We start from the raw sequence: 72,089 nt of genomic DNA on the forward strand, positions 1-72,089 counted from the left end.
AGCATGGGGGTGGTAGCATCATGCTTTGGGGGTGTTTTTCTGCACATGGGACAGGGCGACTGCACTGTATTAAGGAGAGGATGACCGGGGCCATGTATTGCGAGATTTTGGGGAACAACCTCCTTCCCTCAGTTAGAGCACTGAAGATGGGTCGAGGCTGGGTCTTCCAACATGACAATGAGCCGAAGCACACAGCCAGGATAACCGAGGAGTGGCTCTGTAAGAAGCATATCAAGGTTCTGGCGCGGCCTAGCCAGTCTCCAGACCTAAACCCAATAGAGAATCTTTGGAGGGAGCTCAAACTCCGTGTTTCTCAGCGACAGCTCAGAAACCTGACTGATCTAGAGAAGATCTGTGTGGAGGAGTGGGCCAAAATCCCTCCTGCAGTGTGTGCAAACCTGGTGAAAAACTACAGGAAACGTTTGACCTCTGTACTTGCAAACAAAGGCTACTGTACCAAATATTAACATTGATTTTCTCAGGTGTTCAAATACTTATTTGCAGCTGTATCATACAAATAAATAGTTAAAAAATCATACATTGTGATTTCTGGATTTTTATTTTAGATTATGTTTCTCACAGTGGACATGCACCTACGATGACAATTTCAGACCCCTCCATGATTTCTAAGTGGAAGAACTTGCAAAATAGCAGGGTGTTCAAATATCAGTGCTGGGGACACCTTCCTACCTCACGTGAAGATTACTGTGAAAAAACAAATTGGCTTGTACACACTCTAATGATAACAGTGAGCGTGTGCCGAAGCCTTTCAGACAACCGTAATCATCCCAAAAAAAACGGAACAGCATGCTGTTGACTGTAACGTCATCCTGCAGCACGGTGTCTGAGAACGGGTCTATATCCGTAAGAGCTGCTCGGCAGCTGCCAAATGAAAGAGGAAGTTCTCCGTCGCCGGAGGGAAATGATGCTGCTTTAAACCTTCCAATGTGATTTTAGAGTCTTCACGCTCATCAGCCAGGGCCACCAAGTTGGCAAGGATCTCTTTAGTCTTGACAGAAATATCCTGTGAATTAATGAGCGGTTGTCATGTTAGATTCAGGACTACATTTAAAACAAGCGTGGACTGAATGCAGACGTGTGCTCTGAGGGAATTCTCACCTTAATGACCTGACTATCTGACCTCTCAGCATCCTCTGCAGACTGGACAATAAGGTGGCCGATGTCCTTGTGCAACTTCCCCATAGCCATGGCCTCTGTGGTGAGACACCTAACATCAGTCTGAAGGAAATGCTGTCCTTCTCTCTCAAGAATCAAAGCGCTCTTAGAAAACCTGCTGCTTTTTCTTTGAACATACTGTACCTTTGGCACTCTGGGATACTGTGATGACACTGTCTGGGAGGTTCACATACACATCAAACAAGTCTGTACTGTTGCTTACTTCCGGATCTACAAATCCTGCTACATATCCTGCGGGGAAAACGAACATATTGACGCATAAATAATGAATTTCCCCACCATGAGATGATGTGCAGATGGTGGCTAATCGCCAACCGCGAGGAGGAGAAATTAGAGTAAATAAAGCAGGAGGCAGCCTCACCAGGGCATTTCTTGAGATCCTCTAGCTCAGTATCAGTCAGGTGCACATACGGGTGCAGGATGGACCAGTCTTTCCTGTGCCACGTCAGAGTTGGCAGAACTCTGAGGGGAAACAGACAAAAAGTTACCCACAGATGATAATATTCTCTGCTACAAAAGGTGTTAATTAAAGTTTCAAGCCAAATATTTAGAATTAAAGTCCTAAATGCACCTTGTAAACTCCAACAATGCTTCAATCCGAGGGTGATGGACAACGATCCTCTTCTTCAGCATGAGAGCGGTATACAGGATGATTGTCTCCACACCAAACTGAGACACAACATCTGAGACAGAACGGAAACATGGAGGTAAACTGGAAGACCCACGTTTACTCTGAAGGAACGTAGATTGTGTTTCAAGTGAATTTTTATGAACCACAATCCATTTTAGTTGTGTTTTTCTGCTTTTCTTTTAGCACTAGATTCAAAATATCACCTTTATCAAGCAAACGAGTGATAAAAACACCTACATGACATGCTACCTACATGTGCAAATAGAACTTTCTTGTAGGAGCTGTTTATTTCAAGGTTCAAGGTCGCTTTTATTGTTTCACGAAAGACGAAATTGTCTTGGATCAAAAAGGAATTGCTGCATGAAAACCAGACACGTCTCCAAAACCACACCTAACAAAATACTAGTTAGTGTTCCTCCTTACCGACTGTGGTGTCTTACCTTTAACTGAACCAGCCAAGTATGCTTTCCGAACATCATAATCCTTAATTAGAAATGAGCCGTTTTCATCACTCTGGCAAATTCCTTTGGTGAGCACGGTGACATAAGCCTCCATCATCTTCACTGGACTGCCATGTTTGGTGTACATCCTGGGTAATAAACAAATACACACCACTCAAATGAAGAAGAAAAAAACACTATTTAAAGAAAAGTGTACAAAGAGTGTTATCTGAGCTGAACACTGTACCTGCAGAGTATTCTACTAAGTGCAGCATACTTTTCAGGGTTGAAGTCTTTTGCTGTAACAACTATTGAAAAATGAGTGACCTTAAAAAGGAAGAAAATATAAAACGCAAATATTAGCTAAAAATGCTGCACTCTCTAAGTTCCTTGTTGGAGATTTTAATGGCAGCAGAGTCTCTGGACACTGTACCTTGTTTAGAGCTGTAGGTTCCTGCACCTCCACTGTGGTAATGTAGTACCAGATGCGACAGAACTGACCAAACACAAAGGTGTGGAAATCCCGGCTGTCCTGTGTCAGACAGCACTTGCTGAGCAGGACTTGTCTCAGGTCTGAGCCCACAGAGGGATAGCACCATACCCACAGTGTGTCTCCATTCACATCTTTCTCTGGGCAGAGGGGAAATAAAACCACAATTTAACATCATATATGAATCTTAAAGGTCCCATGGCATAAAAATGTCACTTTATGAGGTTTTTTAACATTAATATGCGTTCCCCCAGCCTGCCTATGGCCCCCCAGTGGCTAGAAATGGTGATAGGTGTAAACCGAGCCCTGGGTATCCTGCTCTGCCTTTGAGAAAATAAAAGCTCAGATGGGCCGATCTGGAATCTTCTCCTTATGAGGTCATAAGGAGCAAGGTTACCTCCCCTTTCTCTGCTTTGCCCGCCCAGAGAATTTGGCCCACCCATGAGAGAGAGAGGCATCATGGCTTTCAAACGGGCAAAGTGGCAGTTGGTCAAGGCCACACCCTCCACCTTGCCCCCCCTTTCTCTCTCCTCCTCAATAGCAACATACACAGAAATGGCACGTACTAAGGAAAGCTCATTGTGGGACTGGCTCTAGTGGCTGTAATTCTGCACCAAGGCTGAATTTCGGGAAAGAGACTTCAGATACAGTATTAGGGGACCACTAAGGTCTATATAAAAGAGACTTCAGATACAGTATTAGGGGACCACTAAGGTCTATATAAAAGAGACTTCAGATACAGTATTAGGGGACCACTAAGGTCTATATAAAAGATAATTCAGATACAGTATTAGGGGACCACTAAGATCTATATAAAAGAGACTTCAGATACAGTATTAGGGGACCACTAAGATCTATATAAAAGAGACTTCAGATACAGTATTAGGGGACCACTAAGGTCTATATAAAAGAGACTTCAGATACAGTATTAGGGGACCACTAGGGTCTATATAAAAGAGACTTCAGATACAGTATTAGGGGACCACTAAGATCTATATAAAAGAGACTTCAGATACAGTATTAGGGGACCACTAAGGTCTATATAAAAGAGATTTCAGATACAGTATTAGGGGACCACTAAGATCTATATAAAAGAGACTTCAGATACAGTATTAGGGGACCACTAAGGTCTATATAAAAGAGACTTCAGATACAGTATTAGGGGACCACTAAGGTCTATATAAAAGAGACTTCAGATACAGTATTAGGGGACCACTAAGGTCTATATAAAAGAGACTTCAGATACAGTATTAGGGGACCACTAAGGTCTATATAAAAGAGACTTCAGATACAGTATTAGGGGACCACTAAGATCTATATAAAAGCCTCCAAAGAGCACCATGTCATGGGACCTTTAACATATTAGAAGATTGGGCAGACGTTACAAATCATATCAGACAGGGCTTCCTGGGATCAAATCTTTATCACATGGGGGGGGTTCCTAAAGGCATCCAATAACACTGACCCCCCAGTGTTATTGGATGCCTTTAGGAACCAATCCATGACCATGTACAGAGCCTAACATGCAGGAGTAATTATTAACCAATGAGGGACCTGGAGCCCTGCTGATGAAGACACTTGGGTCACACTGATATCATGTGATTCTCCTACACGTAACTTCGCTTGAAAACCAACCGAAACAAAAAAAAAAAAAAAAAAAAGAAACGACCTCTGAACTGAAACTTACCGATTAATCCGACGCTTAACATAAACTGCGTTTCAGTTGCTGCCATATTCCATACCTGAAAGAGTTCAGAACCACAAGTTACCTGGAGAGAAAACCCCAAACCAGCTCCCTCTCTGGGCACTAATTCAACTGTGAAGTACCTCGATTGCTCCTGCTACGTCCAAATAACAGAACGCGACGCTTTGCAGATTCAATAAGAAAGTACAATGTGTTGAAAGTTGTCAGTGGCCTGGGTGGGATTCCTGCTGTCAACAGACTTCTCTCTTTCCCTGTGCGAAATCTCTTCCTTCTTCCGGGACAGGAGCGGGAGGAGACACGCTGCAAGACAACCAATCACAGCTGGTGATACCTCAGCGGTTATGGTGCGTTCATGGTTACTGAAATGATACACCATTATACATTCAGGATTTAAAAACCTTGGGAAATGGAAATAAACGATGCTGCCTAAATTTCCAATTGGATTCATTTTCACAGTCACATTTTCTAAATCAGCTGATAGTCCAAATGTGCGCTGATTACAATAAAATAATGATCTAACTACACATTGGTAATGTTATAAGCATGTCTCATTTGAATAGCACACTGAGTCAAATGTACAGATGTCCTGATCGTGTTTCTTTAAACCCGATCCTTTATATGAAATATCTGCTGAAACTGAGTTTAATCTGCAGTTAAGTATGAAGCGGAAATAGTTTGATAAAATTGACATTTAACGAAATTACTTGAACACCCCATCAGTGGAGCGCATACGGGAACTTTAAACACACCCAGAGCTGCCAGGTTTGTTAAAACTCCCCGTTTGTAGGTTTTAGGAGTCTATGGGGACGCTGTTATTCATTTTATCGTGCTACAGTAGAACTATTTGTTCAAAAACAAATAATATAGGATTAGGCAATTCTGAACAGTTGTCAATATCTTATTTCCCCACACTTTATTTTTTTGATCCTTGTTAATTAACACCCATGGTCACGCATCAGTGAGTTACAGACTATATGTGGCAGCAAAATTATTAATACTATTTTAAATACAGCAAGCATATACATGGAGAAGCAAGTTCAGGATACGCCAACATATTAGCTCATACAGAAGCTACAGAGAGTCAGTGGCTGTGGTATGCAAGTGTGTAACCATGTATAACTAACCATGTATCCCACAGTGTCTGTCACACTCAAGACTCTCTCACCACTCCCTCTTCCTTCACTCTCTGTTGCCTGATTTATTAATATTCTTTGCTATATGTGATATATCTTTATATATTAAACTAGACTTACTAGTTATATTCCATATTATATTATTATATACATTGATATCCGATGTTACACTATATTATATAATTATATTATTATTATTATAGTAGTAGTAATAGTAGTGTATATTATTACTATTACTATTACATTGCACCTATACTATCTCTTATATCTCATACTACACTACTGGAATGTGAATGTTATAATGTCTTACCACATCATGTACTATATTATATTTCTGGTGTACGCTGTTTATAGACTCGCTGCTGATAATCATATCATAACATGTTACTTTACCTCCTACCTGTTACTTTAACTTATCACTTACATTACGTTACCTCGTAATTTGTCTTGTATTTACTTTTACTCTTTTACTAGTTGTATATACCTCTTATTTCATTTTATTTATTCTTTTTCATGTATTTATTTTGTGTACTTCTCTATCTGTACTCATCTCTGTCTTGTGCTGCTGCAACAACTGAATTCCCCCTCTGAGGATCAATAAAGGATTATCTTATCTTATCTTAAAAGATGTGCCCAAATAATTTTATCTGTATCAAATATTTTATACTTATGTTAATGATAATTTAGGGAGCTACCCTTTTTAAATAACCCTAAACCAAACATACAGAATTAGCCACAAAAAAGGTGATTTTCAGTTTACAAAGTTTATAAATATGCATATTAAGATTTGAACATAAATCAAAAATAACTACATTGAAACCCTGAATACGGATACATTAATATTTATCGTAATTTTGGGAGACAGAACTTCATTTCTTCGCTCTCAGTTGTTCACTTCACGGGGGTAGACACCGTGATAGGGGGATAGTAGTGTGACGCACCTGGCAACCCTAGCTAGGCCGCTCACGAGGTTCTTCCTTTCTCAGCCAGCACCGTTGCAGTGGGTGAGTGCGTGGCGTTGATGGACTGGTGAAATCTGTCAAAAGTCACTCAAGTCAGCCAATTTGAGTTACAACTAGAACGCCGCCAACATGCCGGCGTATTTTCAAAGGCCAGAGAATGCTCTGAAACGAGCGAACGGTGAGTAGAAATACAACTTCATGTTTCACGTTTGTAAGACATTCATGCTAACTATGCTAACGTTAGCCTCCGAACGCATCGTTAGCCAGGCTAACTGCTACCTTGAATGGCGGGGCCGCCATATCGCTTTTTTACGGCTACGTTAGTATTAAGCTAACCGGCTGCTAGGCCGTTTTGTGATCTGACTATTGGCTAAGTCGGTGACATTTCGGGAAATGTATCTTAGGTGGCTATTAGATGACCTTTAACACTCGTATCAGGTTTAAAACGTTATTGATAATGCCTCTTAGCTGCTGTCAAATTGTTAGTGCTATGTATTCTTGTAGCGTTAATGCTAATGTCACGTTAACAAAGCCCAGTGGGCCTAAGTGTCAGGCAGGTTTAGCTAACCACGGTTGTGTGCTTGGTGCGAGATGCTAAGGTTTAGTGATATATGCACACGGTTACCATTAACCAGTGATAGAGCTTATGTTGGTCTATTTCTTTATGTGTTTACACAGAGTTTCTTGAGGTTGGCAAGAAGCAGCCAGCTTTGGATGTTTTGTACGATGTCATCAAGAGCAAGAAACATCGAACATGGCAGAAGATCCACGAGCCCATCATGCTCAAGTACCTGGAGCTCTGCGTGGATCTTCGCAAGAGCCACCTGGCCAAGGAGGGTCTCTACCAGTACAAGAACATCTGTCAGCAGGTGTGTGAGGAGAAATCTGTGATGTTGACACAGATCGGATAGTTGTTGTCATCAGTTTTTTTTTTTTTGAGTCAAAGTGTAACTTCTCTCTTTGCTTTTAGGTGAATATCAAATCTCTGGAGGATGTGGTAAGGGCTTACCTGAAGCTGGCTGAGGAGAAGACTGAGACAGCCAAGGGTGAGTCCCAGCAGATGGTCCTGGACATCGAGGATCTGGACAACATCCAGACTCCTGAAAGGTGAGGATGCTCAAGTGTGTCTCCAGATTTGTCGTTGGATTTCCTTTTAATTTGATAAAGAATCTAAACCGATGTCTTGTTGTGGTTGGAGGATTGTGTGTTATACAGTATGTTGCTGTCACAGCTGAGGGTATAAGGTAATTAGCATGTGCTTGATCATTTTAAGATGGATTATAAACTTTGAGCTTGTTGTGACTTCAGTGTTCTCCTGAGTGCTGTGAGTGGAGAGGACACTCAGGATCGTACTGATCGCCTGCTGCTCACTCCCTGGGTGAAGTTCCTGTGGGAGTCCTACCGACAGTGCCTGGACCTGCTGCGGAACAACTCCAAGGTGGAGCGCCTGTACCATGACATTGCCCAGCAAGGTAGTGACACACACTGAATACCATATTTAAAAAGTTTTGTATTCATTTAATTTTCTTATTGTCTGAACTGAGTGTGATATTTTTTTTTTTAAGGTTGCATAAAAGTTACTGTCAACAAAATGTTTTATATTTTGTCTGTTTTTATGTAGGTAGATGTTACTGAATGATTCAGATGGTACAATACAATGGTACAGAACATGGCAGTGGCACCATTTATACAATGATAAACATTCAGCCAGTAATGAGGGAATCTATGTTTTTAGTTCCCATCATGAAATATACATTTAAAATTCTAATTCAAATATTGCTTTTATCTTGACCTAATTTTTTTTATAAGATTCTACCTTGTTATTGCGTCATTAAAGTCACACAGAAAATAATTCAATAAATACAAATTCAGCTGTAAATTACAATTACCATTAAATGTTACATACTAAATGGTGTAAATAATATCTGGTCATCTTTTCTGCAGCATTTAAGTTCTGCCTTCAGTACACCCGTAAAGCAGAATTTCGCAAGCTGTGCGACAACCTGCGTATGCATCTGGTTCAGATCCAGCGCCACCACAACCAGAGCACTGCCATCAACCTGAACAACCCTGAAAGTCAGTCTATGCACCTGGAGACGCGTCTGGTGCAGCTGGACAGCGCCATTAGCATGGAGCTCTGGCAGGTCTGTCCACCTAACACTGAATTTCTCAAAGGACCATATTGAAATGCATTTGTCTACTTACTAAAAATTTAAATGTATAAAACATTTTCATAAATGCTTTAGAAAGTAGTCAACCTATATAGTGTATGACCTGTAGAACAACTAAACACCAGCTTAGTACTTGAATGTCCATGTGTAATTAAATATTTCACACATGGTCAAAGTGAAGATGATATTGTTACTAATATAGAACGGTTTGTCTTTTTACAGGAAGCATTCAAGGCGGTTGAAGACATCCATGGCCTGTTTGCTCTTTCTAAGAAGCCTCCCAAACCCCAGCTGATGGCCAACTACTACAACAAGGTGTCCACTGTGTTCTGGAAATCTGGCAATGCTCTCTTCCACGCCTGCACCCTCCACCGGCTCTATCACCTCTCAAGGGAGATGCGTAAGAATCTGACCCAAGATGAGATGCAGAGGTATGTTATTCATTATCGGAAGATAAGTACACACATTTGACTCTGATAATGACCAAATTGGTAATGGTGCTTACTCTTGATTTCTAGGATGTCCACCAGAGTCCTCCTGGCCACACTGTCTATTCCCATCACCCCCGAGCGCACTGACATTGCTCGGCTGCTGGACATGGATGGCATCATTGTAGAAAAACACCGCAGGCTGGCTACCCTCCTGGGCCTGCAGTCTCCGCCGACCCGGCAGAGTCTCATCAACGATATGGTACATTATCTGCATAAGAAAGCTTTGTTAGGTTTCAACAGTGCCAACTTTAAACGGTTAATTAATATTTGCTTTGACCAATTTATATTTTAATGTTTTCATTCTAGGTGAGATTTAACTTGCTGCAGTATGTTGTACCTGACATAAAAGAACTTTACAACTGGATTGAAGTAGACTTTCATCCTCTGAAGCTGTGCGGAAGAGTGACCAAGGTAAACAATCTGGCGGCAAACCGCTTGATAAAAAGGAAAATATACAATTCATTGTTGTAATATGAGTTGCAGTTTATATAATAGTAATTTGATAACTAGTCGTTTCTAATCCCAGTGTATGGTAACAAACTCTCCTAGGTGTTGAACTGGGTGAGAGACCAAGCTGAGAAGGAGGCTGATCTGCAGCAGTATGTCCCTCACTTGCAGAGTAATACCATCCTGAGGCTCCTGCAACAGGTAATTCTCTTCACTCTTTTTCATTCTCCTGGAATGCTCTGCTAAATCACATCTACAACATTATGGTAGCACGGTGGCCCAGGGGTTAGCACTTCTGCCTCACAGCAAGAAGGTTCTGGCTTCCCAGCCCTTTCTGTGTGGAGTTTGCATGTTCTCCCCGTGCTTGCGTGGGTTTCTTCCGGGGGCTCCGGTTTCTTCCCACCATAAAGACATGCATGCAACTAGGACTACAGTTGAAAATTAGCCGACTGGCTAACACTTTAACACTGCATTTACAGAAATGTTGATTAATGTGCATTGTCCTAATCAAATAAATAAATCAGCAACATCTCTCATTATTCTGCTTCCATTATATTAGGTTGCACAGATCTATCAAAGCATTGAGTTCACCCGTCTGGCCTCCCTGGTTCCATTTGTGGATGCCTTCCAGCTGGAGCGCTCCATTGTAGATGCTGCCCGCCACTGTGATCTGCAGGTAAGGTCAAGATCAGGAGACATTGCATTGCTTTTACTACTTAATAAATGAACTACTGATGAACCAACAAAAATGTTATTACAGTTAAGTGTTTATCATACCGTTTTACACAACTTATCTAACATTTCTCTTTCCCCTGTAGGTCCGTATAGACCACAGCTCTCGAACTCTGAGCTTTGGCTCTGACCTGAACTACTCGACCAAAGAGGATTCCCCTGTTGGTCCTTTCCTGCAGAACATGCCCTCAGAGCAGATACGGAACCAGCTGACTGCCATGTCGGCTTCCTTGGCCAAGGCCATCCAAGTCATCAGGCCTGCCTCCATCCTGGTGAGTTCCACTTCTTACTGAGCTCTCGTGTATAGACACACACAGACACCTGATCAGTGACCAACATTAGCTTCTTACATACTCGCACATAATACTAACAGACACGTTAAGAGGTATCTTCGTATGGTATTGAGCTCTAATTCGTGATTAGTGTCATTTGGCACAGTACGCTCTGCTTTATTCTTCAACTTGAAACTGCATTTAGATGTTTTTGTCCCTTCTCAGCAAGAGCGTGAGGAGCAGAACCAGCTGGCCATCGCCGCCTATCTGAAAAATGCTCGCAAGGATCACCAGCGCATCCTGGCTCGTAGACAGACAATTGAGGAGCGTAAGGAGCGCCTGGAGAGCCTGAACATTCAGCGTGAGAAGGAGGAGCTGGAGCAGCGGGAAGCTGAGATGCAGAAGGTACGCAAGGCTGAGGAGGAGCGTCTGCGCCAGGAGGCCAAAGAGAGGGAGAAGGAGCGCATCATGCAGGAGCACGAGCAGATCAAGAAGAAGACGGTCCGTGAACGGCTGGAGCAGATCAAGAAGACTGAACTTGGAGCCAAGGCCTTCAAGGATATCGATATTGAGGTAAAATGTAGATTGATTCGTTAGGTTGAACTCCATGTTGCAGAAATAGGTCATTGTAATATGCGGTTTGAAGGTGAGACTAACAGATTTGTTTTGTACAGGACCTGGAGGAGCTGGATCCTGACTTCATCATGGCCAAACAGGTGGAGCAGCTAGAGAAGGAGAAGAAGGAACTTCAGGAGCGTCTGAAGAACCAGGAGAAGAAGGTAACTGAGTGATTCATTAGTGAAAATATCAGTCACCTAGGTGTGAATTGGACACTAATCTTTCTTTCTCTCCAGATTGACTACTTTGAGAGGGCAAAACGTCTCGAGGAGATTCCTCTTATCAAAAAGGCTTATGAGGAGCAGCGCGTCAAGGACATGGAACTATGGGAGCTCCAGGAGGAAGAGAGGGTACGTAAAGAAAACAACAAAAAACACTGATTCAAAAATGACATGCATAGATGTGAAATTGAATAGACCCAGGTGAGTATCTAGAATGTAAGAATTTTCTTTTCGTTGCAGATCAGTAACATGAAAGTTGAACGGGAGAAGGCTCTGGAGCACAAGAAGCGAATGTTCAGGATGTTGGAGGACAAAGAAAACTTCTTGTCCAAAATAACTGCTGCTCGTAGCTTCATTTATGAGGTAAGACCTTTTTATTAGATCCATCAACTTAAGGGGGACTAAACTGAAGTGCCCCCAGCTGGTACCGCTGTAATATTGCTGCACAGAGCCATAACTGTTTCTGGGTCAGAGTGGCAGAACAACTGTATGACTTGTGCTGTGGTTTCAAATTCACTATTCTGTCTCTGAAGGAAAAACTGAAGGCTTTCCAGGAGCGCTTAGTGGAGGAGAGGAAGAAGCGCCTGGAAGAAAGGAAGAAGCAGCGCAAAGAAGACAGGCGTAACGCTTTTTACCGTCAAAAGGAGGAAGATGCACAGCGTATCCATGAAGAGCAGCTCAAGAAAGGTAATGAAATTCTTTTTGCACATGTGCACTGGTACAGGTATTTTTTTATCCAGAGCATATCGCAGTAGCTCTTATTCTCTTAAATTTTGAACACGTTATATGTATGCTGCTTTTGTTACAGAGCGGGAGGACCGTGAACGCCTGGAACAAGAGCAGCGGGAGGAGGAGGAGAGGGAGTACCAGGAGCGTCTGCGCAAACTCGAGGAGCAGGAGCGGAAGCAGCGTGCTCGTCAACAGGAGATCGAGGAGCGAGAACGGCGTCGTGAGGAGGAGAAAAGGGTCCCCCCAGAGGAGAAAGTCAAGGTACAAACTAGCTTCCTTCTTTCTTTTTTTTTTAACTGACGTTCTGAGACTGACAGTCGGTCAAAGTTTCAAATATAAAGGGGTGGGAATCACAGGTAATTCACCCTAGATTTTATCATGATACATTACCCAGCATAATTGTGATATCATAATGGCTACAATAGTAAAAAGTCAAAATAAGGACTTTTTCAAAATCTGTATGCTTGCTTTCTTTTACTGGATTGTATTGAAATGCCTTTTAATCATTCAAATGGGTAAAGGTCACACCTGTGTATAAATAAGTTAATGGTGCCTATCTATAGGGTTGGGTATTGTTTGGATTTTTACGATTACGATGCCAAACCGGTACTTTTATAACAATTCCGATTCATAAACTGTTTTGGTGAGCCCAGAGCCCAGCCTACATTTACGGTAGCTAGCTAACAGTAGACTACAGAGACGATGTTTTTACGTCCGTCTCGGAGCGACGGAGGGAAAATATTTCAGTTTTTCCGATACATGGTACCTGCTCGGCTCAGCCGTGGTGCCCTTGACCTAACGCGACACACACACACACACACACAGAGAACGTCGAAGGTGTGTTTTGTGTTCTAATCCGGTCCGATTCCTACCGGTTGAGTAGGTTTCGGTACCCAACCCTACCTATCTATCAGAAACATAATACAAGACAATTTATCACAATAGTTAGTCATAACATTTTGTGAAAAATGTGATTTGTGCCATCCCTAATATGAGGGTGTGATGGAAGGGAGCCAAAATATATTGTCACATAAATTCAAGGACCGAGCGCAGAGTGATGGACTACAGGCCGACGCATATTAATGATCATAACTGATATTACTTTACAGTGCCTTGTAGTGACAAATTAGGTGAGTGATAACAATGTAATGGCACAATGTGTCTTGATTGATGTTTTGCTTATACAGGATTGGGGTGAGAATGAGAAGCAGATTGAGAAGGAGGAAGGAGGAGGAGGAGGAGGATGGAGGAGGCGCACGGAGGGAGGCGAATCAGAGTGGCGTCGTTCTGTGCCTGACAAGTAGGTGTTGGTAACCCTATTTAGTCATCTTTATTAATACCACAAGGGGCTACTCTAACCATACCCATGCCTGCTCTAGGGAGTGGAGGCAGGAGGGCCGTGAGGATGACAAAGAGGAGCGAGAGAGAGAGGGGCCCTTCAGGCGCGGAGAAGGTTTACGCAGGGGCGGAGATGACCGAGGCGGCCGTCGGGGCTTTGATGACGACAGAGGCCCACGCCGTGGCGGTGATGATGACCGTCCTCTACGCAGAGGGATGGACGAGGACCGTGGTCCACGTAGAGGCTTTGATGATGACCGCGGCCCAAGGAGGGGCGGAGACGACGACCGTGGTCCACGTAGAGGCTTTGATGACGACCGCGGCCCCAGGCGTGGCTTTGATGACGACAGAGGTTCACGTAGAGGCACGGACGACTCCTGGGGCCCCCGAAGAGGAGGAGATGATGACAGAGGTGGAAGGAGAGGCATGGATGATGGGCCACGGCGTGGTGGCGATGACCTCAAACCCTGGAAGCCACTGGGCAGGCCTGGTAAGCCTGCAGCCAATCAGCTGCTAATAAGTGATAGAGAGAATTTAGGTAATGATGGTTATTTTACCTGAAGAGTGGTTTATAGAATAATCCGACTGCTCAGCAGCCCTGTGCTCCCACGTAATGTCGAGCAGGATGATGAGCCAATGCTTATGTTGCAGGTGGCTGGCGCGAGCGAGAGAAGGCCCGAGAGGACAGCTGGGGTCCTCCGCGTGATGCCAGCGAGGAAAGAGACGATGCCGAAAGAGAGGGAAAATCCAGAGACAGCTTGAGAGACAGTCGTCCAGTCAGGTGGGCCTGATAGACCTATGCCAACCGTGTCGGTCTGTTTATTGTTGTGATAGATGCAGAGGATATCACACTTGCCATTTCAGTGAGCAGTCACAGTTCTGTTAATCAGTGTCACTGTCTATTTACACAGAGAGGAGAATACCTGGAGGAGAGCAGGCACAGAGGAAGGAGGAAGCGCCTGGAGAGACTCTCGCAAAGAGGACACCGACCGAGACGATCGTCGTGGTGGCGAGCGCCGTGGTGGCGAGCGCCGGGATGACCGTGAACTCAGACCCCCACCCAGAGATCAGGATGAAGGTGAGCAGAGCGTGATTTAGGATGTAACCATTACATGCGTATTAGGGATAGGGCAGGTGTGTAAGCTCTTGTCTAACAAAACTATTAGGTACACTATAGGAGGGTGTTGTATTCTGCCAGCAGAGGTCGCTGTTTACCTTTTTATTACTGCAGGTGTCTTAAAAGATACCCAGCAGGTTATACTTTATTTAATTTTTTTAACTAGTTATACTTGTGAAATCAACATGTTCCTGCTTGAACATGTCCTAATGTTGTTTCCTTAGGAGGTTGGCGTCGTGGAGGTGTGGAGAAGCTGGAGGAGAAGCCCAGAAGCAGCGATAGGGAGCCGGAGCCTGAGCTTGATGGAGAAAAGGGCTGGCGTTCTGACAAAGACAACCCTCGTCGCATCAAGAACGAAACCGATGATGATGGCTGGACCACTGTCCGCCGCTGAGCAGTAACCTCTGCATCCATTTGGCTCGAGTAATTGAAGAGTTGGTTTTGAAAAAATTATATTCAGTAGCCCATCAGCCAGTAAGCCGCAGTGGTGAATTCATGGCCACATGCTTCCGATACTCGTGCATTATTCCTTTTGGACAAAGTATTTGTAGACCGTAGTTTTCCTGGGGATTTCTTTTCCCTTTTATCTTTATTTTGACTTTCAGCATTTTGAACCAGTCTCCTTACCACCCAAAACACCATCAACCAATGAACTTGTGTGCAGGTCTTTAGGTCTCATGCAAACCATCACAAATGTAAACGTGACTGCCCTGAATGGTTGGAGAGGTTATTACCTTACATAAAGTGAAACTGTCTGAACTGAAAACCATATGTACCTGCTACATCTTTCAATACAAAGTCAGTGCATCACCAACGTCTCTTAATAATTTTTCATAGATATTATATTGTGCCACAAATCAACAACTGTTGTAATGACAACGACTAGGAATTTGTCATCTGCTTCCGTGATCTCTGCTCTTCATCTAATGCTTCAGATGCTTCTTAACCTGTTAAAGAACTAGTGGAATTTACATTTTGCTGTGCATGCTTAGAGTATTCAATTGGTCTCGCTTGATATCCAGTGTGTGGCTCTTTCTTGCTGCAATCAACGGTATCCAACCAGGTTGCATGTTTACAGATAAAGCCTTTATTAATAAAGATGTTTGCTCACCACCTAATGGTTCATTTGTCTCAAATGTAATGTCACCATTACAGATTGCAGCACACCTATCAGTTTATGGCTGATGTACAAAAAAAGTAATTTGAGACAGCGGCTCCCAACTTGGGTGGGTCAGAGGATAATCCATAAACTATATAAAGAGGGATAAAGCTGATGGGGCATACAACGTGCCATTTAACTTGAGATGTCAGAATAGCTGATTGTACAAATATCTTCCAGTATCTGTACCAGTCTATATTAAAATGTAACCCTTTTTATGTACCTCTGACAAACTAAATTGTAAAAAATACAAATTGTTGGGGACTGTATGGTTAGCCTGTGTCCACTGAAGGTGCTTAAAGAGCAATCTTATAGATCCCAACAGTTTTAGTATCAGCTCCAGCTGCCCTGACTTCTACATAGTGCGACACCAGTAAAACTTAACCATTCTTCATCTTGTTGGGGACGTGCTGGATCTCTGCTTTCAAGGTACACTAAAGCCCCTCCGTCCTCGGTGTTGGTACCGTTTTATTACACTACCATCGTGTGACCACTAGAGGTCGGTAAAGCTCCGTGGAGGGGGCCGACACGCTTCACCGTGGTGCGTTAGTTTATGACCGTGATCAGCAGCTAACTCCGTGTAAAACTCAGGAGACGTGAACAAGCAGTCAGTGGTCAGTCTGCAGTCCGTTAGCAAACCAGTAACATGATGTCAGGGTTTAAAAAAGAAAAAATCTCACCCATGATTAACTTCTTAATATTGGCTATGCTTGTTCCGTAACAACAAATGGCTTTGAGTTCGGCTTTACGTTGACGATTTTACGATGTACCATAAAAATAATGACGCTAATAATAATGACAATAATAATATGTGTCATGTGTAAGACATTGAGTGATATTTATATATTTATTCATTATTTATTAGGTGGTGCTACAAAATAACTGGCTGAGCTAGTTCAAATAAAACATATAACAGCCAACTCCCAATGATTCCTGATTAAAAAAATAATTATTGACACATTTTTACCATGTTAAATCAGACGGATTATGTGCTGTACAGCTGTTGGTGCTCTGACAGCTTTGCAAAGCCAGTTTAGTCTTTGGTTTGTATTTTATTCCACACAGACCCTTAACCTAACCTACCCGCACAAATAAACCCAGTAGACTTGTCCATAAGCTTTGTATGGACAAGTATATTTCCTGGACTACAAGTTGGCGACAACAACAACAATAATAATAATAATAATAATAATAATAATAATCACACACTTTAATAAATATGTTTACCATTCAGTCTCATCTCTTTAATTTTCTGATATCAACACTCAAAAACATGCAAACAAAGAAAAACATAAAATGGATCAAAATAAAATCCCTATATACAGCGTTATTTATTTTCAGGGCTGCATGTCTCAGTTCTTAGCAGCCTCATGATGACTAACACGGCGTGCTATCAGCGTGTATCATTTCTGTATGAAGGCCCTCGGTGCGCGGCCACGGCTGCTGCTCTGTCACTGATACACACACACACACACACACACACACACACACACACACAACACACACACACACACACACACACACACACACACACAGAGTCTGCAGTCACAGGTAGCTACTCTAATAAACACCTGGGCACTTTACATTGAATAACACTGAATGACACACAGCGACCCATCAGTGGGAAGGTGCTATTCGATTTTTAAGATGTTCAGTCTTCACGCAGAGTCTAGTGATTGACAAAATACAAGCTCTAAATCTATAGAGCTAAAGGTTGTTTGTGTCTCCGGTGTCTCCCAAACATCCCATCCAGCAGAAATGAAGAGTCTTCAATTATAGAAGAAAAATGAAAATGAGCAGGGACGAAACATAAATCCAGTTACAAAACTAAAAACAGGAACAAAATTGAGAAATAAATGGAGGCCAACTGATAGCCAAACTGGTGCTGCATTTTAATCGCACGCACAGCATTGGCAATACACTTTCATGGAGCTGATTTGATGTTTGCGCAACATTGTTGTGCATAATTAAACAAATAATCACTTGCTAGTAACACTACAGGCACCCCACCCTTTAAATAAAAAATTCAAAAATCAGTTTGAAGCTGCCATAGCCCTTAAATGCAAATAAGCAGGCTACCTTGAGCTTTTTCTACTGGTTCAGATGAGTGTGTTAAATGTCCTGGAGATATGTGCGCGTGAGTATGTGTGTGTGCGCGCGTGTGGGGGGGCTCCTCTCTGGACGAATCCGTTCCGTGTTGCGCGTTCGAGTCCGCCTCTCCGCGCCCCTGCTTCCCATTGACGCACTTTTTAAGCGTCTTCCCCTTCTCCACCTTAAGGCGAGCAGCAGCAGCAGCGACCAATCACCATGCCATTACAGCCTTCAGAGGAAGCTGTTTATGGGACTGCAGCGCTAATTAGGCTCATGAACTAACAAATCTGCCTGCACGAACCCGGCGAGGAAAACGATCACATCCATGGATTAGTCTGGGAGTAGCCGAGCACTTTTTATTTTTGGCTTTCTCGACACTGCCGCCTTTCCCCCCCCAACTTATTTACTGCGCAGAAACTTTCCCCTCTTTTCTTGGTTGTGGAGTATTTTTTAAGCGAGAGCACCAACGACAACTTTAACTTAAACTGGGGAATCTGGACTATCAGACCATGTTTCAACCTACACCCAAGAGGTGTTTTACTATAGAGTCTTTAGTGGCGAAGGATAATCCTGTACCGGTGTCCCGCACAGAGGAGCCCATCAGGCCAGCGGCTCTCAGCTATGCAAACTCCGGCCAGATGAACCCCTTCCTCAACGGCTTTCACTCCGGCGGCAGGGGCGTCTACTCTAACCCGGACTTGGTGTTTGCGGAGGCGGTCTCTCATCAGCAAAACTCCGCTGTCCCGGTGCATTCGGTGGCCCCGCCGCACGCTCTGGCTCACCCGCTTTCGTCCTCACACAGTCCGCACCCTCTTTTTGCCAGCCAGCAAAGGGACCCCTCAACTTTCTACCCCTGGTTATTACACAGATATAGGTACTTGGGTCACAGATTTCAAGGTAAGTTATCAAAAAGGATTCGGCTCTTTTACGCACGAAACATGCCGAGCGGCTGCAGAGCGGTTCCAGATTTGTGTCTCTCCATCAGCACAGACAGCAGGATGTATGCAAGGAATTCTAAAGCGGTGAAGCTGTAGCGCAGCACTTTTAAACCCTATCACAAAAATAGACACTTATCTAGTGGATTATTTCGCTGAAAAAATAAATAAATAAATAAAACTGTAATGAATTTCTTTATTTACAAAAAAACTCGAGTAAAAAAAGAGAATTGTTGCCTTGGCTTCTATAGCTGTCTGCTGCCTAGAGTGTCTATTCAGACAACAAAAAAATAAATAAAAAAAAAGACCAGTAGAAATGTTGACATGTGTGTATACACTGTTGGTCGTGCAGGTTATATTTAGCACTGAGTATATGATTTATATCTATATATATATATATATATCGAACCTAATGTATCTCGCTGCTCGGCAGTTTATAATAAGACTTATTTCACATTTAAATTAAAAAGATACAATTTTGTTCTAAAGGGGGGAAAAATAAAACAATTTGGGCGGTTACTTGACTAGCCTATTGCTCATTTTCTAAGTCAAATTTCGGGTAATTTAGATTTTATTAACTAAGATGACTTGTTAAGAGAGAGAGAAAATAAGAAGATTCGTTTATTATTTTTGCCTTTGGTCACTCATTTTATGGTATTTATATTTGTGATTATTAGTTTTTTTTCTGAAAAATAAAAGCTAATTCATCACATTACAAAATGTGATAAATTGAATTGCATTCGAAATTAATTTCTGAAATGTTTTTGGCCGCTATGTATTTAAACGTCTTCATGCTGCTTCCATTTCACCTGATGTGATTTTGTTAACAAAGGCTGTTTTGGAGCTAATTTAATTAGGCCCAGGATTATACCTCTGTTTGGGTTCTTTCCTTCTCTCCTTCATGCGGTGGTCTCACACACGTGAGATGAAAAACGTCCATAAGCAGTCATTTAAAATGCGTACGTGTTCGATCATTCCTCTTCATTCATTGACTTATGTCCAGCTTCTCCCCAGACATTATTATTATTTTTATTATTATTATTATTATTATTATTATTATTATTATTATTATTATTATCATCATGCCGTATTTCCAGGCTGCCAAGTACACTGTTGTTGCATAGCTTGTGCGCAGGCCTGCTGGTTGTTATGGAGAGGTTGATATCTTATAGAAGGAAAAGAAAAGGTCATGACGGATCCTCGTTTTCTATCTCGTTTATTCCAGGTAATGAAACGAGTCCAGAGAGCTTCCTTTTGCACAACGCGCTGGCCAGAAAGCCCAAAAGAATCCGGACAGCTTTTTCACCTTCGCAACTCCTGCGGCTCGAGCACGCGTTTGAGAAAAACCATTACGTGGTGGGAGCAGAAAGGAAACAGCTCGCCCACAGCCTTAGCCTCACAGAAACTCAGGTAAGAAACACAATATTTCCCTCAACATTAAACTTCACATCCCCGCCGCTGTCTTGAACCTGGACAACGCGTGTGCGTTTTATTTTGGAACGCTGTTACTGCTTCTTGGTGTGCTGTGCCATGCTCTGGCTGCTGGAACAGGCGTCACTGCACCTTATAGTCCTGTTGATTGTTAATATAAAAAGATATTTCTCCCATTATGGTTGATGTAGTGTAGACTGTATGTGATATTTAGTTTATTTTATTTTTAACGTGGCACCGTGGGTCATGGAGCCTTTTAAAAAAAACAATAATAATAATAAATCAGCCCACTATAAAATGAATGCATCTTTTAACGTATGACAACAAAGAATAGACATATAGTTAGCAGAAACAATCATTTTAAATAATCAGCTACCAAGTTATTTTCTTACACACCGGGGTCCATAAATGCATGTTGTCAACCGAAGACAGAGGCTTTCTGTTGGATCGAATCCACTGTCATTGTATAGGCCTAACCTCATTTCAGGAGGGGTTGAATTACTTTGTTTTGGGGGGAGAATGTTGCCTTTCAAAATGGAGGGCAAATTAACCAGTTAACCATTTTATGGGATAGGCGATACAAAGAACGAGGCGGGTTCAGTGAATTCCCCCCTGCCATATTTAAGATGCTGTTTGAGCCCATCAGCCGCTGTCTTTTGTCCGCTGTGTCTGCTTTGGTCGGCGGGGCCTTTGGAGGGACTGAGGGGGAAAATGAACCATCACCTACTTTAATTGGCCCACTGAAGGCGTATTAAATGCACCTCAGTTGCCGTTTAAGAGCTAAAAGGGCTGCAGAGTGACAAAGCAGGAGCAGACAATTTATCGATTTAGATGTTGTTAATTCCCCACGGTGGGCCTATATACCGTTTAACAGAGCTAAGTCCATTAAAAAGGAGTGTGTGAAAATAGATGTTAAATATGTGACGTGGATGCGACTATTTCGTTTCTCTTAAAGTTTACTTTCTGGCAGAAATACTTAAAATGTGGAGAGAGAAGAAAAAAAAATGCTCTGACCTACTTTAGATGACGCATCAAAAGTTTTTCCAGACATCGGATGTTTGTGTGCCCAAACGTGATTATACTTTACTCGATTGATGTGAATTAGTATTATATAAATAGACTAAAACACTTGTAATTTGAGGGTTTTAATGCATTTCATGAGAATATAATTGTTTATTCTGGACGTTGTTTACCTTTTTTTATTTCCACTGCCCCGCTGCCTGCCTGTATTTAGCCCTGCTACAAAAACACTGTGTATACATCGTATGCATGGTTTTACGCATTATACAATCGCGGTTTATCTCATGACACTGATCCAGGTTTTTTTCTTTTTCTTTCTGCCTCTCTCCTTTCTCCTTTCTCCCTCTGTTCAGGTAAAAGTGTGGTTTCAGAACCGGAGGACGAAGTTCAAGCGGCAGAAGTTGGAGGAGGAGGGCTCGGAGTCTCAGCAGAAGAAGAAAGGATCGCATCATATAAACCGGTGGAGAATGGCGACTAAACAGGGGAGCCCAGAGGAAATTGATGTCACTTCGGACGATTAAAAAAAAGACTATATTATAAGCGTCTGAGTGAAGGAGGACATGGATAAAGGATGCCGTGTAGAGACAGTGAGGGGGTTAAAAAGCCAATGTCACATTTCTGATCTCCGGAGATCGGCAGCTGAGGGTGAGAGAAACCCGACTGGTGGCACTGCTGTCACCGCGTGGGTCTGTCAATCCACGAGCCAGGAAAATGTGACTGACAGTGTCTCAGTCCACCCACCTGAACCCTTCCACGCACCAACCACCACCACTACAATCTCCCATCTACCACCACCTCATTTTTTGTTTTCTTCTCCAATTCATATTGGACGTTTGCACTTCAGAAGGTTTTTTTGTTATTTTATTTTTTAAACAAACAAAAACGTTTCCACTTCAAAAAACCAAAACACCAAACTGCTTTTTGTAAAACTTGAATTGCATGGTATAGTTTTTTTTTTCTTCCTGGTAGTTGTTTTAATTTGGCAAGTTTTACTCAAACCGAGAAGAAGAAGAAGAAAAAAAAATATCAATTTTGTTTTTAACTCTATTTTCAAACAGAGATGTCGTGCTTCTTCCTTTTTACAAAGTGTGCAGTCTTTAATTAATGATTCTCGTGTAAACGTGATTTGTGAAAACATGAAGTAGCGGTGCTGCGTTATGGTGTTTTTTTATTTTTATTTTTTGTTTAATAAAATAGAACAAAAATTGAATTTCGATTTACAAAAAAAAAAACTTTCTAATAAGTGAATCAGACCACAGTTAATAGTACTTAAAGGGAAGGTATCAGGACATTCCTTTAACCTAAAGCTTTACCAATGTGTCGCTGTGGCCCCACGCAGCCTGCTGTCAGGACTCGACCCTCCAGTGAAAGTTGCCACGAAGGACTAAATGCAAGCATTGAGAAAAAAAAAAAAAAAAAAAAAAAAGAAGCACTGAGATTATTCCATGTACAGAAATGCTAAAAGTTAATGTTTCTGTTAAAACCCTCTTTTACAGAATGTAAATAATTTTTTGTGTTTGTGTTAAGTTTGCTACAATTTTAACACACATTATACTTCCAAGAAGTATGTAATTGTCAATATTTTGTCAATAAAGTTTTATCAATATGTTGCGCGCAGTAAACGTAAAGACTTTTGATTCTATAGAGCAGCTGAGTGGAGGAAGCTTTATTCTTATTGTGTGTGCCATCAAACGGAGCCATTTGGATGGTCGTTGAGTTGTTTGCTGATGTGGCGTTAGAGTCTCGTTTAAAAAAAAAAAAAAAAAAACAACAACTCCAGCCTGTAGTTCGTTGTCCTCAGCCCTGCAGTAGTTTCTCAGTGGGATGGAGACGGACGGTAGTTTGATTTCTGAGGGGCTGCAGCGTCTGCTCCGCTCCAGCTACAAAGAGTCCCTACAAGCTTTTGTGAAAGTGCAAATCAGTTTGGGCAATTATCATGCGGGTAATATGAGGGGAGGAGGGGGAGGGGAGGCATTGCCCAGTGGTCCACTTTAATCTCTTAATCCACGGATCCAAAGGGGCTAGGTTGGACATAATTTAGTACAATCTGACTACCCCTCACGACGCGATAAGGGAAGGTTGCAATGTGCCGCAAAATGGGATCTTTGTTTAAAACCTTGTCTTGTATAGGCTGCATCATGCTGCTGCACTGGTCTGAACGGGAACATTACAGACCTTCTTTATAGGCTAAACTAAATATATGCTGTTTACAGCAGGAAATGATTTCTCTGTTTACACACAAACAAGCAAAACAATGCAGTCAATTAAAAAAAAAAATCAGACAAATTTAAACTGGATTATGATTATTATTTTTTTCTTGTGAATACATAACAAGACCAACTTTAGTGTTTTCTCGTGCGAGGTGCATGTGTTTGTTTAATTGTTAACTAAAGCTTTTTTTGTGATTTAGGTTGGGGGGTATATAGGGAATTCTTAATCGGCCCATAGATTATAACAGCAATAAAAAATCTTTAGAGAATACCATTAGCTTTGAAAAAAAAAAAAACAACCTAAAAAGCTTTATTACAAACCCAGCTTTGAAATAGGGGGGATTATAGGACTGAAAGGGTCCCACAATAGTTAGAAGAAAAGGTTTCATGCTAATGAGGTTAATGCCCTTTGTATCTCCGGACTCCACAACTTCATTACTCCTATCTCGAGCAACACCGAGCGGCTCAGAGCCTCACAATCCACTCGAGCTTTTCCCTACCCTGCCTCTAAAGAAGGATTTGATAGCAGTCCTGTTCAAACTAGATAATTATATCTTTTCAAGTTGGAATTAAGATAAAGAAAGTGCAGTGGAGGCGGTGAGCCTTGATCCGCCGCAAACAAATTTGGCGCACCCCCCCCTCCTCTGTGCGCCTGTATGGACACACAGGAGACAGGACAGGCTGCTCATTAGAGCCTGGCACAATTTGATACATTTTAACGCGTTTGTTTTTAACCTGGAAATATCTGTCTCTTTTCTTTTACACGTAGCGGCAGCTTTGTTTATGGAAATAAATTGTTCTTTTTTGCGGATATGATAATTTAGCAGGTTGAGCTAAGACATTTAAAATCCACATTTACCAAACTAAGTGCGCGGTCTCCTGGCCGACTGACTATATATATATATATATATATATATATATATATATATATATATATATATATATATATATATATATATTCTAAATGACTAATTGGCTCCTTATTCTGAAGGCAACCATCCAAATATTTCATTTTATGAGTCATAGGTATTTTAAAAATGAATGAGCACTTTTCTGTAAGGCAATATAGTCTTCGTCAAAATAATCCCAAATGATCGAAAAAGAATTGCATTGCGCATGCTTGCTGCAAACCACAGAGCTTGGCTAACATATTTATGTTTTTTGTTTGTTAAAAAAAATTCAACGCGCCCTTTTTTTTTTCAAATCTCGGCTCAATCAAGCTCAATTTGAGAGTAAGGTCACATGAATGTAATCGCTTCGGACAAAATTCAAACAGTGTGTGTGTGTGTTATGATGTGAAGTGGGCCCTCACATATCAGATCCCTCTTCCAGACGCTCGTGCTGTGCGTTGAGGGCCAACTGTGGGGCCCTTTGGTAACCCGCTTATCTAAACTTTAAGCTGCTCCGGTCCGCCCAGGGGCCAAACTCTCCATAAATCATCCTCACAGCTCCTGAACAGTTGGATTATTCCTTAAATATTCACGACCGAGCCAGTTTGGACATTTTGGACCTAAGCCCCGCTGCATGAAACATTTAGTCTGCAACGTGAAATGATTAGCCGTCATTGAAAAGAGTAGTCGGTCCTATCAAGTGACCCCACTGACCCAAAACCTCTAATCTGCAATTAGTAGGTATAATTACGTCCGCTGACACCACTAATGTGGATAGAGGCTGAGGGTGTGTGTGCTGAAAGTCAATAATTGATCCAAGCAAAATCTCTGAAGTTGGGAGCAGTGGCTTTTGAAAAGGATGTCTGTGGATAGTTTGTGAACATGTTGTCTTTCTAGTTTTATTTTTATTCAAAGAGCTTCTGACAATGCTTGTCCGAGGGGGGCACCTGTAGGCCGGGCACGGCCTGTCACAGAACCACGTCAGGACTAACTTGATCCGTCCGGTTTCACAAATTGCCTCTGAAATTGATCCTTGAAACGAGAGAATGAAGCTCACACAATTCCCCTGGCCTTGACATAAGGTACAGCGATAAATATACAAGACTAATGAGCAATTACTATACAATCACCCTTCAAATAGCTTACATAATAATAAATTAAACATCGGAGCCTCGGATTCAGTTTCTTTCTTTATTATTAATAACGAGGGAGGGGCGTTTGCAGCCATGATGTGCTCTGATGATTATGTTTTCCAAACGCAGCAATTTTCCAATTCGCCATCGGGAACAGTCAGCACTTATTGACTCGGACTGACTAAGTAGCTAATCATTTTAGTTACATGTTCTTTTTTTTCTGTTATGGATTTGGATTTATTTCTAATTTAGTTTTTGAAGGAGATGGAGCGTTCAAATGTACGATTACACACACAGACGCTCACACAGTGATCTGAAACGCACCATATATCGGCCTGCTGCGTTCAATGACATAAATCGTTCGCGTTAAAGCCTAAACTCTTGACTTAATGGGGTAAGACAATAGATAAGTAAATATTTTGTTTAAAAGAAATCAAATGATGGCAGTAATATGTAAATAATATATGTAAAGCTACATTTGAATACAGTATTTAGCCTGTGTTGATGTGCCTGCCCTAATGAACCTGCTAAGTGTCCCTTTATTTCTTCTTTTTTTTTTATCCTCCATCACAATTAATGAATTCAGAGCAGGGTTACAGCTTGTAGACACACACACTAAGAGGCTGGCACCAAAATGTGATTGTTAATAGATGAACGAAGCCAAGAGCCACATTACAAGCTTCTCTGACAGACACATGCAGTTTCACTCAGCAGGCCGTGGTGCTCCATGTTCACCGGGGTCAGCACACAGACAACATATGACCAAGAGATGTCGCAGACCTACAAGTGACAAATGGCCATTTCACGATGAAATATTCATCGAGAAGAGCTGTGGTTCAGAAACACTAAACTTTTCCCACCTGCACAGACACCTCTTTCTCCTTCTGTTGGCTCTCGGCCGTCTGTCCCATAATGCACTGCGCAATCCGCAGACACCTCCAGCATCTGCCTGAACTCGGCCCACAGCTCCGTTTGGGAAGCCTAAAAAAAAAAAGTGTACAGCTTTTATTAGCTATTTTTTTCCCTTTTATTTTATTTCATTGGCTGCAACAGTAAACATTTATTTCCAAGGCATGAATATTCTTATGACCTGCTGCTTGCCCATAGATTCCTAAGGTTTATTTTCTTTAATGATAGGGGGGGGGGATTTGGGCTGTAATGTGATGCAGTTTCATTTGCATATAAGTGTTTCCCACATATGCACCAGCTCTGAAGGCAGCAATTGTGGACCCCCTGTCCTCTGGAGTTCCAAACTCCCAACATTTTATAGGTTGTATCTGCAACCAGCATTCCCCTCAGTGCACTAATGTGTAACATATGGCGGACTGTACACCTGATAAAATACCTCAGGGGCCCTGCAGTTTGGAAAATCCTCAATTCGCTCCCTAAATAAAACAAACAATGGCCTCACTAAATATATCACATGTGCCTGCTGAGCTATTTTGTGTCTCTTGACCTGCGAGTCCCCTCCCACATCATCAGCACTGATATGGGTCTATCTGCTTGCTGGCCGGTGCCATGGCTCAACCAGCAGGTACTTCTGAAAATAATACCACAGATTTATAGAAGCTCCTGTTTATACCTGCTGCAGGCTACATATGTTATAGGAATACAGCTTGTCGAAGCTACATCGCTCTGTTAAAACCAACACGATGGCTACTAATTCTTCTGTCTATGTTGTGTGTCGTTCCATGTCCGGATATGATCACATCCAATGACATTAGCTTACATCTAAAACTGGAGTCTTAGTCCACTTCTCTTGTGCCATTTCCTCTCTGTCAAAGTGCTGTAAATGTGGCTACAATTAGAGCTGAAATGTAACATAGCTGGTGGTGTGTGGGTTATTGAACAGACAGGTGAAATTGTGGGCACCTGTTCTTCTGTCCCTGCTTTGCACCCGTGTGAGCTTCGCTGTGTCTCCCCCTCTTGGTAGCCGGGAGGGAGAAAAATCGACCCCCCAAAAAAACATGAAATATCAAGTTTCTGTTGGCTGAGTCCGAAGGCAGTTGAGTGCTTAGTGTCTGGAAAGTGAGGCAGCATAAAATACTAGTGGTGGACTTCTTGGACAGGGAGTGTGCACTTGGATAGTAGATGGTGCATTGCTTTCTCTTATTCTTTTTCAATGAGTCAATGAGCCTGAGACATATATTTCAAATGTCATTTTAGATCTTAGGATTTTTTTCATTAAGGGCTTTATAAGATTGGTGTTGACTAAGTGAAACATAAACCTCTCACCAGTAAATTATATTTATTATATTACATATTTTTAATTATTTTCTTCTTCCAGTGCTTGTGATAAGTTCCACACATGATTTTGCATAAAATGTATTGCTATATGTTTAGGGACCAAGTATGGACCAATGAACCATACCACAGCATTTATAGTATAGTTTGCAATGCCACACTATAGATGGACCATTAGAATACACAAAACATACAAAAACAATACATATAAAACAACACATTAACACAAACAATGATGAAAGATATAATTACCATACACTTACTGCATGGAGTTACAAAAGACTCGCCTGACAACATAGTAAGTGGTGCTATTTTGCCATTTTAACTTTTCTTAAAAGGGACACACGTTCACATTTGTATTTTGGTTTTCTAGAACATATTTACATGCTTTAAAGTAAAAAAACAGACATAATGTTTTTCATACTGTCTGTCTGATACGCTCCATTTTTGCACCTGTCTCTTTAAGCCCCACTCCCAAAAAAGCCCAGTTATTTCTCTGTGGACTGAGCATTTTGACACTTTTGACATACCACAGTGTTTATATGGCACCTCAATCTGCTTTATAACAAAAAAATACACAAAAAGCTCACTTTTTACAATATAGGCCCTTTAAACAAATGTTGCGAAACAATAACAACAGTCAACGGAGGAGCACTAAGATTGTGGATAATATAAATCATTTTCTAAATATACATCATCATTCACTATGTTAAGACTCAGACTGCAGAAACATGTTGCTTACTGCATACATATGTACGCCTTTATATCTAGCTATTTAAAAAATATGAAATGTTATAAAATTATTTTCTATTTTTAAATAATAAAAAGAAATCTGTATCACTGAAATCACTGTATAAACTTGAGTGACAGATTACACTGACCAGAACACTTTATTCTTTCTGAAGCCTAAGTTACAACAGACAGCAATCTTAACACACGAGCAGGCCTTTTATGATATGACATGATAATTCATGAAGTTTTAACTTCTCCACAGCTTCATGCAGCGTCTTCATGAATGCTGACCCAACTCGTACGCCAACTCTCATTAGCTTTTCATAGAGCGCTGAAGATATTTGTGGCATCGATGCGAAGCCGTGCCAATTCTCTGGTAAGTGCTGTCATAATACCCTCCTCCCCCCTGCACAACAGGCGCTGGGAGTTGGTTTCCACATGACTAATATTCACAAACAATATTTTTCCGTGGGGGTTGCGTGGGCATCTCTCGTGCATATGCATTTGTGGGCTATCTCTGCATTCTCTGCTCTTTCTAGCGAAAAAAAAAAAAAAAAATGCTGTTTGACAAAATAGTCTGTGGGTTTGTTTCAAGAAAATTGGACATCCTGGGTTGTGGCGACAAACATTTTGATTGTACGCTCAGCACAAACACCTAACTAAAGAAGGGCTTTTGTCTCATGAGCCTACGGGCTGAAGGCTGCAACTCCAGCAGAGATGAAGCACAAGTTGGATACAAAACACCAAAGTAATATACAGTGCACGAGGTTGGAAGAAGGAAGACAAGGATTATGTTTGTTACTTCTTTCCTTTGGCGGCAGGTGTTCTCAAATTTACCTTCGTTAAAAAAAAAAAAAAAAAAAAGTGCAGCCGTGCGTTCAAAACGTGTGCTGACCTGTCTGACATCCAAACACAGCAAAGTATAAAAGAGAAGAAAAGTCGTTTAGTTATTTGTATATAACTAAACGATAAACTATATGTATAAACATGGGGTTTCAATATGGCTGCTGAGAGCTGGAGCTTTTGCTTGCCAGGCGGTGTAAATGATTGGTAGCACTAATTCAGGTTGTGACATCTATTATGGGCCAGTGAACACCTTAACACCTCCACAGAGAAACTAACCCAAATTATACTTGCTAATCATTCACTCTCATTCACTCATGATGTTCTTCCTCCACACTGCAGAGCTTAGCCATTGAAGGAGAGGGGATGCTAACGTTGTCTAACGATCTCGAGTGGAGGTTCCGAGAGCCTCCTTCTAATTAATAACAAGCATAACTTCCTGCGGAGGGTTTATGTAAGCTTAAGGTGAAATAATTACTCCTCGTGCAGCCGCTGCGGCAGCACTTCTCGTACACCGGGGGACTTTGAAGTTGGACCGGCGACGGTTGGGAACTCTCCGACATCGACGGTTGTGCAGCACTCCATTATGCATCAGCAGCCACTGAGATGTGCTCTGTGCCTCACCTGACTGTAACTGGTGCTAACGCTCAGTGGCTAAAGTGCTGCCTACCATATTATTGGATGCAGTGTGAACATATGAACTCTATGTATGTGTGTAAACCACGGAAATGACTGGCAGGTAACTTTGATGGTGTGTGATGATCTGCATCACTTTCTCAGATTAATGATTTCTGAACTATAAAACAGCAGCAAGAAGAAACAGGTGCAACACCGAGTGTGGAAAATATAAACAAGGTAACGGTAATATATGTCTTTTCAAGTCTGATTGCTGCGAGAGCCACCGCACACATTCTTGCTGTAGCTTTTGTCCTCCCCTCCCCCCACGGGCAGTCCTACGTGTTTATAAGCGAGGTATAATGGCAGCACGGAGTGCGAGTGCCGCAGGTTATTTTGTATTTGGAGGTGAGGACATGGCAAATCAGACCACTTCACACATGAAAGGCAGTAGTAGGTCCATTTAATTCTCTGTGCCTCTCTTACCCTGGATCTCACTGTCCTTTTACGGGGGACTCCAGAGGCTAGTTAAAAGGTGTCTGATTCTCACCATGAATCTAATTAGATCTCTGACTGAGGTCTTAACATCTCCTTTGGAAAAAAAAAAAAGAAAAGCATGGAGGAACAAGGTGCTAAAGCCCCTACCCCTCGCCTCCACTGCACCTTGGCCCGAGCCGTCCCCTGCTCCCTCCTTTCCTGGAGAAAAACAAAGTCCTGCAGGCTAATGAAGTTCGTAATTAAGGAGATTCTGTCAGGCTGAATGAGTAATTAGGACGTGGTCTCTCAGGGGTGTTAATGGTGGTCAGGCGGAGCACAGGCTGCATGTATGGCCAAAGAGAGCACCCTTTCATACCTCACCAGGAAACGAAAGGAAAAGAGGAGGGCCTGTTTTTTTTTCTCTTCTTTTTTTTACCCCTTTCAGATCTGTTTTCTTTCAGAGAGAGGGGTACATCTTGTTGATGTTGCACTTATAGCATTTATGTTAAATATTTGCAATGTCATTTAAGATCAGAAACAAATGCTCGTAGAACTGTACATGTCTTTCTTGCTTACTGCTTCCAGATGATCGCGTTTGCATATGGGGAAAACATTACTGCATTTGTTACCCCACTAATATGCTATAGATTTCTGATGTGTTGTGAAATCAGATATAATTTGAGGGAAATGGCTGCGGGACAAGACCACGCTCTGTTCTTGGTGAAGACATCTCCGTTCTAATTATCACATTTACTTCAGATTGGTTGACTGTGCTGCTGATAAAGAAAGTTCACCTGGCCTCAATTAACTATATTTATCTCAGATTATCCCTCCATGAGATTTCTGCTCTGGCAAAAAGATTAGCGTTATTAAGAGTCACATATGCAGGATGAATACATTTTCAGACAAAGTGACATCTCTTAAGGATGATAAATTAAATCAATGAAATGGGAATCAAAAGGAAGTAGCTGCGTGTTCTTGGGATTCTCCGGCAGCGCGCTGTTCTTTTTATTGTTCTGCTGTAATATCGCATTTTACATCCACTGATACGCTCGTTTCATTTGGACAACAAATTGAAAATTTAATTTGATAACTGTTTAACTCTTATCTAAAGTTACCTAGAATTAAATTTGTTCACCTAAACATGGTAGAACAGTGGTGGGATTTACTTGCATTTGCAAGTTGGATTTGCAGTAATGTGGTGAATATGAAAATGTTCAGCAGCTGTGTTCAGACACCAAGCTAGAGCGCATTATTACCCCTAAATAACCACACAATCACACACACACACACACACACACACACACACACACACACACACACACACACACACACACACACACACTAGATAGGAGCAGATTAGGGTGTTTTCAAACTGATGCCTTTGACAGATACAGTAGAAAAAGCCCCTTCAGAGGTGGATCTCTTTGATCTGGGGTTAACCTCGACATTCTCTAAAATCATTGACACTGTTTAGACTGGGAAGTGTCCTGCTGCGAGGCACAACACCTGGGCTTTGAACCCATGACCTCACATCTGAGTGCTCTCGCTGAAGCCCTCGCTGCCTCCCGGTCAGCTGGAGGATCAGTGTAGACAGACAGGCCCAAAACTCTTCATTTCCTGTTTCTCCTCCTACCAACCCTTCCCAAACTACAAAACAAAAATAAAAAAGGCTACCTGTGTTTCAGGTAATATAATCAACATAAACAAGGTATGGCCTTTCTGGGCACAAGTTTTATAAGTAAAGGGCCAGAAGGACACAAGGGGAGATTTTGGTAATGTTCAATTTATAGCTATTGATGTGGTCATTCAAAATATTGTTCTTTATATTTAAACATAAGTGAGGAGATTTTAAAGCAATACTGTTCTTCATAATGTTTCCCTTTTATTGCCATTTAATGTTTTCGTAGGAACCCTCCTTCGGACACAAGACAGATCTGAGTTGCAGACTCATTACAAGTTAAGTAGAACAGGTGTTTGTCAGCTTCAGGCAGACCTACGTGGACGAGGCCTTTTCATGTTGGCTACTTCCTCACACATTAGTCTTCAGCCAAATTGCCCTGAGTGGAGGCTTTGCCCGGCCCATCCCTCATCGTCCAACCTGACCTCTCTCCCCTCCTCGCTGCAGGCAGGGGCTGGAGATAAAAAAAAAAAAAAAAAAGAGCTGAAAAACGGCTCGAGGAATCCTAAATATTAGTGGTTGTAAATCAGCCCCCAGTGGCCTATGAATAGCAATTATCTTTTTGGCACTAATAAATCCCCCCAGTCACAGATAAGATGGTTTCCCATCCTAACATGCAGTAAAAACAGCTAAGTATTGAGCAAAAGCAAAAATGGGAGGGGTGCAGCAAATAAATGAGGGCTCTTTAGCTGTGGATTACACTCACAGTCATAAGAGAAAATATGTAGTCTTTTGTGCTGGTGGTGCGCAGTATATCATGTATGAAGGAGGAGGGGGATACGGCGCATGATCACAGGACTTTGGGAATTCAGATGATATCAAGGAGCAGGCTAGAGTTATATCAGCCTTATCAATACCTGCTTAACATGATTCACTTCAGTGCACAGTGACTTTCGGCTGGTAGAAGTGCTGAGATTTCTTGAAAATGTCACTGGAAGGGGGGAGTGGAGGCAACATGGTGAATGATAGCGAGGCTATACTGATCTGATAGGAACATTCTTTGATTTTGATCTATAACAGGTCAACATGGTCGAGGTTTAGCTATTGTAAAGCGCTCCTCTCAACCGATTAAACTGACCTTCCTTCAACCAGAACCACAAACTAACTTCCTCCCTCTTCTGCTTTGTGTTACCTCTGAGAATAAGTTCACTGTACCTCTGCATACCACTGGGATTTACAAGGCTTTATGGTCATCATCTATATAGGAGAAAAACACAGCAATCAGCAGCGGTGGGACTTTTTTTTTTTCTCTTTATAAGGTGACTGAACCCTTATTCCATGTAAAGACTTAAGTTAACCTCATTAAGCTCGCTCACACACAAGATACATAATTATCCCTGAGAGGATAGCCAGTGCTAATACAAATTAGAAAGATAATTAAGCTACTGAGACTGGCCATTGCATCTCCCAGAGCATTGGACCCATAGAACCATTATGGTGAATTAGAGCATTTGTTTACAGTCACAACCACAGCCTTTTACCAGTGGCCAATGTTTATCAAAAGTCCAAGTATAACCTGGGTTCAAGTTTACTGTGCTTCTTCAGTCACCTGTGATAATTCAGTTTGGGAACATACCTCGCACAGGTGTTTAAGTTATAACTGCGCAAGAGACATAAGCTAATGTGAATTCCTTTCTTTCCAGGAAGTCTTCACAACAACCTCGCTGAAAACAAAGAACCTTGAGTCAGTGCCTTTGGGCGCTCATATAAATCAGTCTAAATGCCAATTCACCTCTGTGGTGTGCAATGCATCTGGTCTTCTCTGTAACAAGGCAGTTTAGTGCCCTGAGAAGTCTTACAGCTACATCAAAGATGCTTTCAATGCCTCCTCAAGCTAGAGGAAACAATTCTTTCCTTGCCTTTGCAAACGCTTAGTCGAACAGGAACAATAAATCTGGCCGATTTCTGCATTCCTCTTTAGATCATATGATACCTGAACAGCTCCAGTCTGTGCACAACAAACATACATGTGTGCTGCTCAGTCTGGTCTCTCTGCAGCGTCATGATTAAATCGGTGCTGGACGTTTTTTTTTTTTTTTTTTTTTTTTTTTGGTGAAAATATGTCAAGAGAAAAAGATAAGTACACACAGCTGGATGCATTTTAGAGCGCAATTCCCTTTTGTCATAGGAAGAGCACACGCTTGTGTAAGGCCTAAATGAAAATGCTGTTGCAATTGAGTGCACCATAGCAATTGGAGGGAAATTGTTGCACAGACTTCATATGCTTTAAAAATGCAGCAATACAGCTTGCGATGTTGAAAAAGTTTTGGGCCGTGTACAGAGGAGAGTTTTCTTTTTTTCTTCGCCTGGTGAGGGGAGTAACGAAGGAGAGGAGCATGCTGCTGGTTGTGTGCCAGCTCTGCCTCCTGTGGTTTCACGCATAACAACCTTGCATGTGCACAGCTCTGAGTAAAGCATTGATTTAAGAGGGTACTTCTTCTTTCCACAGCTTTAGCAAAACAAGCCCCTATGTTTGGATAGACCCGGTAAGCAGCTCACTGACCTGAGCAATGGGTCAGATTAAGTTAACCCCCCAACCACCCCCTCCCTCCCCTCCCTGCCGGCCCAATGCAGAATGAGGAAAGGGAAAGTGCTCTTCAGGGCAGGAGGGCCTGCCAGCCAGGTCAGGGGAGTTGCTCAGGAAAACAGGAAACTGACAAGAGAGACAAATGATAGGTCTCACCCAAGCATTTTGCCACAAAGGTTGATCATCCATAATTGCCGCAAGAGTCATACTTAAAAAGGTCTTTAAATGATACGTCTTGCGAGATTTAATTTGAAAATAGAGCAGCTTTCCTCGAGCAATTACCACATTACCTCTGTATGTTCCACTGTTTACCACTGATAAGTAACCACTTTGTTTAGAGCGGTTGGCAGCCCAGGTAAATCTGTCACCACTGCAGCCAGTCTGGGAAGAACCTGGGAAATCAACCTGTAAAGCAGCTCTTAAAGTTTGTCATAAACACAGCAAACCATCCGTTTTAGTAATCCACAATTAAAAGAAACATTAACTTTGAGTGTTTTTTCTGCAAAATCACAAAGCACACATTGTGACATGGCAACAGTCTGAACTGATATTATCTTTTGACCCTGCTGTGAGACTGTTCACAATAAGTTAGTTACATATTTTCTCTGGTCAAGCTGGAGGGAGGATTGTGTGTGGTGTGTGTGTGTGTGTGTGTGTGTGTGTAAGTAAGGGGAGGTGGGTTCAGAGTAGAGAAGCTGCTTTTGGCCAAAGGCAAAGATAAGCGAAGGGGAGTGGAGGTGGTGGGGGGCACACAATGGATTGAGCCAGGCAATCAGTGAGCGATCTGGGGCGGTGTTTAGTGGTGCTGTAAGATCTGCTAAACTAACCCTAATTTCCCCTGTTGTAGGAGATGTGTGAGTCGAGGTGGAAAGGGGCAGGAGGAGGGGAGGCCTTTGGTCTGTCAGAGTGGAGTTAATCTGAACCTGGGGCAGCACGTTCACTTTTGATGGAGGCCAGAGATAGGACGTCGAGGCGGAGGAGGAGGAGGGCTGGGAGGATGAAAGATCACCCACACCTGCGAGGGGCTGCCGAAAGTTACAACTCACTCAAAGAGGCCTTTCTACTGCGGCTCCATTTGTCAAGGCTGATGGGGGCAATCGCAGGGAGAGCTTCCCTCCATTTCTGTTTTCACTGGTGGCTCATCATATGCACTCACAGCCACGGGATAGAGATTACATTGATTTGTCTTTTCTTCAGTAAATCTTTTCCAAATGCAAATAAATTGCATATGTCTGCCTGTAAAGCAGCTGTGAATGAAGTCGCACTGAGTTCTGTACACTCCAGCCCTTGTCTTTTTAATTACACTATCACAACAACAAAATAAATGTAACACACCAGACAAAAAAAAGAACAACTAAGCAAATAAACATTTCCTCCACCACTCCATATTTTATTCACCGTGGCCCGTTTTTTGGTTTCGAGAGGTGTCTGTGTACAAAATCCCCCATAATCCTCTTGAAGAGAAATATGAAGCACCACCCCTTTAGGTTTGCACTCTTTGGCCCTGCGTCTTCCTTTCAGGCAGTTTAAGAGTCATCTGTGCCATCAAGAGCTTTCGTTGAACTTATGAAGCCAACATGATTAAAGTCTTTGCTCTCTTGCACCATAAAACACTGAGCTCCAGAGCAGTCGGCTCTGTCTCCACAAACCAGGATATCATAAACAATAATCATAAGCAATAATTTACTGCTGCGAGGATTTAACGCCGAATTTAATCAGTTATGAAATGCTGTCTAAATCAATAATTGTGACGGAGTTAGAAACCCTAATGCCCTAGGACATGTGGAAGATACGTGTTGGTGGTGCATTAGGGTTAAGACGGTGTTCTTTATTAAAGTCAGTAACTAGCCAGTTTGTAAATGCATAATGGGTCGGTCACGCTGTATGTGGGGAGTGGTTGCAAAATGCAGGTTCCCAATAAAGACGGGAGGAGAGCATTAATCCCTCCCTCTGTCTGTTTCATCTGGCCTTTTTGCTCTTTGCCAGGGTAATGCTCTCGCCTCAGCTGGCAGCTCAAACTGCGCCGGGAGCACATCACATCTGGATCCGAGGCCAAGGGAGGGATAGTGTGTGTGAGTGTTATAAAAAGTGACCTTGTGTCTGTGTGTGTGTGTGTGTTGGGCAGGTGGGCAGCACTACATGTATGGGCATATCCTCTGAACTATGAAGAAAATGCCCTCTGTGTCCCAACATTACAGGGTGAATTCCCAGGAAGAGGTAGCTGCTCATAAACAAAAAACATACGCAGGAGCAAAGAATCATAAAGATTTTGTTTCCGCCCCTCCAGAGTCCCACTGAGACTTTAGTATCAACTTAAGTCAAAGAACGCGTGTATTCTGTGAGACAGCAAATCTGTAAATTATTACCCAGACAAGGGGAATAAGTATCTCTCTTCCTGAAAACAAGGCAAGCTCCCAGTAGGGAAATGAAACTGATTGTGTTCTACATTCATATATTTTAAATGAGTCATGTTTATTGCACGCTTCATGCTAACATACTGAGATGTTTTACAAGTGAAACATGCTTGCTTTGACATCCCTGCTAGACACATTAGCCTTCAGGATCTGTGATGCAGCAAAGTGCTCCCTCTTCTCGAGACCACCAAACTCACATGTGGAATATTTTTGTGGAAATGTGGTTTGGATTTTCATGCTTTTGAATTTCACTTGCAAATCAATTTCCATCTGTGCTTTGTAACCGCTTGGACTAAGAATTTGAGGGTGATGCGTTATGTGTGTGAGTGGTGAGCTGTACCAGTTCTTTTCTCTCAGCTATTCTATTGAGACTCTGTTCAAATATAGACAGGAGAATTGCTCGTGCCATATATAAACACAGCGAAATCATTGTGTTTGACACGTGAGCTAAAGGAGGCCTGTAAATGCACATTTCTGGTATTAGCAACGGCTTGAGGCTCTTGTTGAACAGATGCGAGATAAAATGTAGGACAGAATTCCTGGCAAAGCTAACAGGTCAGGGGACTATCCACTTTATAATAGCATAGTGTTGTGAAAAGAAAGTGAACCGGCGGCTCGTAGATCACATTTCACACTCTGGGCTAATTAAGATTTCTTTAAAGAACGTCAAGAGCATCTGAACATGACCAAAGGTTGGGGATGGATCAGTCTCAACCCTTTACACTTACTACAGTCATACACAAGAGAGTCTTGCAGTGAAAAATAATGGACACATCTTCGCAACCTCTAGTCCTTCACACCTGCAAGCCATGTCTTTAGTTATAAACTGGAGGAAGCGGCGGTCTCAGCAAGAAACAACAGCCGGCTCATCATTGCTTTTGTCAATGTTTTTGCGAGAGGCACTATTTCATAGTGATTGTGAACAGCTAACTGGTGATGCTGGGATATTTCGCCGCATGGAGGGCAGACCAATTGTGTGTACAGCGCCGTCGCTGCAGGGATTAGTGGTGCCATTAAGTGGCGATGAGTTGCGGTGGGGGGCCACATCCTCTGCTCCCTCATTAAATCGCCGGCAGCTGCCCTTTATCACAGCTCTGCTCCTCCGCCATACTGTACCATCAGCACCCCCCCTCAGCACCCATGGTGCCAGTCTAGAACCCTTGACCTTCATCACATCTCGTTTGGTAGCTTTAAGAAAGTTTAATTGCAGACTATTGTGAGGCTCACATTGGTTTTGTCTTATGGGTTGCATGCGTATACACCTCATTTTCTTGTATTTCTTAATAGCATTTTTTGCACGTTTTTGATCACACAGCAGGAGATGTGAGTTAGGAGAGGCATAAGGTGTTATAAAGAGATTATTAAAACAGAGAAAACTGAGGTGTAGATGGTGCAAAAACAGTTGATTATCAGTAAAATGGTGAAACCTTTTCTACACTTAATATATTTGAAGATACTGTACAATGTCTGCAATTTTGTTATTATTTTGTATATTATTTAGTCTGGGATGTTACCTAGCAGGGAGGATGGTGTCTAACCACGCTGCAGGTTATGTGTGAACATGGAGACTTAGGATTGATTTGTTCTGTTCACGCAACGACATGACAATGATCATCACAGCAAAAAAAACCCATCAAGAACAGCCTTTTTCTCTTATAGACAGCGCTCTCATAGCTCTTTAATCCATTACTAAAATGAATCCATCGACTTCTGTTTTATGTGCAACAGTATATATGCAAAGAGATCAAAAAGGGATACGTAAATATTCCAGGGATCCAAACAGCTTTTGAACAGAGGAAAGAGAGGTGTGTTCAAACACCACCCAGAATGCCGTGCCCTAGGCTGTGACTGCAGGGCAGAGATGAGTTGCTCTGTAGACAGAGGGGGGAAATAGTAGGTGGGACAGGCAGTAATGACAAGCTCTAAACGTCTTCCCGTAAATCCCACTTTTGTGAAGTTTGTCATTTCCTTAAGGCATAATTCATTCCTGGAAGCATCAGGCAATGAATTTCATTTGACTTATTTTAGAATTATTTTGAAATTGATAAAACACCTCGATACATTTCATATCTGTACCTGGAGGATGTTTCTTTACAAAAGCAGCTCAACATTTCCACTGTAACCCTTGGTAAGTACTGTAATAAAGAGACAAGCAGTGAGTCTGAGGCACTTTAGTTTCAGTAGTTAGTGTTAGTGTTGCAGAGTACAGCAGCCCTGCCCCAGTCTTGGCCCCTGAGGCAACGGAGCCCAGGTAAGGTCTCAGAAATACAATCATACACACATGGATTTGGGGAAATTAGAGTTTCACATAAATGTAAGCATTTACAGGTGCTAAATATTACCAATGTAAAAGCTAGAGGATTACCCCCACAGTGCCTACGCTTTTTCCGAAGTGATTTTGGTTTTCAATATTAAGTAATTCAGTTGTATATTCTTTTCACACCTTTAGTTGGATAACCTACTACATCTTGAAACCAACAATTTCCCCGATACGCCATATGAAAATACAATATGCAGTCTATGGAAATCACCTGAAATTTCTAACCTATGTCAATTCCTGATATCTACACCATGGAATATGAGTCTAATTTCAAGGTAATTAAGATGATCTCTTTCCCATTTATTTTTTTTTCAATTTACGTGCCTTTTCAGTAATATCTTTTTCCATACATGGAAATAGTTGAATCAAATTTGCATCCCTTGAATTGGGTACATCACAAACGTGATTGCATCTGCAAAGCCACCTATTTTCTAGGTTTCGACTTTAGTCACGCTTTGTGTGATTCCGTGGCCAAGGACGACGACCTTCGAGACAACAGAATGACGTTGATACGGGCTGAAGTAATCGCTCGTTCACAGTGTTAAAGTTTCTTTTGCGACTTTTTCATTATAGTGGAACAGAGATTGTAAAGATGATTGCTGCCACTCAGCCCCTGCAATTTGTCATTGAGTGCGTTGCTATTACCTGGAGAGCCGTTGTTGTTAAAAGAGAATAACAGCCTTAATGGAGATCTCTATCCAAGGTTACATATCTGATCGAGGGGCTTTAAAGATCAAACAGTCAGTTAAACATTTGGCATTCCTCACAGAGTTTCTTTTAATGTCACGGGCCGCCTCTCTTCAAAGGTGTTGTCTTCATACCACCATGAAGATGTAAACATTATTACTGTTAATCCATTTGGTCATATTCTGTTTGCTTTCAGGGCTAAGGCCATATTCACTTTATGCAGAATAGCCCAAAGAAAAGCTCGGATCAGGTAGCGTTCGTAACATTGTTTAAAAAGTGGAAATGTATCAAATGTCTATGAATCACAAGGTGTATCTGCATAGCTAAATGCCATTCGATTCACTCTAGCTTTTATAGGGAGCAGTTACAGACCATAAAATAATGTTTTGTATTAGCTCACTTGCAATACTTGCAGTTCTGTCTTCCAATTTGAGTTTGACAACAAAGACTATTTTTTAAGATAGATTTTTGACATACAAATGGCAGATTATTATCCAAATAACCACTTTTAAAATATATTTGTGGGCCTTTATTTTGAACACATGTAAATAAATGACATAAATGGCAATGGTTAAAATGTGGACGGAAATAGGTCTTATCTTTGACTTGGCTTGCATCACCTTGATTCTGTTCAAATGGAAGCTGCTATTATCTGGCAAATGATGTCTGAAATGTAGAGAATATTAATGACGACTGTAACGCATGCTCAATCACTTCCCCGGGAAAAATTATAAATTAGAGGATTATTTCTGAAAGGCAGAAAAACATGCCGCTTATTAAATAATTTCTCTCCCCCCTTTCTTCATGCTTTTCATGGGTGGTCAACAGTAATCAGTTTACCGTCTGGCTCTTTCAGGGTGTTAAGACATCCACTTTTCATTTGCACAAACAGTACGATAGTTTCAAGCACCCATTTAAATTAATCCCCCTTAAAGTTTTGTGCAGTCCCTCTAGAAAAAAAACAAACCACACTTTTAATCTGAAACCTATGGTGTTTTTTTGTGAAAAAGGATTTGCCCATAATTCTCATTGCCGACATCCCTTCCCCCCACTTACAGAAAACATATCTGAACCCTTTTTGCGCACACGCATGCAGACACACACGCACACAAACGCACACTGTATAATTTATAAAGCCTAAGCTCTTTCAATACTCCAAAATGCCAGATAAACTTTTCTCATTTGCTCCTAATTTGGTCACGCAAGATAATGCCAACATCTGAAGGCTTTTTAAACTGCTTTTTTAAAAAGGCATTCCTGAAAGGAGCTGGCACTGGCACCTCTGCACCTTGTCAGCTCCAATAATTATTTCCAATCCGGAGCTAGCCCTTAATGTGCTGATTAATCCAGCCCTCTCCTTGCTGTGAGATGCATTCAGCTCCATTAATTTTTCAAAAAGGCCTCACTCTCTTTTGCTGGGAGCCCTGCAGATGTCAGGGCTGTGGCAGAGAAAGCCATTAGAAGTTAACACCTCCCACTCCCCAGAGACTGGCATGGACTTTTCCCTCCCTCATTCTAATGCCAAAGCAGCCGCATTAAGGACGTCAGCTGCCAGGCCTGGCATTCCCTGAACTTGGACATCACCATCTAAGCACCATCCCCCCCCAAAAAAAAAACAGCCCTAATAAGAGTGGTTTCAAGAAACCAACATAATGAGAAACAAAGCTATGGTATGCTCCGTCTCTCACAAGCAGTGTCAACAACTGCACTTTCGTTTCTTGGGAATATTTTAGGATTCGTGGAGATCTCATGTCGTGTGTCACTGTTCTTATCCAAACTCTCAGCTCAGAGATGTCCCAGCCAGGTTTCAGATCAGCCTCTGTGAAAACGTCCTTTAGAACAACTCGCTCACCAGTGTGTTCGAATTCAAAGCGATTTGAAATCTGTGCTCCAAACTCCTCTCACTCCAGAGCTTTGTGCGGCTCCCCCCCTTATGCAGACTGGTTACAAGCTGTCTCAATTGAGGAAATCCCCCCCTTCAACCAGCTTTTATCTGCCGATAGGTAGGTGAATGGTGGAAATTAGGATTCCTGGAGAGACTTGGAATGGAGAGAATAGAAACAAAGACTTCCCCATGTCGGGAACCGATGTCTCTTTTTCCACTGCTTTTCCCTTTCATCCCAAGGGCTCCTGTCAGACAGAGGGAAGGAGAACGAGAGCACATATAATACCTTTTAAGAGGCTGCCAGTTCTCTCCCATGCGATAAGCTCTGCTCACATCACAATGGAGTTTCAGGACCCTGCAGTCACCCCACTGTAGGCCTGAGAACACACTCCAGCATACACATCAACACCGATATGCAAGCCTCATTGAAATATAGCACTGTAGCTAATTAGACATGCAATGTTGGATCCAACTTACACTAAAAGCTGGGTTTTCAGGTGATCGTCATTTCTTCCAAATCATCTTTAGGGTCCGACTGTAGCCTTTAAATTCAAGATATAGCAAAGAAACATGTTAAACATTCAGCATTAGTGGGACAATCATCTGTCTACACCACAATGCTTAGATTGCCAATATGGAAGCGTGTAGCTCCACTCAACAGTGGAAATACTATGTATACAGTATTCTGTATACAATCCCCACTGCAAAGTATTGAAAAATCTGTATAAACAGAGGCAGTGTCAAAATCCCAGCTCTTTTGAATGTTAATGAAACGGAGGTGATAGGATGTCAGAAATCTGTCCAATAATGATAACAGTACAACTCCTGTTTACACTGAGCACGCTTCAGCTCCCCAAACCCAAAGTGCAGCCTCATTTACGTGCTAATGTGGGGAGGCAGATAAAGGACGGAGGAGCGATCACATGCCCTGTCAGAGAGTCACCCTTTGAACCATCCCTCATGCCGGTGAAGAGGGGGGAAATTAAAGAGCCTCAGCAGGTTTACCACCTTTCAAACACAACTCACACTCCACTCAAGTCCTCACATTTGTGACAAGAGAGAAAAATAACCACGCATTACTGCCGTAATACACACACACACACACACACACACACACACACACACACACACACACACACACACAAGCATCAGCGCAGGAGTTCACTGTTGTGTTTGTGTACGGGAGATTTTCTTTGAAAATTAATCCAAATGATTGTTTGTATGGAACAGAATTAGGTTGAGGTTGATGTAATGTACATGACAGCGCCAAACACAGTTATGCTTTGTATGAGGCATGAAGTATACACCACTATAGTAAATGCTTTTTGGTGTCATTCAGGCTCCCATATTGTGACTTGATAACAAGCAAATTTAACTTTCTGCTTATCTAAAAGTGACTGAAATGAACGTTTAAGAACAATTGTAAAGCACAGATAAGGTCATGTTCGGCAGCAGACCTGCATCTAGTCGCATAAATATTTTTAGATTGACAATGGGTCAATGGGACTACAAGTAATGTGAAAGGTGTCGCTCATAGTCAACTTGTCTCTGTAGTTCCTTGCAGCTCTATGTTGCATTTTAGCGTCTTCACCTGATTGTTTGGGTTTTACGACCCTCTACTTTACGGTTTTGATTGAGTGTCACAACTTCCCGGTTTAGGCAGCTGTTTTAAGCAAAAAAAAGACTGTACACTCCCTACTCAACACCAACAGGACAAAGTAAGCAACTTGCTGGTAAACACAGTGGAGCATGTAGCTGCTGAGTTAAAAGAGACTAAAACAGAACTATGAGGAGAGTAAATACTCATCAGGGGCCAGAAACACAATTCACATACATACTAATGTTGCTCTGTATCTGCAGAATGTGTAGAAAACTGTTCACAAACACATTTGCCAACAACTTCAAAAGTGTTTACTTCTTAATGTTGCAGGTTTAGGGCCCTATCTTGCACCCAGCGCTCATGGGTGTGCTGGTCTTACAGGGAGGTGTGTTCAGGTGAATTCTTGACGTATTGCTATCTTGAGGCAGCGGGAAGTGATCGCGCCATTGACCAACAAAAACCTGGTCTAATAGCGAATAATAGCGCAGCATTTAATTGTTATTTTAACAGCAAATTAGTAAAATGCACCTAGGCTTATGTAAAGCGCGCGCACACTATGCTTGTCACACACACACACATACAGCAGCACACAAACATGCAAAAGATTACAAATAAAAATATTATGGTGCAAATCCGCCATCATAATAGCAATGCACCAAGGTACAAACGTGCCTGGCTTTTAAAGGGAATGGGAGATGACACTCTGATTGGTTTATTGCATTTTACGCCCAAAACACACCTATGAATTCATGAAGACACTAAGTACAACCCTTTTGAACCATGCAGCCGTTGCACGGACACTTTTTTTTTCCACCGTCAAACTAGCAAAAGTGGATTTGGACACGCCCTAAACGCACCTGCACCATGCGCTTCACGCCGTGCGCTTAGATCGTTAATATAGGGCCCTTAAAGTAATTGTGGACATAGCGATGGCCAAGCTCCGAATCCGTTTTTTTGTAGTTTCCAAACATAATATTTTACTGTCACAAGGCAAGTGGTGTGAAATTGTACATACTGTATTAAAGAAGTGAAAAATGTGAATTCTGAAAAAGGTTTCCAAAACTGTCCACCACAGAGAATAATACAATTAACAAAGAGGAGGAAACACACTCCCAAGACTTTCTCAGTTGTGGTGCTGTAAGTGATGTAGCCTCTAAAATTAAAGATTTACTGCAGCACACATATAACTGCAGACTATTCTAGTGTCAATGTTTCATCTTCTGACCTTTATGATGCCATTTGCTTCTCTTGAGGCCAGATGAGGTGAGAGATGAAACATTAACAATATTATACCAAAAATGTTTTGACTACTACAGAAAAGAACTGTCAATTAAACACTTTGTGACGCTGTCTGGACTGTTCCAGTTGAGTAAACCCCGCCCATCTGGTGCTCTCAGATGGTTAAAACAAATGAACTCCTTGCACACTTTATGACCCTGATCTGTTTAGGGTTAAAATGAGGTAACAGAGGACTGATGGAGCATGTGCGTGATTCCAGCTGCACTGCCTTTTGGCGGAGTGGCTCTCTCGGAGTAGGAAGTGAATGCAAAAAAAAATCCTCATGTAGGGTTTAGGTGCGCTGAAGTCTTGAACAAATAGGCCTGGATGTTCTCCATCACCCTGCGCCCCAGCCCTCCTGCTAATGAGAACAGCCAGCTAAGCCACATTAGTGGTGCTGCATTAACTGTTGCCACATGCTGCTGAAATCTAAAGTAACACAGCTGTAATTTTTCCTCTGTTTGTTAATATTTCACATGCAGGTTTAAGGTTGCCGTTACTGAGTCTAAAAGGTTGACGTGGGCCTGCGGTCACAGTTTAATACTTCTGTTCAGTTTTCCTTCACACCTACTTACAGTTTTACAGACATTGACTGCTTTAACTTATAGCTGGTTGTGTAGTGTGTTCACATTACTCATAATAACACCCACATAAAAGCACACTCAGTAACTCAGAGGTCATTTCATGGTGTAATAATTTTTCCATCTGTCTGATTTTGTTCATGTAAAAAGAAAATATCTGACTGATTGAACATGACTGTTACAGTCAAGACATTTTATGTTCATCCAATCATGCATGCTTGCTGTGATTGGCGTAATACATAACAATGTGGCTTTGGTAACGTAGCTACTTTCCTGACTCAAACGGAAACTGCCGTTAAGATGAAGTTCTGATTCATGAGATATTAGTTCCTTTTCCTGTAATTCCTGGAAAAGGATCAGTCTGTAACAGGCATAAATGTTGAATACACTTTCAGTGTAATTATTCAAGGGAGATTTGGAACGGTGGAACATTTAGGCCTTTATCCCATGTATTATGCAGGGAATTAACAGCTAGAGAGCTATCTGCATTTGGCAAGAGGAACTAAGTAAACACCCCAAATGGATGAACCAGACAACCTAGAATCTCACTAAATGCAATCATTAAACTTTTGGGAGCTGTGTTATTGCTCAGGTTCAATGTTGCCCCACTGGGATCCTGTAGGTGGTAATGTGAATCCAGTTCACGTTATACTGTTATGTTGCATACAGCAATAACTATACTATGAAAAAAAAGCAAAGGGACTATGACTTTGCTTTTTTTTTTGTCTTTCTGAGATATTTTGACGTCGACAACAACAAAAAAAGAACCCCCAATGGCAAGAGTTCAGAGAGGGGGCAGGCCAGATTGCGAAAGAATTGCTTTGAGTGGTGGATCGGCATTGCAGGAATTTTTTAATTTCCTGTTACTCAATAATTCTGCTCTAGTTAGGTCCTTGGACAACATCCTGCACTGTACCTTGTCTGATCAGCTCAATCCATTGGACAGATGCAGGGGAAACATGCTTTAATGCTTTATCATTGGTCCACGACATGGTGGCCCTGTGTGGCTGGCCTGGCAGGTAGGAGACTGGGTGTAGTTACAGTATTTGGGAGGAGATCGGACGATGTGGTCAGGCTCAGTGATGTCACACACTGGGGACACACCTCAACTCAACATCCCCCCCCCCCTCCTCCCCTCCCCCCCCCCTCCCCCAGCCAGCCGCTGTATAAGTGATTATTTTATCCTCCAGGCTTTTTATGAGCTCATGGTGATAAACTGGTACGATTCTGCCGTCTTTTACTGGGGAAATAAAGAAAACAGTCAGATGAGAAGCAGAACGAAGTGAGCAGTAAGTGCTTTACAGTGGGGGCGTTGACTTCCAGGCCTCCGGGGCTGTGGAGCTGGTTTTCTGGTGAGGATCTTCCCCTCCTTAACCTCCACCGTGCCTCCCTCCCCACGGCGCGTTCGTCATGGCTGTTCAGGGTCAAATAAATCACCTGCTATCGCAGGTGCTGACCTGTTGTTTATTAGTAAATGTCTAAAGGACAGGCTTTGAGAGGGGGAGGAGTTGGAGAGAGGTAGTCAAGGGGTTAAAGCACTAGTCTTAGGTCTTAAGGTTGATTTAGCAGCCCCTCTGGGAGGCTGCTGTACTACCCTGAAGAAATGAATGCCAATAAAGCCTGCAGTGACTGATGTTGGAGAACGTCTTAATTGTCTTGTTAAAAACAAAGACTATGGTACGTAGGAGGAAAAAGTGCTCTCGGTGCTTTGAGCTTTCATAGCAAAAACAAACAACACATTAAGACATTACAGCTGAGAAATGCTACTGTCAAACAACGTTCGTATGTAACCACAATGGCAGAATAAAACCAACATTATTGGAAACTTCACAGCCATATTTGAACTTTAATTGAAGATATGGCTAGCATTCTAAAGGTTGAGAAATCTCTCCTTCGAGTGTTTATGATCACTTATAAAACCCAGCAGATAAAACTCAAACCTCTGTGCTTTTTTATAGAAAAACTAAAAATTGACAGGAAAGAACTGGTTTTTACCCAGCAGCAATATTTTGTATGGGAAAATATTCCACACCATTTGATCAAATGTCATGTGTTTAAATGGTGGAGGATTATAAAGGGATTATTAGATGAGAACGCTGCTGTCAGAAATGACAGACACAAAATGACTCCATCATTGCTTCATAACTGAAACAATAAAGGTGCTTAGAGTATAACCTTTGAGGCAAGCCGGGATTGACAGTAGAGGCTGATCTTCAGCTATCTAATAAATGACACTATTGTCTTAAGTTTTGATTTAGCCTCCTGAAGCATGTGAGCTTGAAAGAGTCCAAAGCACTGGAGGCCTTAGCATAACACTCGCGCTGCCACCATCCAACAATGACTGGCACCTTCCACCAAAAGCAAGTCAACCTTAACATTTTTAAATTAAAATAATGATTGTCTAAACATTTATGCACTCGATTTCTGTGTACATACGCTTTTGTCTAGACAGTGCGATGCCATAAAGCTGGTAAAACAACATTAGCCTGTGAGAGCGGCGCAAAATATCTGTATCAAGTGATGTCATCTGCCCATGTAATGTAAAGCTAAGATTGAGCTCGATCAATTAGGATTTGCAGCGGAGCAGAAAATAGCTTATGACAGAGCTAAGGTGGAGGAATGTATGAGGGAAAATAAACTTTTCCTCTGACACACACTCTCTACCTTCGCAGATTCACAATGTAGCCAGACTGTATGCATTCTTGCACTGTACCTACTAACATGACTTCTTCATATTTGTTAAACTGAGATCATTTACTCAGTTTCTTGCAATTAATAAACTCAATGGATCGACGGTTGCACATGTATATTATGCAGTTTGGAATTATTACATTTCAGGCAAAACACCACTGAATCAATGAACAACCTTCCTATGACAAGTGAAGCACCTCTCCTACACGTACACTGCAGCCATTTGATTTGGGGTCTTCAAATTATTTGTCTTGGTCTTTTGAATTGTGTATAATATCAGGTTTTGCTTGTTCTACTAAGGTGTTGCCTCAGGTCTAGTTGCACGAGAGAGCTGCTCGAGGTGCTACAAGTCCTTGCTTATTTAACAGCATTGGGACAATCAGAGCATGCTGACAACAGGAGAGCTCCCAGCTCACCCAACATCTTCCATTTATCTCAACACTGGACAAACTTGCAACCTGCAGCACGACACTGGCTTCCTGACCTCAAACAGGTTACATCTGTAACAAAACTAGCACTAGAAACTACAAATAACTACAGCCCACTATTACCCTTAACACACCACAACTGCTACAGGACAACTGCTGCAGGAAATGCACAATTTATTTTCAGTGCACTACAGGCCTGCTACAACAGCAAATGTATACAATTTATAAACTGTATACTGTCGCTGATGTGTGTTCAACTGCAAAAAGAGTGAAATCAGAAATGAATTGATTTGCCATATATGGGATATACTGTATTTGTTCAATGTACTGTCTTTTTTCATTTAATTTACTGTACTGTTTCTTCCATGCTGTGTGAAAAATGTACTTGAAAGTGTTGATTGGTAAAAATCCTGCACCAACTAATGCTAGTCAGAAGTTACCTTGCTATGCTTAGTTGTATACCTGAGTCTGAAATACTTAAGTCTCCACCCTACAACATGCAAAAGAAGTGTCACCTTTTATTTTTTCAGTTTTCATTTTACAGTGACACTGCTGGGAGTATATAGTTTATTACTTACAGCGAGGGAACAGTTTCAAAAATATGTAAAGTATGACCTTCTGTAAACTGAAGGTTGAGGCAGAGGCATAGTTGAGACTTCATAATCTCCTGCTGTCACATCAGTGAACCTGTAAAGTTGATCTTTTCATAGCCCATAATTTGTAGCAGATATTATCAGTATGGATATCAGCACGTCAGAATGAGTTGACTGATGAATCTGTTAAAATGACTTATTACCTGCTCTATCTGGTTTATCATCTTCATCTGCTTTCAAAAGCAGCGTATTTAACAGAAACCTTCCTCTCTGTAAGCAAGTCTGTACAACGGGTCACTCCCAGTGACAGCTCAAATCATGTTTGTTATGGAGCAAGAGGTTGAGAGCCAAGGCTTGACAGGCAGGTGTAATAAGCCAGGGAGTTGAGATGTCACCCATGGGTGCAGCCTAGGGCAAAAAAGGCCTAGTGAGCCTAAGGATTCCTGTGCTATAATGTAACTCTTTGTTCAAGTTGTGGGAAATATGTTCGTGCTTGACGTGTTCTTGTAATACCGGGGTAATGAGTGTCAAAAAGCAATGGCCACTCCAAATACTTTTTGGCATCTTGTGTCACTTTGGTGTCAAAACCACAATCCAAACGCAGCTGTAATTATTTCACTGAAGATCTATGTCAGCTGTGAGCTTTGAAGTGCAGGAAACAAAATTATTATTTATTAGTCATTTCCACATCAATATATTTGATCCGACAGAAGAACTGCATAAACGTTGGATGAAATTAACTGTCCTGTGTTTATAAATTATTACATGCATAGTACATACAGTAATTACTATACACAGCAGTTAATGGCAGCATGCTTAACACCCCAGTATGTGTGAATGATCAATTAATGACTGACTCATTTGGGAACAATTACATAAACATGCCAAACAGTATTTTTCTGTGTATATCACCACAACACAAACTCACTTTCCATGTTTTTTTTTTTTTATCTACCCTATTTAAAGGGGGGAATATAGGGGGGAGGTACACTCTACAATGCTAAATGCTGTTAATCCTGGCCCGAGGCCTCAGACAACAAAAATACAAATTTGCAGCTGCCTTAATTACCAGATTTCAAAAACAAACAATAAATTTGCCTTAGATAGAGATGCTGGTGGAAAACAAACAAGCTCTGGGCTTACAGACAGTTATCGCCATATTCTGATGTCTTGGGAAGATTAGTGTAAAAGCCCCATATATTGTGGCAAAGGCTTCTACGCAGGGGTTGTGACACTTAAAAAGTCTGTGAATCATAGTTTCCCAAAGTTAAATAATTCTATCTTTTTGGAGAAGAAGTGGGCAACGGCGCTAGCTTTAAAGGTGGTTGTTTTCCCGAGTTGATTGAAAGATACATCTCAGTCATTGGAACACGGTGTGTCTGTTTCACGCATGAGTAATACCTCTCGCAGGACAAAGATGTGCTCTGTTCGGCCCTGACCACCCGAGTACTGCAGCCCAGCTTTTGAGGTTTTGATTATATTTTATGAGTCCTAATTGTGACTGACCTGGCCCGCCGGAGGCTACATTTCATCTAAGGGAAGAAGGGTCCGGCTCTTCCTGCTGACTGGGGCATCTCGGCCGATCAGCGTGGCTGTCTGCTGACCTCCACCTTCACAGGACGGTGAGGGACACGTCTCAAGTTCATTCTCCCCTTGGGTGGTATGGAGCTCAGCTTACCTCCACCTGTCCGCCGGGGCCAGCTTCTCCCTTCACCCTTCGCCCTCCAGCGTCTCTGTGAGACTACTTAACATACCCCGCACAGCTCCTTTTACAGCGCTTAAACAAAACTCTGCTATTGTTTACCAACACCAGTTAGGTGTTTTCACTGCTTTCACGTCCAGTTTTGCTGCGACGTAACATTTTAAGTAGAGTTTTTATAATATGGATGTGAACGTAGCTATGAATTAACTCAAACCTCATATGGATAATAAAATAGTAGTACAAAACGAGGCAACATCAAGGACTTTTTTCACTCTGAAGTCCAGTGGTTGCTGCTCTCTTTAGGTAGTAACATAAGAATGTGAGTCTAACCCTTTATTAAACTGCAGATTCCTCATTGTTTGTATAACCCCAAAGTGACTCCGGAGTCACATTTGTTCTCTCGGCCTCTGTACAGCAGAAAATGGCCGCTGCATGACCAGATCCTCTTTGATGCAATAATGAAAACAAATGAGTGTAACATGATAATATATTGAGGAGTGCCGCAGTTTCAAAGCTGACATCGCGGGGAATTGAGGTGCAACCAGGGAAACACTAAGCTATGTTTGTCATCACTCTCGACGTTGTCTCTTGCACAAATGATTTCCTCCAGTTCACTTCAGAGTATTAGTCTTCTTAGGGGTTCAATTAATCAAAGGAAGCACAGCTCCATATGCCTCCGCAGGGCGACTTGAACTGATCCCGGCGTCACTGCAGACTCAAAGCCATACTTCAATATTCTGTTTCTGCTTTAAACTACTAAGTAAGTAAACACCAGAGAACACCGCAAATCATGTTGGAAAAATACTATTTATAAAATAAAACATTTTAGCAATCCCAATTGTTGCTTAAATAGAACGCCCTGTAAATGATGACTATTATGGTGCTCTAAATATGGCATTACGACATGACCCAATTTATTATGTGTGAATTGAGTTATTGAGCCTTATCCGCTTTATTTACATTAACAGAATTTTATCTTCATAGACTCGGTATTACCTGCGATTTAGGTAGACTGAGTTATTTTCTACAAGCTCACCTGTTGTTCTCATATGGAAATCAATGCCTCTCTCTGGCAGTATAATAACATTCCCGCTGGAGAGTAACAGCTTAATTCACTCTTATCACTTTTGCTTGTCGGGCTTCCAGTCAAGCTGGGGTCCAAGAGGTGAAATGAGTTTGGCAACCTCAACTCCAGGCGCGACAAGAGAACACACATCATGGTACAGTTAGTGGAAAAAGAGAGGGAAAATTGCCTGCATAAGCAGGAAAGATAGAGTTTCATCGTCGTCCCACTAAAAACGCACACTCGTCTTTGGCAGACTTCAAACACTTAATCGGCAATCATTTTTCAATGAGCCCCAGAGGAGCACATTTTAGTGCTCCACCAAACAGTCTGCTGCTTTGTGCTCTCTAATCCCTCACGGTTATGCATCATGGGGAGCCAGTGGTCGTTCTTTAGGCGGAGGTTAACCCCCACCTCCAGACACACAGACAGGCAGACAGACAGACCCGCAGGACTGCTCCAGTCCTCTCCTCTACTGCCTCTGCTCTGCCTCACCCACAACATCTGTATCCATCAGGAAACACTCACTTTCTATTGGTGCAGCCCTCAAATTAAGATTGTCTTTTGATCTGGAGGCTGGACAAAATGCAAATGAAACATGATCCCATAAATGGCCTTCTCATCTGCCTTGTTACGCTCTATGAAGAGGTTTCACCAGCCCCTTGGATACAGCCCTGCCTCTTCTGGACTTGTATCACACATGTGACTGCCTCACTTCAGAGACACTCCCCTCCCCCAGCAAACACACCCACACACACACACACACACACACACACACACACACACACACACACACACACACACACACACACAAACTGTCTTCCCTTAACCCCTGCTTCACTCCCATCTCATCTTTGCTTGTGCTCACAATCTGAGACATAGTGCTTGGGAAAAATCATATGCAAGGAAGCCAATAATCTAAACAGCACTTAACCTGGCCGGTGGAGGAGAGTATTTCTGTGATGAGAAAATCTCCAGGCTCTGGCTCCGTCTTATTAATGAGAAAAGATGAGCGCTCCCCACTGCAATTAAGAGTCAATCTCCTGCATTAACTCACCGCCCCGCGGCCACACACACAGCACAAAGACAACAGGCCATCCCCTGTCACTCATTTTCCTGGGGTGAGCAGAGCAGAGAGCGCTCCCAAGATATATTAAATTAGATGCTCTGTCCTTCTGGGCTCACCTGCTGAAACCTAAACTTCGTGAATGCTATGCTGCAAGGAATTGTAATGAATGCAGCTCCAGCTCTGTTTGACATTTGATCACAGCACAGTGATCATTTTAGTGTAGTGTCCCAAAGGATTAGACACATTGCAATCCTACATACACAATCAGACTATTTGAATACGCAAATGAAGGCTTTTGGAGCATTTTGAGATTAAAATACAACAAGAAAACAACATTGTTTTTTGATAAAGAAATATGTTTTTTTGCATTTCAATTCCTTTAATCACAATGTCTGACAACAGGCAGGATGGGCCACAAGATAAGCCGGCTCTCACAACATGGCATCATGACTTTGCGTAAACATACACGCCACTTTCCTAAAGCCAAATGGCGTGTTATCTGGACGCATTTTGAGCTATCCACGTGTATGTCTACGCTGCATACAACGGATGTAAACATCGCGAGAACGTGCCGTGCTATCGCGAGAACAATGCTACACACGTGTAAAAAATAAATAAATAAACGTTGCGTTTAGGAAAAGAACACTGGGAAAGGCTTTAGTAACACACAAAAAAACGACAAAAACATGACGGTGACCAACGTCACACGCTTAGGAAAACAATAAACGGTTGGGTTTAGGAAAAGAACATTGGGGCAGGTTTAAAAAAAACGGTTGATCAACACCACACGCGGGACGCAATCCCGGCTCTCCTGGGTGAAAGTCCTGTGTTTTACCCATCTGCCACACCAACCAAACTCTGCACGCTTCCGTCCTTTCATACTACTCGCTACGGCGATAATTCACACGTAATGTAGGTCAATGGAGGCCAAACGGCGTTGATAAACACGCTAAAAAGCGACTATGCGTCTTGATAACACGCCAAAATGGTATACGGATTGGCGTGTCATACATACGCCACTTTATGAGATCAGTCTGTACTGTAAGTAAAAGTACAAAAACAGTAGCATCAAAATTAAATTGAAGTACCAAGCGAGCTGTAACCAGCATGCCGTTCGGCGGTGTAACAGCAACTAGCGGCCCCCCCTCTCAATACACTACATAGTGTGAACATAACGCACTACTGACAAAAGCTGTCAGATAAATGTAGTGAATGTAGTGGAGTAAAAAGTACGATGTTTAAAGAAGTATAAAGAAAATAGTACCTCAAATTTGTACTTAATCAATCAATCAATCAATCAACTTTATTACTACAGCATGTTTCATACAAATCAATGTAACACAATGTGCTTCGTACAAAAGCGACAAAAAGTACAGTATTTGAGTTACTTAGTTACTGAGTTACTTTTGAGTATTTAGTTACTTTTTACCACTGGCAACTGAATTGAGAAACACTATGAAGTAAGTTAATGGTAGCTAGTTTAGCTAACATTACATATCAAGACGGGGGCTTCAAACAAAACAGTCTGCAATGTTATTTACGTTGCATTATTCTGTAAGGCAGCGGCTACTTTGCTGTTACTGGCACTTTATTTGCTCAGGCTGCAGGTAATCAAACTCACGGTGAACTCTCACATCTCTCTTAACACGAGTGTTTGCCTCACATCGTATTGAAAAGAAGAAAAAAAAAGGCGACCGCAGCATATGACACTATTTTAGACTGTGTAACACTCAATGGAAAAGCAGGTTTGGACCACTCATCATTGTAATTTGAACAGCAAACATCATTAAGCACTCTAAGCGCAATATTCATCAAACAAGATTACTGCAGCACTCAAAAGGAGCGCAATGGCTGGCGACAACAAACGGGCAGTCATTTCAAAGAACACGCTGTAGGCGAGGTGGGAGAAAACCTCAACAGAAATACCAAGGATAAGCACGCCACTTGAAAACCATTACTCTGTTTATGTTACACCATCACTTCTGTGTAGGACTAGAAGACCAAACAGGGCCTATGGATGTCTGGGTGTGTGTGTGTGTGTGTGTGTTGGTGGTCATAGGGGTATTTAAGAGTCTGACAGAAAATAAGAGACAAGTGGAGGGATAGGAGATTGCGTTAGTGTGGGGTGGGCTGGCAATATTGTGAAATCTTTACCTACAAAGCAGAGTCTTCTTCCATGCAAATGAGACTCACTGGATAAGGATCTGTTTGATGGGACACATGCGGAATATGAGGCAGTTAATTCCCTCATTAGTATTCCACAGAGCTGATTGGCAAAGACCAGAGAGAGCCAGCCGGAGAGCATGTCTGCGAAACCCAATATTGATTTGTTTAATGGTGTCAGGGAGTCAAAAATCACAAATCTCCTGTCAATTGTTTATGAGGCTGTTTAGCAGGCCAATAGATGCCCCTCGCTTAATTAATACCTCATTACGGAGATGTGATTATATGCTTGAACTGTTAATGGGGCCCCTGAATTTCAAAGACCACCATAAAAGGTGTTTCGACAAAGAGCTGGGGAAAACGCCATATCTGATGAATCTGTGTGTTTGTTGATTTGGGACTCTTTGTTTGTTTTCTTCCCTTTTTTATGCTTCCATTATTCACAAGGCATTCAGGCTGATATGCTCAACACTTTCCTCTGGTTATGTCCTATTTTGCTTTCTATCAATTCACAGCATAATGTTATTTAACTTGCATTTAAACTGGCTATTTCATACATCGGGTAAATAAATGTAATGAATAGGGAGGAGTAATAAACAGCTTGTAAAGGGGCCGAAAAGCTAAAAATGTGCGCATGAACACATTTGTAAACACATACACCTATGCAGGATACTGTACACAGGGAGAGACGCAGGAGACATCTAAAAAAAAAAAAAAGATTAATTGACAAAGAGGCCAATCCATAAAAAGCATTACACGTCTTGTTACAAATGGCAGAAAAGCAAGGGGGCTGATGTTCACCTAGCCAAGCACACATGGCTGATCTTAAGGGCTCTCTATTTAAAGGCCCATAAAGAGAGTGATAATGGCATAGGTTTATGAGGACTCAGCCCAGTGAGACAGGCTGTTACTGCCGCGGCTGCTGTTGTTGTTATTCCCACTGTTCCTCGATGGCCACTAAAGCGGAAAAATGGATCCCCACTTTGGGTTGAAATATGAAGCTGGGCTTATTCTCCCTCTCTTTCTCTTTTTGTGTGAAAGGCGCCCAGGCATTTGCCTGCATGGTTATGGAGTTAAATGCTCAGCTCCATGGCTGGGCTTCTGCACGTCCCCCCCCTCCATTTCACTCCCCCTGACAGGATTAGCAGGTCTCCAGTGTTAGAAATACATTAAGTGGACCTTTGCAGTCACTTATTATGCCTGATTATGCAGCTGGAATGGGAAAGGTAGGCTCTGTTTGTAGTTAAATAACTTCTCAGATGCTTTTTTTTTTTTTTTTTTACAGCAGCAATCTTCAAAGCATGAACGGGTCAGTGGCTCAGGCACAAAGCTGAGATTGATTTTCACCCTCCTACTCTTTGTTCCCGTGGTTTAAAGAGGACAGGTTCTACTAAATTAGTTTGCCCGTGTTATTAATGGAATAGCCAATTAAACTCCCATACATTGGTGTCATGGCAAAACAATGCAGCTTTCCCACAGCAGTGGTTAGTACAGCGGGGTAAATGAAATGGTTAACTTATGCTGATGTACAGATAGGATTAGGCTCCATCTGGGCAGTGTGCCACAGAGTCCCAACAGCTGTCCATTTTCTACATCAGAATAGCAATCCTCCTCTTCTCAGGTCGAGGTGATATATAACTAAGCATCGACATCAGACTGCAAACGTGCCTAATGTTGACTCCTCTTGTTTTGACAGCTGGGACAAAACTACCTGAGAGTTTTCAGCTAAAACAAGTGGACAATTGAGCGAAGTCTGAGAAAGTTGCCATGGAATCAGAAGACAAAGTGAGATTGACAGGGGGAAAGGGGAAAACAGAACTTCACCGGGAAAGTCTACCAAACAGTGCTAAGACCTGTGTGTAAGTGTGATGTGCATGAGGAAATTGGAGGTTGGGTGTTTAGCTGGGTACAGAGGCTGGCTTAGTGTCAGCATGCGTCAGTGCTCAGATTGTCCAAAATGAGAGAATATTCACTGTCGCTCCAACAATGAAACCCAATACCGTGTTCTTCCTACTTCCACAACATTTGTTGTTCATTCATTATCTCTGACAATGTAAATGACTCATCACATTTAAAATGGCTCCCTAAGGTTAACAGACCCCAGAAATGATGTCAGTGAAATCATGGGCATTTAGGTTACGGCCCAGTTCCCTTGGCCTGAAATCCCAGTTAGAGTACAAGGCAGAACAGAGGGAGAATTAGTCTTCCTCGCTTGATGGCTGTTATACTTGGCCATTTCCTGACCCACTGTGAATAAAGCTCCAATTTATGGCAATTATCCATGTTAAAGACGGCACCCATACAAATTAGCAAAAATGCCAGAGGTGATGAGAACGTGCGAGCTAAAATTGCTATTATCATATTCTTCAGCTGGAATACCTCACATGTACAGCAGATCACAGCTAAAAATGGCTTTACACACGTTATCTGTAAGCCCAGTTATGCTAAAGCTAAATTGATAATTCTTCTATTTATGTGCTCCTGAGACGCAGCGTATTTGTGGCAACGAGGAGGGTAAGAGAGGACTTTCACCCCAGAACAGCTGACACAAGCGATCTGTTATTTCTTAGAGGGGAGGTCAGGCACATGGGGTCTCCACACACATCACACACCTCGGGCCATGACCACTCAGCAACGCTCTCCCCATCTCTGGCCCGGCCCTGTCACATCTGGCCCCAAAGACCCGGGACGTTTTCTTTCCCCTGTTCAAAATGCACCAGTGGTTCCCATTTAACACCTGTTCGCCCTAATTTCCATTTTCGGGGACGCTGTGGATTTCAAATCATTTATCACTTCCCAAAGTGCTTCCACATGTGCGCTGCCTTTCCCAGTGTGCGGGGTTCCTGCCTCCGGCCAACCTTTTCCAAATGTATTAAAATTCAGTTTGGTCCAAAGAAGTTCAGACACTGATGTTTCATTGTGGTGATGTCTGGTAATTATTAGTCTAAATTACAGCTCCGGCATGTGACTTGACAGGGTGGACTCCATGTTTAAGAGGAGAGATGGGGCGAGGAGGTAGGACCAAGGTGGTCTGTCACGCTTTGTGCACTTTTATAACTGTGTTCCCCAACACTGGGATGTCAGTCAGACTGAAACAGTTTCGCCACCGTGGAAACACTTGTGTGGTTAGGGACCTGAGAGGGCCCACTGGGGCCCACTGTGGGGCAGCTGGGTGAAGGCTGTGTCAAAAGCACTCCACTGTGAGGGGAAGACTCCCACATCGAGCTCTGATGAACATTAAATACCAACTGCAGTCCAGTTGATATTCAAGGTCAGAGTTCATATTGTGAAACCAGGATTAGATCACAAAGTGGAAAATGATTTGAATGAAAGTGAAATCAAATTATGTCTTGGGGCTCTTTGGTCAACAGTCCCCAAGCCTCAGCAGCACACCAATAGTGTATGTTGCTTAAAAAAGGTAGACATGTTGAAGCATCGACCTGTAAAAGCCCCTCCCGCATACAACAAATTTAAAGTGTGGGAATGCATTTGCATCCCTACATGAGCAGCTAAGCTGAAGCTCAGACAAAAAAGTTTAACAAAAGAAAGAAAAAAGAACAAGCACAAATGAAGAAAAAGAAACTGTAGCTAACTAATTGTGTTGTCATCATATTAAAATAACCCAAATGATGGTAGGTAATGAGAACCTTATCATCACCACATTTTCATGTTCAAGGGCATGTGCTACAGAAGTGAAAAAAAAAAGATATTTCCACAAACGCGCACACAAAAAAGAAATGTATTAAAATGTAATCTAATATAAAAAACGAAATGGCAACATTTGTGTTTACAAAGTTAGTTTTTTGACGCACTAAGCTCCATCTTCAAGTGGCGAATGTTTGAAACTGTACTGTAAGTGTGCTTAATTAAAGTGGGCTGTGAAAATGTGCACTAATCAGATATGGTTGGTTACAAAGTCCATGAAATTACTAATTAGAATTTCATTAAAAGGTACTGCTTTATCATCTGAGGAAATCGTAACCTTTAAAATGCTTTCAGGAAGCCAGTATGCCTCCTTAAATGGGCTAAAAGAGAGAAACGGTTGGCTTTTGATGTAATATCTCATTTAGGATTTGAGCTAAATTGGACCATTTAAACATGTCATTGTTTTGGACGTAATTTATCAGACTAATTAATGACAGTTATTGCCTGGGTTGGGCGGCTGACAGAACACCAGGCTCCTGCAGGAAGAGATCACAAAGACAGACGTTTAGCGTGGATGAAAACACACCATTGCAGTAAGAAGCGTTTGCCAAGAACGAGAGCCACCTCCTTTTTGATTTCTCGTTTGGTTGGACTACGTCAGATGACTACCAATCGCTTTTCAAAGTGTTGTGGAGAATACAGAACACGTACAGTTGTTTGATGCTTATTTTAATCCATGTGTGTAATTTACTGTTTTATTTCAATGGTTGCCATGTTTATAGACATTAAATATCTCTTAAAGATGTATGCAACAAATCCTACGTTTTGCATTCCATCCTGTAAAGTAGTTTAAAGTTTGCATCCTTTGGGCAGTTATGGTGTCGTCCACATGACCGTGTGCCTGATTTTTATTCCTCCCATCAGTGAGTCAGGATGGGCTGTGTTAGTTGAAGGGATCGTATGTCTGCACTCAGGCCTGTTTATCTGAGAGACAGAGGCAGTGGAAGAAAAGACAAGCTGTTCTACTAATGACTGCCTGATTTAAGCGCCACAGAGTTCACTCTCTTCTACACGGCATCACAAGAACAGAGAATAAGAGGCAAACTGTCGACATTGGGCAGATATGTGTGGAAAGCTGATTAGTTGATAGTTCACTCTGGTAACACCCATGAGTCAGAGGTGAGTACGGGTGAACAGTGAAAAGTAATACTGTAGGTTTCCCTTGTGTCGTGACCTCTGCAGAGGTTGCTGCTGCAGATGTTGAAGAGGGAAAGCCGCTGGAGCAGAGAGGTGCATTATGGGGCCAAAATTGTAAGTCTAACTGGGTGCAGTTCCAGTCTGACTTTACAGTCCGACCAAGTTCAAATGAAATGGAGAAACTGATCGAGACACACTATAAATGAAGGGAACTCATTCAAATGCAAGGCTCCCATTAAGTTAAGTGCCAGTGTGGTGCAAAACAAGGCATGTCGGGAATGCAGCTGTTTAATTTGCCCTGCAGGCTTCATAAACCTTTGCCTTTGAAATACCAACCATGGTGGCAACATTCTGTCCTACCGTCTACATGTGTACACATGTAACGTATCGCCAAGTGTTTCTCATGCAACATAAATTCTCACTAGATGGGCAACTGGATGCAAAAAAAAGTTCGGAAAAATGAAAAGCTAAAAGAAGAGGTATCTTTTTCAATTTGTATTTAATTTCTTTTAAAATAATAATCAAACCGACTCCTAAAATTAAAAGATCAACACTGATTAAACTGATTATCACAGACACTTTAGTTGATTGTGCTTGATGCCTGAGGGCAGATGATGTCGTTAGTTTGATTTGTGGCACATCCTGGTTCCTCAAGTGGAAACTAATTTGCACCTTCGCACGGGTGACACTTAGGCATTAGCTTGTGAGTGTGTCAGTACCTGTAATTAAAGCAGATGGTCAAATAACCCTGTCAGGACTGTTAACAAAGTAGGGCCTCTACATGGTCCTAATTCCCTGCCCGTTTGCAGAGCAGAGCTGTGCCTCGGCCAATTCCCTCTGCACATTGTTACGGAGGAGTTGTTTTTTCACTCGGTTCGGGCCTTATTAAAGCTGTGGCTACAATTAAGGCATACAGTAAATAGACTTGGTTGAGGACAACAGAGAGGTGGTTTAGGCGACAGTCTCTGTGACATGCCAGATATAACCCTAAATGACTTGAAATGAAGCCTGTTAATACCAAGCTGCCTAATCTCCACAGCACAGGTACTCTAGTTTGAATGACCTTCAATCAGTCCACTAAAAGAAAGGGTTATTTCATCTTTTTTTTCCCCCCCCGGAAGCAAAGAAAGAAAGAAAGAAAGAAAAAGAACAAGTACACCATGGGAGGTCACTAAATTAAAGGTGTGACAGATCTGTTAGTGTGCGGTGGGGCTTATATTTGAAAATAACCCAGTGAGATTGCTAATAGGCCTTTTTCTCTAAACTAGTTCCAAATTTCTGGTTCGTCCCCCTTAAATTGTGAGATGTGTTTAAAAGCACCACACTGAGATATGTGCTAAATACTAGCTGAGCAAAAAAAAAAAAAAATCCCCATATCTGTCATTAAAAGGATCATAGAGTATAATCATGGAACACATGCTGTAATAGCGCATTCAGCAGTCCTGTGCAGTCACTATACTTTCTGACATGATACTACAGCACATACTGCAGCCTGTAATTATCTGTTTCCTGGAGGTGGAGGGCTGTGTAAAACTGCCATGAGCTCCTGTGTGCCTTTCATAAAATGCCTTTCTCCTCTTTGGCAATCACCCGCGCCGACTGACTCACTGGGCTTCGACAAGGAACTTAAGCAGGTTCACACCAGGAGGGGCAGTAGTACAGCAGCCATCTGCTTAGGAGAACAAAGACCTCGTAAAATACAGTGCACACACCTACACACCACTTACTGTACAAACCTGTATTCTTTAACTTGCTTTTTCATTTGGGTAAGGTATCACACTTGGACTTGAAGCATATTACTGTATAAGCTTCCTGTTTTTTGTTGTTTTTTTTTTTTTTGACTGGACTGCCATTGTGTGCCCATCAAGCCAGCGTCATTTAGTTTAGCCCAGGATTCTATATCAGTTCTTAACATGACCCTTCATCCCCACAGACAACTGGGAACAGCCAGGAATACATGATACCCATATCTTTTAGCAGCGTGAGATTAAAGAAGCTAAATAAACATAATCAACACAACACAGGATAGTGCTGCTGTCCACTGCCTTATCTAAAAATACTAATACGTCATCTGCCTGCTACTCAGAATGGTGGAGGTATTGAAGGGCTTTCTTAATGATATAGCAAACGGAGGCAGAGTGTGTGTGTGTGTGTGTGTGTGTGTGTGTGTGTGTGTGTGTGTTTGTATGCGAGTGCTTGTGGTGGTGGAGGTAGAGCAGGAGGAGAGAAAGAGAGGGTAAAAAAACATTAATTATTAGCCCCAGTGGGATCTCTTATATTCTGTCTAGCCTGGACAACACCAATTAATACAGCAATTATTATCCTGGCCCGTAGCACAGGGTTGACTAAGCTGGCTTGCCTTCTGACGATTATGGCGTGAGGGGGAGCAGCAGAAGAGAGGCATGCTGGAGCGAGATTATTCATCTCACACTAAACCCCTGCTTTTATGATGCATGGGTGATGGGGGAGATAGCCAAAAGAGCCAAAGAGTAATTTTGTCTGCACATTTCGACTCAGCATTACTGCACCACAATCTCCCTATAGATTAATTTCTGTTGGGTGTCATCTTTAGGGGTGTAGGGGAGCATCAATTCGATAAAGAATGAACCGCGCAGACATTTTCTCACATTTCGCCCTCCTCCGGAGTAACAAGCAGGCCTAAAGCTGTACTTTAAGTCTGAGACCCTCTAGATCCTGTGTGACAGGTGCACAGTTCACAGTGCTACTCCTTTTCTTATACCCCCGAGGTCTTATTCCAGGCTGTGACCCAGCCCTGCACCGCATTCATTTCCTAAACATTGTCTTCTCCCCTCCCCTCTCTTGGCCCCGATTCCTAAGCAGTGGACACAGATGTAAGCAATAGCTCCACCTAGTTTCTGCAGCGCAGCTCTCGCCCATGCACTCCTTTTGAGAGCAGCACAGACGGCTGAATGGGGCTCAGAAGAGAGAAGATCTGCCATTTCAAATAAAATACCGCTCCCATATTATCCCCCTACTCCAGTCAAATTATCCACTGTGCTCTATTCTTCCTCATCATCTTTTTGGACAGGAGAGCTCTCTGTCTCTCTTGTTCTATTTTTGCGCCTCCCCGTCCTCTCCTGCAGTGACAGCCCTTGCAGGAGCATCTTAAGCACATATGCCCCTTTTCCCCGCAGCCACTGTAAAATCTGTGCTGACAGCCAATGAAAACAACACGGATGCTTGCATGTTATCTTGACATGGCCATGTTAAGCTTCGCTCTCATGATGCTAAATGGTCGTCATAAACCTTTTAAGATCTCAGCCGCCTAATATGGACTTTTATAAAAACATTATGCTATGTAATATGTTTAGGTTCAGCGAGGACATGCAGTAGGCAGCCACTTCTCACTGTCACGGAGCTCAAAAGTCAGGCACTTTATCAAAACAATGTGTAAGCCGTATTCAAAAAGAACCAGCAAGGTGTTTACATAGATGCATATTCTATCCCTTGAATGTACTATTTTTCATGTTACAGGATATTTTATTTAAAAACATATTTAAAATAATAGCATTGATGTAGATTTTTTTTTTTTTATGTTCCAAAATAATGTTCTACTGTCTCCTGCTCTCTAATCTATCTCCGCTTTTCTATGGGATCAATTGACAAAACAATTACAGTCTACAGGATCTAGTCTAACAAGCCCTTGGAGTACTAAGAATGATTAGATGGCGGGTATTACATGAGGAACCCATCTTTGGATTAGTGATGAACACAATAAATTCTGAAATAAGTGGAGGAATATGTACATCCCTTTCATGGAAGACGCTTAGGTGATTGCTGCCACGAGAGGATTTGTCAGCATAACACAGGATCTCAAACAATAATGTGTGTGTGATAGGACACCATGGAACACATTCATAGCCGAATTCACTGCCTGTTGTGTAAATGGATTTCTCCTCCATGCAACCCGAGCGAAGGGCCAGAAAGAAATCTGCTTGGTTTCATCATCGTTTAGTTGAATACATTAAACCAGCCATCATCATCCTCATCATCATCATCATCATCATAAAGAGAAAGCAGCATTTATTTAAAAAAATAAAAATAAAAAATGGAATCCAAGCAAATGTCTGCCTCCAACAGCTTACAGGTTTTAGTTAGTAATTGGTGCATGTTCTTTCCAGCAGGACTGTCATTTATTTACAGGGGTGTTGTGTTGCGCCTCAGTACAGAAAGCCGGCCAGGCCTCTAAGAGGAGGCGCTGTCATTGTCACTGTGAGGTGTAGGATAACAGCTCTTGAGCAGGTTGTAATTAGAGTGGCTGAGGTGTAATGATGGTGCAAGATTCCTGCTCCTGCAGCCGGTGCCAAACTGGACCGGGGTGCCGATGGCACACGTTGAGTGGCATCTCAGCCAGAGTTGTGTTGCCACCTCGCTGTCTCTGACTGTGACTTGGTGCAGCACAGTGGACACCTGACAAGACGGCTGCATCACATCAAAGACGGGGGTTTGGATTCAAGTCGCTGAACATTTTCACAATAGTTTCCCCAGCTGAACTGGAGAGGTTCCCAACAGGTGGTAATCATAATAATTATAATGATCCTGAGTTATTAAAGTGATTCTCGAGAGACAGAGGTAGTGCGTTGGCTTGAAAGCTAAGTGAGACGTGAAAGAATTTGTGGTTTACTGATTGACTCGTACATAAAATGTTTGTTCAGACTGGGTGTTGCTTGAAGACACAACATTTTCAGACCCACTCCTCTTTTCATATGGTCACATTTTAACTTGCTCACAAGATGTGTACAGTACAACTACCAACACACACATAACACACACACACACACACACACACACCTCTTTTTGCACTCTTGGCAAAATGAAAACTTCTGTTGGAGTCAGATTGAAATTTATATCAGTTTGTCAGGCGCAAGCCAAAAATGATCTTACTACACATTATTTTGATAAGTTTGGTGCCAGAGATAGAGAAGAAATTGAGGCAAGATGGAAGAAAGTACCCCACACTCCACACACCAGATAAGTGCAGAAGCCAAGATTCCTCTCACTGCTCCATCAGTAAGTGCTCAACCTGACCCTAAAAAAAACAAGCTTTTGATAGAGATGCCTCTTTGCATAATATTCCGCCCTCATCTATACTCTCTAACCTGCACACAGTCTGAGAAGAAACAGCATCAATCGCTCCCAAAATGTTCAAAAACAGCAATGCACTAATTCTGTTTTCCATCTGTGGGTTCTGTACATTAAAATGTGTGCGTGTGCCTGCATGTATCACTAACTGGCATGTACCAAGAGTTCGTCAAAGTACAAACTGCTACGACCTTACGTGATTGAACTTTTACATTAGTTTGTAAGCAGTTCTCTATCTGACACTAGAGAGACAACACAGCTGAGGAATTTAAAATGAGACGATGGGGGGGGGGAAGTGTTATGTCAATAAAGTGTTGACATATAATTTTCTTCCCTTGCTTATTTATTTACTTAATGAAGAGAAAGCCTTTATCTGTGGCTGAACCACCACCATGAAATTCTTTTCTTGGCTATGTGTGGAGTCAACCACAGTTTAATACAGTTATAGCATGTCAGAGCTGCAGCACAGAGCAATGCAACTCATTACCGCTCTGCTAGAGAACATAACCACAATAAAAACACGCCTTTCGACCAGGGCAGGCGGCGGGGGCAGCCACTTTATTTGTGTCCAACCCCAAGAGTGAAAGGAGTGGGCGAGCTGTGGTTATGCTGGCTGGGTCAAGCCAGGGTTGACTTTTAGTGTACTGTAATGTTGTAGAATATTAAATACTGTTATATTAAAATGATGGTAGTTCAGGCTCATAATGTATTTCTCCCTTACTGTACTTTAACTGGGTGAGATCTTTTTTATTTTTATTTTTTTGAATAGTTCATTATATTTATGGATATAGCCAGTTTAATTCAGGATCTGGAGCTGAGGAGTCTGACATGTGGTGAGCCAGTCAGGGACAGGCATTTTCCCGGAGTCCTGTCGGGCTAGTGGGAGCAGACCCCCACAGGCCATAAACTCCATAATGTAGGCCATCACAGCAGCTAGCCTGTGTAAGTCTGACTTCTGAGGGGCTTCCAAAATACCATGGCAGCGCTTTCATTTCCCCACCACTCGCCAGGCAGCCACAAGAATGTCAATACAAATGAAAGAATGTCTCGGGAAAATGTCGAGAGGATTAATCAACACCTGTACTCCTTGGATGTGGATTTACAAATGGCTCTAGACTAAGAGACAGTGCAAACTACGCAAAGCAAGACCCTGGGATTCATCAGTCTTCGCATTCATCATATTGTAAGCAGAAATAGATCAAGTGTGTTCTACCAGGGGCTTGGACTGAAACCATAAAAATGTACCTGTTGCTTGACACACGTTAGAGATGAGTACATGTGTGATGTGAAGAGGACTGGTAAAGGTCAATACTTGTACAGTGAAGAGACATACGGAATGGGCAATGTGACAGGGTTTTCAAATGATCGCAAATGCATAAACACAACAAGTTTATGATTATATTATGGGAATCGTTCACAATAGCCAAGTTGTTTCTTATTTAAATTTTTAGTAGAATTATCAGAATGCTCCCTGCTAGTGTTATAATGTTTTATTATGGATCATTATTGTTGATGAATTAACATGTGAGCACAACTTGGATGTTTTATCTGGTCAAGGTGGAGCTTGTCTGAACTGTTTCTGTTCATTTATAAAAATGCTTCATACCTTATGAACTGATATGTTTCCTATGTAAAAACATCTGAAAAGGAACTAAAGCCGTTAAATGTTAAATGAAGTAGAGTAAAGTATAGTATAGTAGAAGTATAAAATATAAAATGGAAATACTCTGGTAAAGTACAAATACCTTTAAAAATGTACTGAAGTCAGTGTACAAAACTTAGGGGCACAAACCGTAACAAAGCCCCAAGAAATCTCAGTATGTCCCTAAAAACCTGATTGATGGGCAAAAATTACCTCCAAAAGTTTGCATATATATATACATACATATATACTGTATGTATACCAATTTAGGCCAAAATATTTTTCCTACATTAAAGCGTAACTCTCGCCAAAATGCAACCTAGGGCGTTTTTGTGAATATACCCGAGTCAAACTTTCGTTTAAAAGCATAATTAGGACGGAAGCGCGACTTTTAAGATTTACCGTATTCTCGTTTTTCGGTCAAATGGCCTTTGGAATGGGAGTGCTAGATGGGAGTGCTAGGGGCACTACTGTGATCGCATCAAAATCAAGATTTTTAAAACACTAAGAAGGCTTGACACAACATGAAACTTTGCTCCAAGTATCACCAGGGGCTCTACGGGTCGGGCTCGGTCACATCAGCGCGATAAGGCAACAGCTTATTAACGTGCGCTTGTTGCCCCGTGTGCGCTGATGCGCTCATCTGTTGACATTTCCGAATGCCTTCCTACAGTTGCTTAACAAAAGCGGGCTTTCCACACAAACAAACGTAGCCTACATGTGTCATTAGTATGAGGGAAAAAAATGAGATTTTAACTGTGTCAGGCTCGGGCTCGGACCCAAATTTCTTAATACCTGTCGGGCTCGGGCCGGGTTCGTTCACGGCTCTGTCGGATGCGGGCGGGCCTCGGACAGAAAAATTCGGCCCGATCAGGACTCTATCCACCACTGCAAATGTGTACAACATTAACAAAATGACCAGTGATTATGTCTCTTCAATAATTCAATAGTTTACGGTCTATCAATACCATTCTATGAAATAATGATATCAAGTCAACTTGATAGGTTATTCTATTTATTAAATTATTTATTAAAAGCAAATACTAGTTTAAATCTCTCAGAAAATGAGATGTAAAACAAATCAAGAAATGTTCATTCTAAAATCACCCGTTTTATCTTGCCTTTTACCATGCCATTTAGTGTGATGGTCAACAGATTTTGCGAGTATATCAAAGCATTTCTTTTCTTGTAGTGATTTAATTTTTTTCAAAATGCAGAGCAGCTTCTAGTTGCTTCTTCATGTAAACCTTCAGCATCAAACTGTTGTGTGCAATCTCTTCCAAATGTCTGCACCCAAACAGAATAATGATAATAGTCATCACAAATGTGCTTATCAGTGCTTACACCTATTACATTCACACTTATTATAATGAACAAATTACACTGCATTAGTGCAGCAGACGCGCTGTGTGACCTAACACTGAGTAATACACAGCTATGTTGTGTGTGTGCTGATATGTAGAGAGCAGATGATGTTATGAGGTGATAATGACCGTGCCGGGTTAATTGCTCTGCCAGCAGGAGACCTGTAATCACTGCGCTGTGATTATGTAATGGACCTTGCTGATATTGAACAGGTGAGCCGAGAGTGAGTTGATTCATTTGGAGCATCCACAACACAGGCTTAATTTACATGCGCACAAATATCAAGATTACACTGCTGTTAAGACAATAAAGGCAGTACAACAGGACTTATGTAAACAGCATACAGATTATGTCCATAATATGAGTTCATTTGATCACAACATACTGAACTAGTCTCTTTGGTCGTTTTTAAGAGGATGTTGTTTGACTTGGAGGCAGCCACATCTGGCTGTAGATGTTTTACCTGATTTGGTTACGATTGTGGTTGACTTTGAGGGATTTGCTGTTTCAGTTGTTTTGTGTTCTTAGTGTTTTTGTGTATTTTGTATTTGCATGTACTGTATGTGTGGTTGTACTGCTGCCTGCCTTGGCCAGGACACTCTTGAAAAAGAGATTTTTAATCTCAATGAGTTTCTTCCTGGTTAAATAAAGGTTAAAATAAAAAAAAAAAAAAAAAAAAAAAAAAAACAGTAGCTATGTGGAGTACAATGTTGTATATTAGTATCAATAGATAACTATTTACCTTAAAGGGGAATTTTGTTTATTTTCAACCCGCTATTTCCCCATGCATTAGTGTCTAATAGACTGAGGCAAACCAGTATCTTTGAAATTGGTGCAGTATTGAGCGAGAACGCAGTAACCGGCTGCCGCCAACCAGGATGCAATGTAACTCAATTTTTGTCCACTAAAAGTGATTGTTTTGCCGCTGACAGGCTCAGATTGTTATTAAAAGTGTCTGACAACATTATCGATCTCACAAGGTGACTTCTTGTCCAAAGACAGCGGTGTGGAGTGTGGAACGTGAAAGAACCCCCCAAAAATTACCCTTTGAATACATTTCTTAAAGTCTCTTCAAATTGTGTTAATATGGTCAATTGGTGACGAAGTTTAAGTTAGTTGATTATCAGTTATACGTAACTATTATGCGTTATGCTTATCGAACTTAGAGGACAAGGCTGGTGACATTCTATATTTTTGATATAGTATATATTTATTTTTGTCATTAAATCCCATGAAAAGACCAAAACCAACAAGGAATTGATCCTGTGAACAAGTACTGCCTGTGAAGCCAAAGCCTGATATTAAACCCATCAATAAGCCACACCACTGCATTGGCTGACATCTTCCTGCATTATGATGAACACGAGCACTGTAGTTTATTTTGAGTCAGTCCAACATACACCGTCCTGTTGCTGTAAATACTCAAGAAAATAAGTGTATTAATCCGCAGCTGGAAATAGTCCCCTATAAATGCACTATTTACTCCTGTTTGAGTTATGCTTGTTAAAAATGACAGTGCCCAGATGTTTCAGGAAATTACTAAAACTGAAAAAAAAAAATTTAACTACATATTTGTGACTCATCTGTCAAGATGTATTTAGAGATTTCAATCAACCCCTCAGCTACATCACTTGCACCCAATTGCCTTTACACCTGGGTGTCAGATGTAGGTCAGAGTGGTGAAAACGTTGAGCAGAGCTCGACCTCCCTCATACTGGCAGACACTGGACCTGTCTCACTCTTCACTGGTCGGACACTATCTGTCTCCCCAAAACAGGACAATCCATGATTTCCAAGCAAGGTGCAGCACACCGCTGTCACTGCCCACCTCTTCATTGCTTGCACCTGCTAAAACATTTGAGGTATTTGAGCAGCAGGGCAACACATTTGCTTTTCATTTAACCTGCCTTTGGAGACCTTTGAAGTACATAATAGCAGAGCAGTATAGGTCCCCCTCCCATCCCCCTTAATCATTTACCTAGTAAAGGCGCATTCTCTGCTGCTAACCCATCAAGCGGAAAACGAGTTTGGCCCGCTGTTTCTCTCTCCCTCCCTTTTTTTTTCCCTCCCACCTTTCCTCCCTTGCTCTCTTTCTCTCTCTCTCTCTTTCTCTCTCTCTCTGTAACTCCCTCCCCATACCATTGTGAAACCCTCACGCAGTTGCTCACTGACTCTACTGTATGTGAATGAGGGAGGCATGGAGCCAATTGTTGGCCACGTCTGGGCGAGAAAGGTTTCAAGAGATGGTGTGGCTGGCAGCCCATTGATACAACATGGTTCATTATCTTTTGAGTACAATCATGAAGAAATGTATTGGCATAGGGAATATAGCCTTTGTATTTTGGGCAAGATAATGAGACTTCTGTGCCTCAACAAAAAACATGAAAAAGATCTGGTTATAAATTTGAGTTGGGAATGGAGCCAGATTTGGCCTAAATGTTTAATCATCTTCATTGATAATAGCATATGTTTTAATTCGTGCTTGTGAATTAGACAGATGGGACTGTCTGAGTGTGAATGTGTGAGTGTGTGTGAGTGTGTGTGTGTGTGTGTGTGTGTGTGTGTGTGTGTGTGTGTGTGTGTGTGTGTGTGTGTGTGTGTGTGTGTGTGTGTGTCCAAGGGGGAGTGAAGAGAAGCAATTAGAGTAATTATCTCACAACTGTAATTTGATTATTATGTATAAGATAAATCCTTTTTATTTCTTATCTGAGCTCTGTGGACTTTCTGGGATATATGGAGATATAAGAAATATTTTCTACAAATGAAACATCTGTTTATGTTTTACAGTATCCTGTAATCAGATTCACTGAAGTGAGTGTAAGGATCAGATGATTTGGGCAATTCGCAGGACAGCTCAGAAGCAACAGCCACATATCCAAATATATATTGAATGCTCCACAGTGGAGACAGCGATGGCTTTAACACACACGCGCATGCGCACGCACACACACACACACACACACACACACACACACACACACACACACACACACACACACTTTTGAATGCTCGCCTGGACCTGGGAACATTTTATAGACATTATTACACACATTAAAGACAGCCAAGATTCGGAAGATGCTTCGCAGGGAAATTTGCTTAGGAAATGCCACAGGGCAATTTGCCCCACCAGCTAAAGCTATTTGTACATTGCAATCCCTGTGACTGTGGGCAATAACTCCAGCAGACTGAGGATGTTTCTGTTACAGACAGCTGGGGTTACAGATGCAAGTTCGCAGCAATATACTACATACAATACACTACACTAAAATAATGCCCAGCACTCTTGAATTTCTGCTACATAGCTGTGATAGTTGCTTATTGCTAGGAACTGTGTAAGAGTTTATTCTACAGTTTTATTCTCAGTAAACATAGAGATTCAGAGATGGAGGCAGGCATCATTGATAGAGCTCCTTTGAGTCCAACAAAGTGAGGAAATAAAGAAGTCCTGCTCAATGACCATTGATTAAATGTTAAGTATGAACACAAATGTTGATCCTGACACGTCTCTGCTCTTGTTGAGTGCTTGGCGGAGTACAATACTCCTCTTTATGTCAACAGTATGGCTTGGAATCATAGCACATCTAGGCTGCTAATTTTATAAATCAAGTGTGGTCAACTGCACTGTAAGTATGCTGCACATCCAAAGCACACATGGAAACAGGGTGGGATTAGGAAGAATCTATAATCATACTTTGGTGGGTGTGTTAGGGGCTTAAACAATCTGGCCAATCAGCACCTCCCCAATATGACATGCTGAAAAGTGTTGTGGAGTTAAGAGAAATTCACTTGACCTGGAAGATTTTGGACCTCTGGGTGGGCAGTTGTGGCCATCATTCTATTCCACTAAAAAACAAGAAGTTCTTTTAGAACATAAAAGATCACACTGTGTTGTAGGTTAAATAATCACAGAAAACAGAACGTGGAAAACACTTAAATTTCAATCTGCTCTGTATGGAGTTGCTGAGTCGGTCTTCTCAAAGA

General features: G+C 41.9%; 3 protein-coding genes across 3 annotated transcripts; 2 read left to right on the forward strand and 1 right to left on the reverse strand.

The window, feature by feature from the left end:
- Positions 1-592: 592 nt before the first annotated feature.
- On the reverse strand, positions 593-4,759 carry dennd10 (DENN domain containing 10). The gene is made up of 10 exons (XM_028603924.1): positions 4,586-4,759; positions 4,446-4,500; positions 2,702-2,898; positions 2,516-2,595; positions 2,269-2,417; positions 1,769-1,880; positions 1,559-1,659; positions 1,321-1,428; positions 1,120-1,214; positions 593-1,024 (listed from the first exon to the last, which is right to left on the reverse strand). Exons 2-10 carry the CDS (start codon positions 4,489-4,491, stop codon positions 857-859), a joined length of 1,056 nt encoding a protein of 351 aa, XP_028459725.1. The 5' UTR covers positions 4,492-4,500; positions 4,586-4,759; the 3' UTR covers positions 593-856.
- A 1,752-nt stretch (positions 4,760-6,511) lies between these two features.
- On the forward strand, positions 6,512-15,812 carry eif3s10 (eukaryotic translation initiation factor 3, subunit 10 (theta)). Its single transcript, XM_028603400.1, has 22 exons — positions 6,512-6,736; positions 7,237-7,427; positions 7,529-7,665; positions 7,867-8,030; positions 8,503-8,702; positions 8,952-9,160; positions 9,248-9,419; positions 9,527-9,631; positions 9,770-9,868; positions 10,227-10,343; positions 10,486-10,671; positions 10,897-11,244; positions 11,346-11,450; positions 11,526-11,639; positions 11,751-11,873; positions 12,044-12,197; positions 12,319-12,500; positions 13,427-13,539; positions 13,619-14,067; positions 14,229-14,358; positions 14,489-14,655; positions 14,919-15,812. The coding sequence occupies exons 1-22, from the start codon at positions 6,688-6,690 to the stop codon at positions 15,086-15,088; spliced, it is 3,684 nt and encodes a 1,227-aa protein (XP_028459201.1). The 5' UTR covers positions 6,512-6,687; the 3' UTR covers positions 15,089-15,812.
- A 2,215-nt stretch (positions 15,813-18,027) lies between these two features.
- On the forward strand, positions 18,028-22,932 carry emx2 (empty spiracles homeobox 2). Its single transcript, XM_028603696.1, has 3 exons — positions 18,028-18,841; positions 20,105-20,289; positions 21,684-22,932. The coding sequence occupies exons 1-3, from the start codon at positions 18,454-18,456 to the stop codon at positions 21,849-21,851; spliced, it is 741 nt and encodes a 246-aa protein (XP_028459497.1). The 5' UTR covers positions 18,028-18,453; the 3' UTR covers positions 21,852-22,932.
- Positions 22,933-72,089: the final 49,157 nt, after the last annotated feature.

Source organism: Perca flavescens, chromosome 17 (genome assembly GCF_004354835.1).
Source record: "Perca flavescens isolate YP-PL-M2 chromosome 17, PFLA_1.0, whole genome shotgun sequence".
NCBI lineage: Eukaryota > Metazoa > Chordata > Actinopteri > Perciformes > Percidae > Perca > Perca flavescens.

Bases quoted from the DNA above. Each gene is read 5' to 3' on its own strand.
- dennd10 (XM_028603924.1), bottom strand. From the start codon at position 4,491: ATGGCAGCAACTGAAACGCAGTTTATGTTAAGCGTCGGATTAATCG. The intron at 1,660-1,768 runs GTGCATTTAGGA...GTTTCCCCTCAG, and splicing joins GCATTGTTGGAGTTTACAAG to AGTTCTGCCAACTCTGACGT. The intron at 1,025-1,119 runs GTGAGAATTCCC...ATTAATTCACAG, and splicing joins CAGATAGTCAGGTCATTAAG to GATATTTCTGTCAAGACTAA.
- eif3s10 (XM_028603400.1), top strand. From the start codon at position 6,688: ATGCCGGCGTATTTTCAAAGGCCAGAGAATGCTCTGAAACGAGCGAAC. The intron at 10,672-10,896 runs GTGAGTTCCACT...GTCCCTTCTCAG, and splicing joins TCAGGCCTGCCTCCATCCTG to CAAGAGCGTGAGGAGCAGAA. The intron at 14,068-14,228 runs GTAAGCCTGCAG...CTTATGTTGCAG, and splicing joins GAAGCCACTGGGCAGGCCTG to GTGGCTGGCGCGAGCGAGAG.
- emx2 (XM_028603696.1), top strand. From the start codon at position 18,454: ATGTTTCAACCTACACCCAAGAGGTGTTTTACTATAGAGTCTTTAGTG. The intron at 18,842-20,104 runs GTAAGTTATCAA...CGTTTATTCCAG, and splicing joins CTTGGGTCACAGATTTCAAG to GTAATGAAACGAGTCCAGAG. The intron at 20,290-21,683 runs GTAAGAAACACA...CCCTCTGTTCAG, and splicing joins TTAGCCTCACAGAAACTCAG to GTAAAAGTGTGGTTTCAGAA.